This window comes from Apium graveolens, chromosome 7 (genome assembly GCF_009905375.1).
Source record: "Apium graveolens cultivar Ventura chromosome 7, ASM990537v1, whole genome shotgun sequence".
NCBI lineage: Eukaryota > Viridiplantae > Streptophyta > Magnoliopsida > Apiales > Apiaceae > Apium > Apium graveolens.
In genome coordinates this window covers 79,545,008-79,617,096 of record NC_133653.1, presented here as the reverse complement: position 1 = coordinate 79,617,096, position 72,089 = coordinate 79,545,008, and the positions used below count along the sequence as shown (strand labels likewise).

The window sequence follows — 72,089 nt, the reverse complement described above, 5'->3', positions numbered from 1 at the left end:
GCAGATGGAAGGTTATCTCTAGAACTGGATGTTCCCCCATGATCCATGTTGTCTCCATCAACATTTTCTGACCCCCCCCTAAAATTATGCTCTCTGAGTTGGATCCTTCAGAATTTGAGTTTCTAGAAATATCTGAACATGAGTTTCCAGAATTATCAAAAATTGGCCCATCAGAACTTGAAGAGCCTGTTGTAGATTCTGATGTTTATTGAGATGTGGTTGGATCTTCAGTATGATCCCCCTGTACAGGTGTATTTTCTTTTGGCGTAGTCACCACAGTTTCAATAACATCAGAGTTTAATCCATCAGAGTTTGTAGTATTAGGATTTAGACTGTCAGGATTTACAGAATCAGAATTTAAAACTTCATTTTTGAATCTCAGCTGATCATGATCATTGAAATCTGCAAGTCCAGTAATCTTCTTATCATCAAAAGAGACATTGATAGATTCCATGACAACACTTATTCTTAAATTGTAGACGCTGAAGGATTTTGTGGAAAGTGGATATCCAACAAAAATTCCTTCATCAGCTTTTAGATCAAATTTGGATAGCTGTTCAGGATGAGTCTTAAGAACAAAACACTTGCATCCAAATACATGAAAATACCTCAGATTTGGCTTCTTTTTCTTCACCATCTCATATGGTGTCTTTTCATGCTTGTTAATGAGTGTAGCATTCTGAGTAAAACAAGCAGTCTGCACAGCTTCAGCCCAAAAGTAGGTTGGCAACTTTGCTTCATCAAGCATAGTTCATGCAGCTTCAATAAGAGTTCTATTCTTTCTTTCAACAACTCCATTTTGCTGTGGAATTCCAGGAGGAGAAAATTCTTGCTTTATTCCATGGTCTTTGCAGAACTCTTCCATGATCAAATTCTTGAACTCAGTGCCATTATCACTTCTTATGATCTTCACATAATCTTTGACCAATTTATCCAGTTGCTTGACATGATCAATCAAGATAGATGCAGTTTCACCTTTTGTGTGCAAGTAATACACCCTTGTGTATCTGGTGAACTCATCCACTATGACCATAACATATTTCTTTTTTGCAATAGACATGACATTCACTGGACCAAATAGATCAACATGTAGTAGGTGATAAGGCTCAAGAATTGATGATTCAGTCTTGCTCTTCAATGAATATTTTCTTTATTTTGCCTTCTGACAAGAATAACAAAGGCCATCAGGAGCAAATACTGATTTTGGCAGTCCTCTCACAATATCTTTCTTGACTAGTTCAATTATATTGTTAAAATTTAAATGAGAGAGTTTCTTGTGCCAATCCCAGCTTTCTTCAATTGATGCTCTACTTAACAGATAGATTGCAGAACCATCAGTACTTGTTGAAAGCTTGGCTTCATAAATGTTACCATGCCTGTATCCTTTCAGAACAACTTTGCCTGAAGTTTTGCTTACAATTTCACAGTGTTCTTCAAAGAAATCCACATGATAACCTCTGTCACAGATTTGACTAACACTCAGCAGATTGTGTTTAAGTCCTGAGACCAGAGCTACTTTTTCAATGATGACATTCCCCAGATTGATCTTGCCATATCCCAGAGTTTTTCCAATGTTGCCATCTCCATAAGAAACACTTGGGCCAGCTTTCTCCACAAAGTCTGATAGCAGAGCTTTATTTCCAGTCACATGTCCTGAACATCCACTGTCCAGAACTAGGATGTTCTTTGTTAGGGCGAAAACACGCGCTAATATTCACGCAAGTATACGCGTTCGCAAGTAATATAGAATACTTTCTAGTTCGTTCCCTCAGAGACTCAGACTAAATTATTGTCTAATTAAACTCACTCACCAATGTATGATTACTTCTCAATGTTAAGACACTAACACTTAAAATTATTGATTAAATATTAACTACAATTAACTACTTAATTAACCACTTAACTAACACTTCAATTTATCAATAATAAAACACTCATGAGATCACAACTTCATTTTTACTTCCTTCTATAGCCATTGTTATTACCTTTAGCATGTGACAGTGATGATATTAATCGAATAACACGAAACTGATAAAAGCCGACTTTCATTGTACTAATACCATTCTACCAAGCATCCACACTTAAGATAGAAGTTGAATAGTCATCAATTATGTTGAGTTCCTATATGTCTACAGAAATTGACAACACAACGATTTAAGCACAAGTTATTCCTTTTGATTACATAGGGCAAATAAAACTGTTAGAGTTACCCACTAATCATGCACAACATACATGATCCTATGCTAGCATGGCAAGTTCTAAATCTCAAGATCCACCATCGCTTCACAAGAGATTAACACCCTATCTTATATGTTCGCGACGCACATAAGACGAATACGCACAACCAATACTAGATATCATACAATCATCACACACTAAAGTATTAAATAATTAACTAAAGAATTCCATAATAAATCCGTTGCAACCCCATGATCACGATTAGCCCATAATAGCACTTATCGTCATCATGGGTTCATATGAAATCATGATAAACAAACACAAGAAAATAATAACTAAACTAATTATATTAAAACAGAGTACGTCACAAGAATAAATAAGTTCAAAGCAAGAAAACTAGCATCCAACGTTACAACGAAACAAGAATCACAAGAATATATGCTTCCTCTTTGTTGCGGTGTGCTAATTCGGTCTTCTTCCTTATCTCCTTCGCTCCTTGCGTAAAAACACAATCTTCTTTTAATCCACACTTGTGAAAACGTCTCAAATCTACTTATATAATAGTCCCATAAAACTCAGATTACATAGAAGTGGAAACCAAACAGAAGTAGAAGTCCTAAAATAATTTGTCTTTTTTCCCGACCCTGCGCGGCCGCTCAGCATAGCTGAGCGGGCGCTCAGCTTGCTGCGCGGGCGCTCAGCTTGCTGCGCGGCCGCTCAGCAATGCTGAGCGGGCGCTCAGACCTCTACTGGAAAAAAAATGATTTTGCTCCGTTTCTTCGCCGTAATCTGCCCGTTTCTTTCCTCTCGCAATGGTGAACACATGCCAAGGCTTATTCTTGATGATTCCTCCCCCGAAATGCAACTAAAACCCTGAAATGCATAAACACTACAAAAACGCATCAAATACACAAACTACTTGATTTCAAGACACCAATTTAAGCCATTTAAAGACGTTCTAAGTGGTATAAAATGCCACTTATCACACCCCCAAACTTAAATCGATGCTTGTCCTCAAGCGTCACAGACTCAAAAACAAATAAAAACATGCATGAATGCAATCTATATGAAAATGCAGCGATCCCCCTTACTACAATTAACCAACCAAATTGTCACATCTCAACGAATGCAGTTAGACAACTAAAGATCAATAAACTCATGCAAACGGACATACAGCCAGAAACGTGGTGTGTGCAAATGCTTAACAGATATGCTTCGGAACTAGACCAATTACTATGACTAGACTATCCTCAAGGCAATCCTACGATTATACAAAGAATAAAAATTTTAGGCACAAAGTGATATACAACACTACAAGAACTCTGGAGCTTATTACAGAATCTTGCTTTTTATTTACAACTCAAATGCTTATTTGACCGTGCAATGAGTGAGGTCCACAAAAGACTTATACAATGGTATCCATGTAACGAGCGTTAGGTTAGCGGATCCCAGACTCTAAAAGCCTTAGGTCACTAGGCACAAAGTCCCATAAGAACTTAATAACTCGAATACCAAAGAGCACACTCTTGATCAATTATGCATAAATAAAATTTTTTTTTCTCTGAGCAAGTGCGTTTCGCTCCATCTTGCTCAACCCTAGACTACTCGCACCATATGCGAGCCGGCTACTAGCCATTTGACGCCTAGCCACAACTAGCAACAACTTCCATATTTTTTTTTCTCCAAAATTTTTCTTTTTCATGCCTTTATCACTAAGAACCTATAATCGAATTCTAAGCATAATAAGTAGATTGACCTTGAAAACAACCAAATCATAACAATAATCTAGCCCTTACGCATTCTCTAAGACTTAGTGGACTTACAATTGTTTCTAGCATGCATATCAACCTACACAACTTAATATCACTTTAATGCTATCACTACACTCACATCAATATCACAATTCAGTCGATAAATCATTGCAAAAGGGATCATGGTAAATGCATGAGCTACATGACATTCATAACAAAAAAAAACTATATGGCATAAATTATGCAACTATATGAACTAAACTATCATGAATATGCAACTAAATGACACACACACAATATTCCTTAACTACCACCCCCAAACTAAAAATCTTCACTGTCCTCAGTGAAAGTAGTAGAAAGGAACACAGGGTATACCTACTCGGAGTCATCATCATCATCACCCTCAGTGGGTGGAGTATCAGGCGGCGGGTATGCAGAGTCCTCACCAAAAACTGGCCACTGGATATCAGCTCCAAGGCCTCGAAAAGCAGTCCCTAACGCAAGGGTGAGCTCCTGAGCAAACCTGCTCTGCGTCTCATACATGGCATCCATCCGCCGTGAAAGCCTCCTATACTGGGCATCAACCATCCCAGCACCCTCCTGAGCTCTCGAAGAACCAGCCTCATCACGCCCTGGTCTAGCCATAGTAGCACCTCGTGCTGGACGCCCTCCTGGAAGATGATAACCCAGCCCATGCTCCTCAGGCTCACCACCGGTCCACTCCTGCATCCCATTCAGAGTGCCAGAATCAATCGGAGCTGCTGGCACTGCAACTGCTCATGAGCCGGCCAGTTCACTCCCACTGCTCGGCATAGCTTCGTAACCGTAGATGCATAAGGGATGTTCATATGCTTCGCTCCCCTCAAAAACTTCAGAATTCCTTGGTAGATAAACTCACCAAGGTCCACATAGTATTCCTCATTCAGAATTCCCCACAACAACTGTGCTCTCTCAACTGTGACCTCGTGTGCATGCGAAGAAGGCAAAATATTAGCACAAATAAATGCATTCCATGCACGGGCATACCTGTTCATGGCGATCGCCGGAAAGTGACGATACTCATTAGTGCCGGTCCTGCAGGTCCAAACTGTGCCCGGTCGACAGAGAGTCGCACAAATCAAATCCAAGTCAAAATCCTCAGCAGTCTTTTCATTCCAGTTCTCCTCCTCGGGCTTCCTCTCTCGCTGTCCAATCACACGGCGAATCGCCGCAGGATGATAATCAACCGTCAGCCCTCGGACCACAGAAAACCCATTCTTTTTGGCCTTCGCGTTCGCGTAGAACTCGCGAACAACGCTCATCGGTACCACTTCGGGTGACTCACAAAAAGCTATCCACCCCTTCTCTGCAATCATGGGCAGCAACTCACCATCCCTCCCCGATGGTAAAAACCCCCTCTCCTTCAGAATCGGCTTCCCCAACAGCCTAGTGTACTCCTCCTCCGCGGCTCTGTCAGTTAACCGAGGCCTTGCAGTAGTACCCCTCGATGAATCAGCAGTAGGAACTGTGCTGTTGCTGTCAATAGTGCGTGCTCTCTTGGGTGCCATTGATTCGTGAATAAAAGTGTGTAAGAACTGATTTTTGATGTTTGTGAGAGGGTTTAAGTGTAGGAAGTTTTGTTGGAGATATGTAGGATAGGTGTATGTATATATAGGGTGTGGATTAGATTAGGGTTTGGGAATTAAGGGGTAAAATGATGGGGTAGTGGTAACAAATCGTGGGTTTATGGGCTAAAACTGTTTTTGTGTTTTGTTTTTTTTTTCTGAACTGTAAAAAAAATTCTGGTACTCGACCCCTGAGCGGTCGCTCAGCAAAACTGAGCGGGCGCTCAGCTTGCTGCGCGGTCGCTCAGCAAAGCTGAGCGGGCGCTCAGGGGGTCACTGGAAATTTTTTTTTTCAGCCCCTGTTTTCTGATTTTTTTGTGTTTTTGGATAGGTTATTAACTTCTAAGGGTTCCTGTAACAATAATTCATGGGTTGCCTCCCACGCAATGCTTCTTTTTCGTCATTAGCTTGACGTTTCGTACCCTTCTCAAGTAGTCAACAAAATGGCACTAACCACTTCTCGGTTTGCCATGTCCCCATAGTAGTGCTTCAACCGCTGACCGTTAACCTTGAATGCTTGGTCCGGATCATTCTCAAAAATTTCCACCGCTCCATGTGGAAACACAGTTTTGACAATAAAAGGTCCAGACCACCTTGATTTCAACTTCCCAGGAAAAAGTCGGAGCCGAGAGTTGAATAAAAGAACTTGTTGCCCTGGCACAAATAACTTAGGATGTAGCTTCCTATCGTGCCACCTCTTCACCTTTTCCTTATACATTTTGTTATTCTCGTACGCTTGAAGTCGAAATTCATCAAGTTCATTAAGCTGAAGCATTCTTTTCTTACCAGCTGCATCTAAATCCAGGTTCAACTTCTTCAATGCCCAGTAGGCCTTATGCTCAAGCTCCGCAGGTAGATGACATCCCTTACCGTACACCAACTGAAACGGTGACATCCCAAGTGGAGTTTTGTATGCTACTGTAAGCCCAAACAGCTTCATCGAGCTTTAAAGACCAATCCTTCCTTGACGGACAAACAACCTTCTCTAGAATGCACTTTATCTCTCTGTTAAACACTTCCGCTTGACCATTTATTTGCGGATGATAGGCAGTAGCTACTCGATGATTCACATTATAACGCTGCATCATAGAGGTGAACTTACGGTTGCAAAAATGTGATCCTTCATCACTTATGATTACCCGAGGTGTTCCAAACCTTGTGAAAATTTGCTTATGAAGAAAATTTAGCACTGCCTTTGCATCATTTGTCGGTAAAGCTTTAACTTCGACCCATTTTGAGACATAATCGACTGCCAGCAAGATGTACTGATTATTGCAAGACGAGATAAAAGGCCCCATGAAATCGATTCCCCACACATCAAAGACCTCGACTTCAAGCATCACATTTAATGGCATCTCATCCTTCCTTGACAAATTTCCCACTCTTTGGCAACGGTCACACCTTAAAACAAACTGATGAGCATCCTTGAACAAAGTAGGCCAGAAAAAACCTGCTTGCAGAATACGAGCTGTCGTCTTCTCACCACCATAGTGTCCACCATAAACCGTGGAATGGCAGTCTCGTAATATCCCCTCCGTCTCACAGAGCGGGATACATCTCCTGATGATCTGGTCAGCTCCCTGTCTAAACAAATATGGTTCATCCCACATATACCACTTCACCTCATGCAGAAACTTCTTCTTTTGAGCGGATGTCAAATTAGGAGGCATTATATTGCTGACGAGATAGTTTACAATATCTGCAAACCATGGTTCTTCCTCCTGAATTGCAAACAACTGCTCATCCGGAAAAGATTCATTGATTGACGTCCTATCTTGTGAAGTAGAATCGGGATTCTCCAACCTAGAGAGATGGTCAGCTACTTGATTCTCAGTACCTTTTCTATCTTTGATCTCTAACTCAAATTCCTGAAGTAAAAGTACCCAACGAATGAGTCTCGGCTTCGAATCCTTCTTGGAAACCAGATAGCGAATAGCCGCATGATCAGTGAATACTGTTACTTTCGTACCAAGTAGATACGATCGAAATTTCTCAAAACCAAAGACTATAGCCAAAAGCTCCTTCTCAGTAGTGGTGTAGTTCAATTGGGCACCATTTAAAGTATTACTCGCATAGTAGACCACATGAAAGAGGTTTTTCTTGCGCTGTCCCAGAACTGCACCTACCGCATAATCACTCGCATCACACATCATCTCAAACGGTTCTGTCCAATCTGGTGCTGTAATAACTGGTGCAGTGATCAAACTCTTCTTGAGAGTCTCGAATGCTGCCAAACATTCATCATCAAATTTGAATGGCACATCTTTCTCAAGCAAATTGCACAACGGCTTAGATATTTTTGAAAAGTCCTTGATGAATCGCCGATAAAAACCCGCATGACCAAGAAAACTACGGATTCCTTTCACAGAATTAGGTGGGGGAAGATTTTCAATAACTCCCACCTTGGCTTTGTCCACCTCCAGACCCTTGCTAGAGACCTTATGCCCAAGGATAATGCCTTCACGCACCATAAAATGACATTTCTCCCAATTGAGCACCAAATTAGTTTCCACGCATCTTTTGAGTACGGCGCGCAGATTATTCAAACATTCATCATATGAGTGTCCAAAGACGGAAAAGTCATCCATGAACACTTCGACGTTATTTCCAATCATGTCAGAGAATATAGCCATCATACATCTCTGAAAAGTGGCCGGGGCGCCACATAACCCAAACGAAACTCTGCGAAAAGCAAACGTGCCAAATGGACAAGTGAAGGTAGTCTTTTTCTGATCCTTTGGTGCAATACAAATCTGATTATACCCGGAATAACCATCCAGAAGACAAAAATACTCATGACCCGCCAATCTGTCAAGCATCTGATCAATAAATGGAAGAGGGAAGTGATCCTTCCTTATGGCTTTGTTCAATTTTCTATAATCCATGCATACTCTTCATCCTGTAACTGTTCGAGTAGGGATGAGCTCATTCTTTTCATTTGCGACCATAGTGATACCTCCTTTCTTAGGTACACATTGTACGGGGCTCACCCACGAGCTGTCAGAAATAGGATAAATGATGCCTGCATCTAGCCATTTCAGAATTTCTTTCTTCACCACCTCCTTCATGATGGGATTCAGTCTTCGCTGCTGTTCCACAGTTGGCTTACTACCTTCCTCTAGCAGAATTTTATGCATACAATATGAAGGACTTATCTCCTTGATGTCTGCTATGGTCCATCCTATAGCCGATTTGAATTCTCTCAAAATTCTTAAGAGCTTGTCTTCCTCACTACCTGAAAGGTCAGATGAAATAATAACAGGTAACGTAGATGAATCACCTAAAAAAGCATACCTCAAGTGTTCAGGTAATGGCTTGAGCTCCAAGGTAGGTGCTTCCTCTATTGATGGTTTGAGCTTCCCTTCAGCATTCTTAAGGTCAGAAGTACCAAGAGATTCAAATGGTATGTCCAGCTTTCGCTTCCAGGGAGAAGCGTTCAGATATTGTAATTGCTCGTTGCCATCTTCATCATCGCTGTCAAAATCCCCCACTAAGGCCTTTTCCAATGCATCAGACATTAGCATGCGATCGAGTTCCGAAGTAACCGCAGAATCAATCACATCTAATTTTAAGCACTCCTCATCTTCTGTAGGGAATTTCATTGCCTTGAATACGTTGAAGGTCACATCCTGATCTTGGACCCGCATAGTAAGTTCCCCTTTTTGCACATCTATCAAGGTACGGCCAGTAGCCAAGAAAGGCCTTCCCAAGATTATGGGAATCTTCTTATCTTCCTCAAAATCCAGAATAACAAAATCTGCAGGAAAGAAGTGCTTATCCACCTTGACGAGCACATCCTCAACTATGCCCCTTGGGTAAGTAATGGAACGGTCAGCCAATTGTAGCAACATGTATGTGGGTTTTGGATCAGGCAGATCCAGCTTTTTAAAGATCGACAACGGCATCAGATTAATGCTTGCTCCCAAATCACAAAGGCACTTGTCAAAAGTCAGTTTGCCAATGGTGCAAGGAATGGTGAAGCTTCCTGGATCTTTCAGTTTTGGTGGTAACTTTTGCTGCAGAACAGCGCTGCATTCTTCCGTGAGAGCAACGATTTCAAGGTCATCCAGTTTCACCTTCCTTGAAAGAATAGTCTTCATAAACTTCGCATAACTAGGCATTTGTTCCAGAGCCTCAGCGAAAGGTATATTGATGTGAAGTTTCTTGAACACCTCCAGAAACTTTCCGAACTGTCTATCCAGCTTTTGTTGCTGCAATCTCTTAGGAAAAGGTGGTGGAGGATAGAGCTGTTTCTCCCCTGTATTAGCCTCAGGCAGAGTGTGTTCAACAGTAGTCTTCCTTGGTTCCGCCGCTTTCTCCTTTTGCTTAGATTCTTCATCTCTAATTTCAGCTTCTACTTCTTTTGCCTTTTCAACATCAGCCACTTTTCCAGACCTTAAGGTAATAGCCTTGACTTGCTCTTTAGCTTCCTTCCTGCCTGGTACTTCCGTGTCACTGGGAAGAGTGCCAGGTTGACGATTGAGCACTGCATTGGCTAATTGATCGATTTGATTTTCCAAGGTCTTGATAGAAACCGCCTGACTCTTGCACAACAGCTTAGGTTCCTCAAAATCAGCACTAGTAGGTGCAGCTGTACTTCCCTGTTGAGGATATGATTGCCTTGTAACATACTGTTGTGGTTGCTGGAATCCAGGTGGGTTAAACTGTTTACTCACTCCTTGCTGATATGGTGGCTGAATAGCATTCTGATTATTCCCCCAGCTGAAATTTGGATGATTTCTGTTGTTAGGATGATAGGTCGCTGGCACAGGCTGCTGTTGTCGCTGATAATTATTCATATATTGAACAGATTTGTTGACAAGAGAACACTGATCCGTAGCATGAGAACCTGCACAAAGCTCACAAACCATAGCTATTTGATTAACTCCATATGTAGCCAGAGAATCAACCTTCATTGATAGTGCTTGGAGCTGGGCTGCAATAGCGGTGGCTTCATCAACTTCCAGAATACCTGCTACCTTGCCTGACGTCATCCTCTGAGTTGGGTTTTGATGCTCATTCGCGGCCATCGTCTCTATAAGATTATACGCCTCAGTATAGCTTTTAGCCCATAAGGCACCTCCAGCTGCTACATCGAGCATGGGCCAAGATTGGGCCCCCAAACCATTATAGAAACCAGTGATCACCATCCAATCCGACATTCCATGATGTGGACATTTTCTCAACATTTCCTTGTAGCGTTCCCAAGCCTCGCACATAGACTCTGTAGGTTGCTGCGCAAACTGAGTAAGAGCACTCCTCATAGCAGCAGTCTTTGCCATCAGATAAAACTTCATCAGAAACTTTTGCGCAAGATTTTGCCACGTAGTGATGGACCCAGCTGGTTCAGAATGTAACCAGTCTTTAGCCTTGTCCCTCAGTGAGAATGGGAAAAGCCTCAACTTGATAGCCTCATCAGTCACGCCATTATACTTAAAAGTGCTGCAGATCTCGACAAAATTCCTTATGTGCATGTTGGGGTCTTCAGTTGCCGCTCCTCCAAAAGAAACAGAATTCTGCACCATTTGAATAGTGCCCGGCTTGATTTTAAAGGTGTTAGCTTGAATAGCCGGATGAAGGATGCTTGACTGAATGTCATCAATTTTAGGCCGAGAAAAATCCATAAGAACTGGATCAGCTTGAACAATACGATCTCCCATGTTTACTGGTTCTTTCTGCTCAGTTCCTGAATCCGAATCCTCAAAATCTAACTTCTCCGGAGTATCAAGAACTTCGTCTGTCTCCTCAGCTGTATCTAAAGTCCTCTTGCGAGCATGAGAACGAGTTTGCATAAACGCTTGCTAAAGTACCTGAAACACAACCGGAAAAAATAAGTAACTACTATGTCCTAATCACTGAGTCCTAATGACCAATGATGGTAAGTACATAAACTAAACAAATACGTCGAGTCCCCGGAAGCGGCGCCAAAAACTTGTTAGGGCGAAAACACGCGCTAATATTCACGTAAGTATACGCGTTCGCAAGTAATATAGAATACTTTCTAGTTCGTTCCCTCAGAGACTCAGACTAAATTATTGTCTAATTAAACTCACTCACCAATGTATGATTACTTCTCAATGTTAAGACACTAACACTTAAAATTGTTGATTAAATATTAACTACAATTAACTACTTAATTAACCACTTAACTAACACTTTAATTTATCAATAATAAAACACTCATGAGATCACAACTTCATTATTACTTCCTTCTATAGCCATTGTTATTACCTTTAGCATGTGACAGTGATGATATTAATCGAATAACACGAAACTGATAAAAGCCAACTTTTATTGTACTAATACCATTCTACCAAGCATCCACACTTAAGATAAAAGTTGAATAGTCATCAATTATGTTGAGTTCCTATATGTCTACAGAAATTGACAACACAATGATTTAAGCACAAGTTATTCCTTTTGATTACATAGGGCAAATAAAACTGTTAGAGTTACCCACTAATCATGCACAACATACATGATCCTATGCTAGCATGGCAAGTTCTAAATCTCAAGATCCACCGTCGCTTCACAAGAGATTAACACCCTATCTTATATGTTCGCGACGCACATAAGACGAATACGCACAACCAATACTAGATATCATACAATTATCACACACTAAAGTATTAAACAATTAACTAAAGAATTCCATAATAAATCCGTTGCAACCCCATGATCACGATTAGCCCATAATAGCACTTATCGTCATCATGGGTTCATATGAAATCATGATAAACAAACACAAGAAAATAATAACTAAACTAATTATATTAAAACAGAGTATGTCACAAGAATAAATAAGTTCAAAGCAAGAAAACTAGCATCCAACGTTACAACGAAACAAGAATCACAAGAATATATGCTTCCTCTTCGTTGCGGTGTGCTAATTCGGTCTTCTTCCTTATCTCCTTCGCTCCTTGCGTAAAAAGACAATCTTCTTTTAATCCACACTTGTGAAAATGTCTCAAATCTACTTATATAATAGTCCCATAAAACTCAGATTACATAGAAGTGGAAACCAAACAGAAGTAGAAGTCCTAAAATAATTTGTCTTTTTTCCCGACCCTGCGCGGCCGCTCAGCATAGCTGAGCGGGCGCTCAGCTTGCTGCACGGCCGCTCAGCAATGCTGAGCGGGCGCTCAGACCTCTACTGGAAAAAAAAATGATTTTGCTCCGTTTCTTCGCCATAATCTGCCCGTTTCTTTCCTCTCGCAATGGTGAACACATGCCAAGGCTTATTCTTGATGATTCCTCCCCCGAAATGCAACTAAAACCCTGAAATGCATAAACACTAGAAAAACTCATCAAATACACAAACTACTTGATTTCAAGACACCAATTTAAGCCATTTAAAGACGTTCTAAGTGGTATAAAATGCCACTTATCATTCTTCCTGTTGCCCTGCAATCACAAAGACCACTATGATTAGTTTTTAGAACCCAGACTTGCTTGGATCCTTTGGCCTTATTAAGTGTGTTAACATTTGCAGCGGATTTAGCATCAGAGTTTATGTTAACAGTTTTCTTATCAGAATTTGCAATATCAGACTTTGTATCAGAACTTACACTAGAAGGAATAATGCTAACTTTCTTTAAAGAAGGTTTTATTTGATAATAATCATAGTAGAAACTATGATATTCCTTACAAGTATAAATGGAATGCCATAAAATACCACAATGAAAACAAGGATTTTGTGGCTTATATCTAACAGACTGACTCTTAACTCCTGATTTTGAAGGTAAGGAGTTTATATTCTTATTCTTCCTGCAAAAAGAAGCCAGATGGTTAGAATTTCCACAGTTATGACATGTTTTTCTAGGAGCATTAGGAACAGGCTTATAATAGTTACTTTTGTTCACACCTTCCTTTCCATTCCTATTTTTCTTAGGTGGCTTTACCTTGTTTACATTCTTAACATCTTTCAGCTTATGCTTAAGCTGCTTCTTGGTCATTAAGCCTATGTTAACTTCAGTTGGCTTATCCTATTTAGGTTTGTCAAAGTTACTTTTTCCTTAACTTCTGATTTCTCAATATCAGACTTTGCAGTTAGAAAATTAACAGGATTTACCTTTGGTTTTTGTTCTTTCTAGGAGCATTAGGAACATGCATATAATTATTGCTTTTATTCACACCTTCCTTTCCATTCCTATTTTTCCTAGCTGCCTTAACCTTGTTGACATTCCTTATTTCTTTCAGCTTATGCTTAAACTGCTTCTTTGTCATTAAGCCTATGTTGACTTCAGCTGTTTTATCTTGTTCTAATTTGTCAGAAGTTGACTTCTCCTTAACTTCTGTCACAGACTCTTTCATCTTTTCAGAATCAGACTTTACAGTTTTAGCTACAAACTTAACAAGATTTACCTTTGGCTTAACAGTTTGTTTAACATCAATTGGCTCAATTTGTTCAGTTCCTTTTTCACTTTTATCATCTCCATAACCTAAGCCCTCTTTCTAGTTTCCACTACTTAATAAATTATGAGTTGTTCTGTCAGAGTTAGTTCAAGTCCTGATAATCTCTTTTTATTTTTCTGACTCAGTTTTTAGATATTTATTCAATTTTAGAAATTCATCTCTAACATAAAAAGCATCATCTCTTTCTTTCTGAGTTTGATGGAACATAACTAACTCTTTTTCTAAATAATCATTCCTTTTCTTAAAAGCAAGATTTTCAGAAGTTAATCTTTCACATGTTAAAGTTTGATCATTATAACTAATGAACATGGTTTTAAGATATCTTCTCAACTCAGTAATATCATCAGTATGAAAGGCATAAGTAGTTTAAGGTACCTTTAAGTCAGCAGTATCAGAACTGCTATCAGCATTTTCCATCAAGGCATAGTTTTCCTCATCCTCAGAATCTGAAGCATCTGACCAGTTTTTCTTCTTTGTGATAAGAGCCTTGCCTTTGTCATTTTTCCATATTCTGCAATTAGGAGATATGTGGCCTTTCTCCCCACAGTTGTAGCATTTAACATTTGAGTAATCTCCTCTGTCAGACTTTCCTCCTTTGCCTTCAGATTTTTTGAAACCTTTCTTATCAGAATTTACACCTTTCCTGGAAAACTTCTTTCCTCTCCTGAATTTCCTGTATGCAATCTTTGTGATTCCTTTCACCATAAGAGCACACAGCTTCATCATCTCCTCATCAGGGCCCATCTCAGGTATACTTTCAGTTTCTGAGTCATCATCACTATCAGAACTTGATGACTCAGTATCAGGCTTTGTGATGAGAGCCTTTCCCTTGCTTTTCTTTGAGGCAGCAACTTTGGGACTTTCCTCCTCAGCCACAAAAGCAACTGTCCTTGACTTTCTTCCATTCCTCTTGCTTCTTTGTTCCATCTCAAGTTCATGAGTCTTGAGCATCCCATAAATTTCATCAAGAGTTGTTTCATCAAGATTATAGTTGTCTCTTATTATTGTGGCCTTCAAATCCCATCTTTCAGGAAGAGCTAACAGGAATTTAAGATTTGAATCTTCAATATCATACTCTTTGTCAACTAGTGACAAATCATTCTAGAGTTTGACAAATCTGTCATATAAATCAGTTAATGACTCATCAGGCTTTGAGTCAAAGTGCTCATACTCTTGAGTGAGTATAGTCTTCCTGTTCTTCTTGATTGAATCAGTTCCCTACACCTTGTTTCCAAAGCATCCCATATCTCTATTGCAGTCTTGTATTGAATTACCCTGTTTGACATGACATTATCAATGGCACTATGCAGCAAGTGTCTTACCTTTGCATCCTTCGCAATCGATGAGATATCTTTAGCAGTGTAATCACTTTTCTCCTTTGGTACAGACTTTGTTGGCTGACCTGCAACTTCCATAGAGAGTTTGGTTGGCATATGTGGTCCTTCATTAATCCTGTCGAGATATTCTGGATCTGTAGCTTCCAGAAACATAGCCATCTTCATTTTCCATATGAAATACTCAGAAGGTTTTAACATAGGAACTCTTATAGTCTCATATCGACTATGGGTTATGGTTTTTGGAGGTTCTTCAGTTTTGGTGGGCTTGGTTGGAGTTTCTTTTTCAGACATGATTGTTTATGGATCTTAAACTGTTTGTGTGTTAACAGATAGCACTGATACCACTTGTTAGGTCACACACACTGTAGAAGGGAGTTGAATACAGTGTTTAATACAATCAAATCGAATATAAGAACTCAGGTAACAGAAAATAGATTTTATTCAACACAATAAACTCTGTTACAATATGGAACTGTCCTCTCTCGGTGATGAACAAATTATCACGAGAGCTGCTAGAGTTACAAAGAATAATAACTTCGATAATCGTAACACTTATAGTGTAAACTCTATGCATGTGTTCATATACTACACAGTTACAAGATAAATTCTAATTGATATGGAATATAATTATGCTTCCTAAAATATATCAACCAGTTATCTTTTCTTCCAAGTATTCTATTCTTTATAGAATTCCTTCTTCACGCATATTTATTTTTGTCTTAGTCTCGATCTTCTTTCCTTTCAATCAGCCGCCTGCCTTATCTGAAAGTCATCTTAAGTCCTGATATTATCTCCTGATAAATATCTTCTGATCACTTAAGTTCTTATAACTTAAGTTCTGATATCTTAAGTTTTGTCTTCAGTATAAGTGTTGATTTCCAGTTAAGTACTGATTTGTCCTGTTAGGTAAGATCTGAAAACTAAACACAAATCATATTACACAAGACATTATCAAATATATCTAACACCCTCCTCCTGTTGCTTTTCGGTGCGGCTTCCATCGCCGTTTTTCGATGGGTTCTTTTCTCGGCCACTCGGTTTTGCTTCTCTGTTCATCCATATATGCTTGTGTGTGTGTGTTGTGATTGTGTGTGTGTATGGGTTGTGATTGTGCATGTGTATTTTGCGAGTGTGTGTGGGTTGGAGCGGTGCGTGGCCGCGTGTGTGCTCCCATGTGTTCTCTTTGATGTTGTTATTAGGTTGTGCTGAATTGTTTCTGTTGGGCCTTGTCGGGCCGAATTGGAGCAGTTGGGTTTGGTTGTTAAAATTCTAATTTCTATTTCCTTTTTCTGCAGAAAATTAAATGATTAATATTCATGATATTAATTATTCGTGTGGGAATGATTTTAAAAATAATCGGTAGAATTTACGTTGGAAACCTGAAATTAATCGGGTACCCGTGAATTTTACCGCCGTTGATGATGAACTTTCGGTGAGTTAACGGTGGACGTTGATGAATTGATTCTGAGTCCTAAATTTTACAAATAAATAAAATGAGTTGTATAATTAATTTCGGACGTAAATGATTGTGGAAATTGTATTATGATTTATTGTAATTGACGTCGATTATGTTTCGACGAGCAGGCTTATAAATAGAAGAGTCCCCGTCAAAATTTTTCTAAAAATTTATTTTAAATATGGGAAATGTACTTTATTATATAAAACATGTTACCCCTAATTGAATACAGACTATGTGATTACGTGTATAATTATTAAATGAGTTGGGTTATCGAATTGGGTTATTAGGATTCGAGGATATCAATCATGTCGGTATAACTGATTAGGGTATTCTGTTATTGTAGATCCCAGTCGAGATTCGCAAGGACCGAAGTCAGCGTAAAAGCTACTTAGGGTTTTCGAAAGCATTGCAAGGCAAGTACCCTGACCATTCTTTTATGGTTCAGTACGTATGAATAAACTATTATTTTATTCTCGTAAAGGAACAGAAATGTTTTAAGTTAAGTATCCCCGGTAGTTATAAATCATTGTTTTAAACCTGTTTTGGGGAAAAGTAACTTCCAAAGGTATCTATCTCGAATAAAAATGATTTGTGAACCAGTTTTACGTGTGCTGTTAAAATGAATGGTTTTGAAATGAGATAGGTACGAGTATTTTAAAAAATGGATAAAACGATCAGATATGGGATACATAGGGGCCAAAGTGGCCTAGTGAGGTTGTGTAAGAGGCTAATTCGGTTGCGCGCATTACATAACTGATTAGTCTAGAAGGTCAGAGACCTAGCTAGTCTTTGAGTTCCAGAACAGGTATATGGGATGGCAGTTGGAGACGTCTGGTGTTGATAGCCTGATCAGCTGTCTTCACATATCCGTAACATATCTGATTTAGCTTTGAAACTCCCGTAAGGGATTAAGTGGTTGGCACAATTGATTTATAAATGTGAATAGCATGCTAAAATTGGACTCTGGTACTTACACAACACACAACTACGTATGTTTTATTAAGAGCATGCGAGTCGGAGATATTCAGTTTCTTTATTTACTGTTGTTCAGAATGATTTACAGATTACGGATTTCATGTTAATTATAGTTATGTTCCTAAAATTGTTTACATTACTATTTTTATCTTGATATTCATATGTTGGTATTGCTGAGCGATTATGCTCACCCATTCAACCTGTTATATATATATCGCAGATGCCTAGAAGACAGATCAGACCGATCAGACCTTGGAAGAACCGTGTCTCAGCCCCTTCAGGTCCCGGCTCCTCAGAGGTAGTTAGTGTCAGACCATGTGCGGTCTGATGAGTTGCTGAATAAGTTAGTGTGTCGGACTTTTGAATAAATAGTTTGTAATAATGTGTAGCTTGGATCATACTTGAACCTGGATCGGATCTTTGTATGGGGTCGTGTTAGTATATAATAATAATGATCTTGTTTATATTTCTGTTTGTCGTGTTTAGAGACATCAACTCCTGACCCCGGGGTTGAGGCTGTCACAGTTGGTATCAGAGCTACAGGTTCAAGTCCCTGATACAAGTTAGGGATTGAGTAAAAAGGTATTGAACTATGTCTTAAGGTGTGATTCAGCAACTCATATAGAGGAGAAAACCTTAGAGTCAGTCGAGGGTTCCGACGGCGTTACCCTGACATCTATTGATGTTTTGATAGAACTGCCTTAACCTTGTCGTGTCTTTTCCATATATTTATTGTAATATCCGGGATATATCGTGTAATTATTTTTGCTAATAAATAATTATTATATGTGTTCAGTATCTATTCTGTGAATTATTTGTTAAGTGTTAAATGTGTTTGGATGTTTAAAAATAATATTAAAAAAGTATTTTAATTTTTATATGTCTAAAATAAAATATAGATAATTGTCATATCTTCCTAATTATTTTTATGTTGAATTATCATTTTATAGGAAATATATGGATTTTATAAAATCTTTTTCCGAGTATTTAAAAACTATTTTATACAATCGGGAACCAACCGACGTCATCCGTTTTTACGTTTTTATAACCCGAAACTCTTCCGAGAACTCCTTCCTAACCTAATTGCAATATTCCGAGCATTTTCCATGTTTCGACTTTTTCGATCCGGCGTACGGTTTGTCCTGCGCGGGTCCCGGCGCAACATTTTCGATACGTTATTTGTTTCGGTAAATCAATAAAAATCGTATTTTCGATAAACGGAATCTTTTTATTAAACTATCACAATTATCACCTCCTAATACGTGTAACTAGGCGCTGAGACCAAGACCGCAGTACAAATTGTACTGATTTGGATATTTATCCCGAAAACCGGTACCGTTTGGATCAGTTTTTATAAATAAACGTACCATTTTATATCCGGAATGATCCAACGGGACACTAATTTTCTGTAATTATAAATAGCCTTTACCGTATATTATTCCGTATCAAAAATTATTTGCAGTTAGTAATTATATAAATTTCCAGAGAAAATTCATATATTCATAAACCTTTCTGAGAATCAAACCAACAATCGGAGGTGTTACCGGAGTCCGTTTGAAAAGCTCGAGTACTCAAAACGAAGGTCTTGAGGTGTACTATCAGATTCTGTGAACCATATACCTGCAGAAATTAAGGTTTATTTTCTGGAAATTTGTTTATTTTCGAATTATTTTTATCAAAAATATGAAATTTTGTTCGGATGATTGTTTGAATGATTTTATTATTGCATGTTGTAGAGCTTGTTTTCCTGATGATTTTCATATGTCATAAGTCTGATTTGGAGTTCAATAACATGTTCAAAATTAGGTTTAATCTTTGAATTTTAAAATTAGGGTTTATAACCCGTATGAATGTTTTCAATTGAAATTTGGGGCTTTTTGATTTAGGGGTTATTAGCTGTTGATTTATAGTGGGTTGTGTTCCTTATGAAATTTGCAATCGATTGGTATATAGCTCGTTAACAGAGGATGTCTGAATCGAAGGGAGTTGTGTTTTGAAGTTTTCGTCGGTTCGGCGGAAACCGACGATGTTCTTGGCCATTTTTCGGCCAGGACAGGGATGATTGATGTGTTTTGATTGCATGTACAAGTTGCAGGTAGCCTGTAGTTTAATTCTGGATAGTTTGGTGGCCTGAGGTGGCCGGAATCGTGTTCTCCGGCCACACTCCGGCGAAGTCGACGGCGGGGCTAACAAAATTGCAAACAGGCCCCTGTAGTTTTAAAAACGATACAGTTTAGTCCCCCAGGTTTCCAGAGTTTGCATATTTTGGATTACTGTTTATAAATTATTTCAAAATCATATTTTCTATTTATTTTAATTATAAAAATTCATTTTTAAGTTCTGAAAATTCCAAAAATTATTATTTTAATTCCAAAAATTATTTTTAAATCAAAAATAAATTTGAATTAATTAGTTAATTAATTTCAGTTAATATTTAATTGATTAATTGGTCAATTAATTCGAAAATTAATTGATTAATTGATTTAATTAATTATTAATTGATTTTAATTAATTATTTAATTAGATTTAATTATTTAAAAATGATTTAAAAAAACCGAAAAATAGTTTTGAGCTTTAAAATATTATTTTAAATTATTTTCAAGGCTCGATAATTATTATAAAATTGTTTTGAAACCAGATTTGGCCAACCGAACTCTGTTTATTACTCCGAAATTGATCCAACGACCCGTTTTAATTCCAAAAAATGTTTTAAAAATCATTTTAAATACCCGAAAGCCTGATTATGACCCGAGACTCCATTATAAATGATATATCATTGATCATTTAATATGTTATGTGCTATATGTGACTTGTTGGTCAACTATCAGTTTATATATTCGATGTTTACTTGTTTATAGTATAACTTTTAATCCGTTAATCGGATTTGGGTGAAACGTAGGGTAGATAGAATTATGTTTTGAATAAAATTGTATGAGTTAAATATTGATAGATGCTTGTGATATGTGAGCAGAAGAGGCAAGGCGTAGGAAAGGGAAACAGATAGTCGAGGAGTAAGACAGTTGTGATTGAAAGTGAGTGCAGTATAGCAAGCTAGTACCAGGCAAGTGTTCTGAACTTTCTCGAGATATATTGTAGTTGATTGATAATCCTGTTTTATATTGCGAGTGCTTTGAAGCATTGAACCCTAAACCCTGATTCCAGTTATTGATCTTGAGCCGTAAACCTTATTCTTTCTAAACCATTGATTGTTGTACACCCAGATACGAACCATAAACATACGATACTACTCCACAAATACATACCAACTAAATACCAAACACTGAACCGAATTACTTATATACTCAAACCATTGTACCTTATAATTTGAAAGACCAATTATTGGTAACCCTAAAACGTTGATTCCTTTGTTATCCAATTCTTTCATTACCTAACAGCCAAGCTGTGAAAATGCCATATTGATCCTTATGAAGATTGAAACCATTTCATTATTGAATGTCCAATGTTGTTAAAGATTCTGTTTACTGTTTATTACTGTTTATCCTGTTATTATGTTAGAATTGGATTGTTTTTATAAAATTGTGGACCAGATTCGTGGTTAGACCATATAATGGTCAAGTTAGGCCAATGTGTGCCATGGATCCAGTAGTTAGAGCAGTGTTGTGTGCTTTGCTCGGGGTTAGTGCGTGACTGATCAGCAGCCTAAGCTTGGTTTTTTTTTAAATGAAAATATAATATCCAATTATAAATCATAATTCATTGTTCACTTGGTGTCATAACCCTTTTCACTTGATGATCATTATTCTCAGTTTTGTCATTGTGACTTGCTGAGCTAGTTAGCCCATTTGTGCGATGTTGTTTATGTTCTTTTCCAGTTAAGAAGCAACTAGTTGGTACTGAGGATCCCCAGTCCAGCGTGAGAGCTAGGGGTTCAGGTTGATCGAGTTAAGCTAGTAGGCACCTTTTGGAGTAATTTAAGTTTGTAAAAGTTTGTAATAATGTTTAATACTCAGTTCTGAGTTTGGATAGTTAGGATTTGAATGGTTTGTAATATAAGTGTGTGTTTGGATTGTGTGCATACTTTAACCTGTTGCATTCCGTGGTAGTTGGTAAGTAGGGTCACTGCATATTATTATTATTATCTTTATTATTGTTATAAGCAGGTTATAAATAAAGTGTGTGTGTGTGTAGACCCCAAACTTCCGACCCGGGTTTGGAGGGCGCCACGGGTTTGGTATCAGAGCTACAAGTTATAAGTCTCTAACACAAGCCTAGATTTACGGGAATGGGTAGAGGACTAGGATTAGAAGTAAGGAATAGAAAGATAGAACGTCGAGAGGTTGAGTGCTACGGTATAATAGGTATTAGTATGATTCACGTCGTGGTTCGAGATTCTTATATTGCGATATGATTTCAAATAGCAGCGATGGCCGACTCTTTCATCCCTGTACCAGCTGATCACTCAGAGCCTTCAGTTGGAGTACCATCTTCAGATCCACGTCCTGTTGTTCCACCAGTGTTGGCTATTCTACCTCCACCTATGTTGCAGCCCGTACCACTGCAGGCTATTCCACCCCCAGGCATGAGGCCACCTATCAGAGGACCCCCACCTGCTGATTCAGGCTTTACTGGTCATTCAGTTACAGGAGTACCTTTCCAGTTCTCTTCCTATCCTGTCCCATATCATCAGTTTGAGGCTTGCCTTATGGAGCAGCGATTCTTACAGGGGCAGATTCAGGAGTTATTACATATCATGCGTACCAGAGAGGTTGGGAGTGGTGAGAGGCGACTTAGAGAGAGGCTCCAGGTGTTTCGTAGAGCAGCTGCTGTGAGGATTGCTGAGGCTACACATGAGGACATCACCCCTGATTTCCTAGTGGAGTGGGCTAAATGGGTTCTAGAGGAGCTTGAGGAGATTGGAGGTCCAGACTTGCCATGAGTCAGAGATCCAGAGATGGAGATGCTGATTAGAGTTGTTATGGTTGTGTAGTATGTACAGTAGTGTGTAGTGTGTATCAGTAGACTTTTGAGTTATATTTATAGACTAGAGCTGCTGACTAGTGAGTAGGTTGTTGTACCCTTTTGTTTTTACTTCCGAAGCATCTTTACGCTTGTACTACCCAAAACTTTTGATCTATATATATATATCAGTACCTTTTCCTTTTTAGCATTGTCATTTACTTTACTGCACCTGTTTTACTTTACCTTATTTATTGCACCAGTTATACCCCTGTGATACCATGTACCCTGTTCCCTTAACTATTTATATTCTGTAAAGAAGCATGCAATTTACTTAGTTCAACTGTTACAACTGTTTAAAAAAAAGAGATATTTCTATTTTACAAAAAAAATTCTTTTATGCAAAGGATTTGATTTAAAAGCTAAATAAGTTGGTTGATTCTTTACAGAAAAATGCCTCCCGGAAGAAATACACGCACCAACACCCAGAATGAAGAAACCAACAACAACAACAACAATAACAACCAAGAAGGTACAAACCAGAATGTAAACCCAGAACCTATAGACCCAGCAATAGCCCAGATTCTCCAAATCTTGGCCCAACAAACAGTTCACCTGGCATAACAACAGCAAAGACAGACCAATCCCCGGGTAACTTTCAAAACTTTTCAAGCGGTAAATCCACCAGAATTCAAGGGTTACTTAGAACCGATTGAAGAAAATGTTTGGTTAAAGGAGATGGAGAAGGCATTTGCCTTAGTGAAAGTAAAGGAAGAACAGAAGGTTGAGTTTGCAAGTTATTACTTGAAGAATGAGGCCACCTATTGGTGGGAGATGGTGAAGACATTGGAAGGTACAGATGTTATTACTTGGGAGAGGTTTAAGGAATTGTTTTTAGAAAAGTATTTTCCCCAGTTTGTCCAGGATCAGATGGAGTTGAAGTTTTTAGAGTTAAATCAAGGAAATATGTCAGTGGCGGATTATGAGAGTAAGTTTGAAGAATTGTCAAGGTATGTGTCGTCATATGTGGATACTGACAGGAAGAAAGCTAAGAGATTCCAGCAAGGTTTGAAGCCATGGATCAGAGGGAAGATAGCCATTTTTGAATTGGACACCTATGCAGGAGTTGTACAGAAGGCCATGATTGCAGAGACGGAGAGTGAGATGTCATAGAAGGAAAAAGAGAGTAAGAAAAGGATATTTGAAGGGAAGGAAGGTCAGACACAACCAGGGAAGTTTCCAAATTTTACGAAGGGCAAGTTTCAGCCAGGGAAAAATTTTAATTTCAAAGGACAAAATACAGGCGACGGAGGCCAGGGCAACCGTCCAGTTAATGTGAACCAGCCAAATCAGTTAAGGTTAACTTTTCCGGATTGTCAGGTATGTGGGAAGAACCATGGAGGACTTTTGTAATAATTTGAATGTGGTTTGTTTCAAGTGCAATCAGAAAGGGCACTATTCAAGGGAGTGCCGAAATCAGCCAGCAAAAGAGCCAGCAAATAAGGATCAGTCTATCCAAAATCCAGCAGTAAAGGTTCCAGCCATTGGATTTACGTGCTTTAAATGTGGAAAGCCAGGACACTTAGCCATGGATTGCAAGACATCAGCCCTAGTCAGTAATTCATTGAGGATTATGGGATCTACCCCAGTAGTGAATGAGACTTCAAGGGCTAGAGTTTTTGACATGTCTGTGAAGGATGCTATCCAGGATACTGATGTCGTGGTAGGTACGCTTAATGTGAATTCTTTATGTGCCAAAGTGTTAATAGATTCGGGAGCGACTCAATCGTTTGTTTCATAAGATTTTGTTAGTAAGTTAAATTGTCCAGTTGAGTATTTAAATGAAATAATGATCGTGGAATTAGCAAATCAAGAACGTGTATCTGTTAATCAAGTTTATGGGAATTGTGAGATTGAGATTTCTGGTAGTAAGTTTTGTGTAGATTTGATACCATTTAAGCTAGGAGAATTCGACGTTATCTTAGGAATGGACTGGTTATCTAAGCATGATGCCCAGATAGATTGTCGAAATAAGAAGGTAATGGTGAAGACGCCAGATGAAAGGATAGTAACGTTCAAGGGCCAGAAGCAAGTAAAGAAGTTCTTAACGATGATTCAAGCCAAGAAGTTACTACGACAAGGATGCGAGCATTTCGTGGCATATGTGATTGACAGAAGTCAAGAGCCAGCAAAACTTGAAGATATTCCAGTAGTGAATGGATTTCCAGACGTGTTTCCCGATGAGTTACCAGGACTTCCTCCAGATAGAGAAATTGAGTTTGCAATCGACTTAGCACCTGGAACAGAACCGGTATCCAAGGCCCCGTACAGAATGGCGCCCGTTGAAATGAAGGAGCTAGCAAAGCAATTGCAAGAGTTATTAGAGAAAGGAGTAATCAGACCCAGTGTATCCCCGTGGGGTGCACCGGTACTATTTGTCAAGAAGAAGGATGGAAGCATGAGACTGTGCATCGACTACAGGGAGCTCAACAAGCTTACAATCAAGAACAAGTATCTGTTACCCAGAATTGATGATTTGTTTGACCAATTGAAGGGAGCCAAGTACTTCTCCAAGATTGACTTGAGATCAGGATATCATCAACTAAAGATTAAGCCAGAGGATATACCAAAGACAGCTTTCAGAACAAGGTATGGACATTATGAATTTTTAGTGATGTCTTTTGGATTGACCAATGCCCCGACAGCGTTTATGGACTTGATGAATAGAATTTTCAAGGAATATTTGGATAAGTTCGTTATTATGTTTATAGACGATATTTTGATTTATTCAAAGACGGAAGAGGATCATGCGGAACATTTAAGAACAACTTTGGAGATTTTAAGGAAAAAGAAGTTATATGCAAAATTCTCGAAGTGTGAGTTTTGGCTACAGGAAGTTCAGTTCTTAGGACACATAGTCAGTAATGAAGGGATCAAAGTGGACCCAACAAAGATTGAGGCAATTACAAATTAGGAAAGACCGAGAACACCAACAGAGGTAAGAAGTTTCTTGGGATTAGCGGGATATTATCGCCGATTCGTTAAAAATTTCTCAAGGATTGCAACACCATTAACAAAGCTTACACGGAAGAATGAAAAGTTTGTATGGAATGATAAATGCGAAGAAAGTTTTCAGGAATTGAAGCGAAGATTAATCACGGCACATGTTTTGTCACTTCCAGACGATCAAGGGAATTTCGTAATCTATAGTGATGCTTCTCATAAAGGACTCGGATGTGTTCTGATGCAGCACGATAAGGTGATTGCGTATGCGTCAAGGCAATTGAAACCACACGAACGAAAATATCCTACTCATGATTTGGAGCTAGCAGCCATAGTTTTTGCTTTGAAAATTTGGAGACATTATCTATATGGAGAAAAATGCGAGATTTACATGGATCACAAAAGTTTGAAGTACATATTCACACAGAAGGAGCTTAATATGAGGCAAAGGAGATGGTTAGAATTAATCAAGGATTACGACTGCACGATTAATTATCATCCCGGTAAGGCGAAAGTTGTAGCAGACGCTTTGAGTCGGAAGGAAAAGTTAAATGTGTTATCAGTACCCGAAGAGATATATAAGGAATTTCAGAAACTGGAATTGGAGATTAGAGTTTGCAAGCCTAATGAAGCAAAAGTGTATAGTATGACTTTACAGCCGAAGTTGTTAGAAAAGATAAAGAAGTGTCAGGAAGATGTAATGGATCAAGATATAAATCGTTTGGTAGGTGAAGAATTGTGTACGCAAAAGGACGATCAAGGTATTCTTAGGTTTTCTTCTAGAATTTGGATTCCACCGGTGACGGAGCTGAAGAATGAAATTTTACAGGAAGCTCATAATTCAAGGTATTCAATCCATTCAGGGAGTACCAAGATGTATAGAGATTTAAAAGAAAATTATTGGTGGCCAGACATGAAGAGGGAAATTGCGGAATGGGTTAGCAGATGTTATACATGTCAGAGAGTTAAAGCAGAGCATCAGAGACCAAGTGGATTGCTACAGCCATTGGAAATTCCAGAGTGGAAGTGGGAACATATTACCATGGATTTCATAGTTGGATTACCAAGGACAAGGGTTAATCATGATGCCATTTGGGTTATAGTGGATAGACTTACCAAGTCAGCTCATTTTCTGCCTATAAATGAAAGATTTTCGCTCGACAAGTGGGTCCATATGTACCTGAAGGAAATTGTAGTTCGTCATGGAACTCCTGTGTTTATTGTATCTGATCGAGATCCAAGATTTAATTCAAGATTTTGGAAAAGTTTTCAAGAATGTTTGGGAACAAGACTAAATATGAGTACGGCTTACCACCCACAGACGGACGACCAGAGTGAAAGAACGATCCAGACAATTGAAGATATGTTACGTGTTTGTGCTATTGACTTTAAAGGGAGTTGGGATGAGCATTTACCTCTGGTAGCCGCACAGGACCGTCAAAGGAAATATGCAGATCAGTCAAGGAAAGACATGGAATTTGAAGAAGGGAATTTGGTATTACTGAAAGTATCACCATGGAAGGGATTAATGAGACTTGGAAAGAAAGGAAAGCTGAGCCCAAGATTTGTCGGACCTTTTGAGATTCTAAAGCGCGTTGGCAAAGTAACTTACGAGTTGGCGTTACCTCCGCACATGGAACACATTCACAATGTTTTTCACGTATCGATGCTTAAAAAGTATAATCCAGACTCCAGGCATGTAATAGAATATGAGCCAATAGAGCTTCAGGCAGACTTGTCATATGTAGAGAGTCCGATAGAAATTCTAGAGAAAAGAGAGAAAGTATTAAGAAATAAAGTAGTAAAGTTAGTAAAAGTATTGTGGAGAAACCCAAAGGTTGAAGAGTCAACCTGGGAGTTAGAAAATGATATGAAAGAAAAGTACCCTCATTTATTTTCTTAGGAGATTCTGAGGACAGAATCCTTTTAAGGGGGGAAGGATGTAATATCCGGGATATATCGTATAATTATTTTTGCTAATAAATAATTATTATATGTGTTTAGTATCTATTTTGTGAATTATTTGTTAAGTGTTAAATGTGTTTGGATGTTTAAAAATAATATTAATTAAGTATTTTAATTTTTATATGTCTAAAATAAAATATAGATAATTGTCATATCTTCCTAATTATTTTTATGTTGATTTATGATTTTATAGGAAATATATTGATTTTATACAATCTTTTTCCGAGTATTTAAAAACTATTTTATACAATCAGGAACCAACCGACGTCATCCGTTTTTACGTTTTTATAACCTGAAACTCTTCTGAGAACTCCTTCCTACCCTAATTGCAATATTCCGAGCATTTTCCATGTTTCGACTTTTTCGATCCGGCGTACGGTTTGTCCTGCGCGGGTCCCGGCATAACATTTTCGATACGTTATTTGTTTCGGTAAATCAATAAAACTCGTATTTTTGATAAACAGGATCTTTTTATTAGACTATCACAATTATCACCTCGTAATATGTGTAACCAGGCGCTAAGACCAAGACCGCAGTACAAATTGTACTGATTTGGATATTTATCCCGAAAACCGGTACCGTTTGGATCAGTTTTTATAAATAAACGTACCATTTTATATCCGGAATGATCCAACGGGATACTAATTTTTCGTAATTATAATAGCCTTTACCGCATATTATTCCGTATCAAAAATCATTTGCAGTCAGTAATTATATAAATTTCCAGAGAAAATTCATATATTCATAAACCTTTCTGAGAATCAAACCAACAATCAGAGGTGTTACCGGAGTCCGTTTGAAAAGCTTGAGTACTCAAAACGAAGGTCTTGAGGTGTACTATCAGATTCTGTGAACCATATACCTGTAGAAATCAAGGTTTATTTTCGGGAAATTTGTTTATTTTCGAATTATTTTTATTAAAAATATGATTTTTTGTTCGGATGATTGTTTGAATGATTTGATGATTACATATTGTAGAGCTTGTTTTCCTGATGATTTTCATATGTCATATGTCTTATTTGGAGTTCAATAACATGTTCAAAATTGAGTTTAATCTTCGAATTTTAAAATTAGGGTTTATAACCCGTATGAATATTTTCAATTGAAATTTGGGCCTTTTTGATTTAGGGGTTATTAGTTGTTGATTTATAGTGGGTTGTGTTCATTATGAAATTTGCAATCGATTGGTATATAGCTCGTTAACAGAGGATGTCTGAATCGAAGAGAGTTGGGTTTTGAAGTTTTCGTCGGTTCGCCGGAAACCGGCAATGTTCTTGGCCATTTTCCGGCCAGGACAGTGATGATTGATGTGTTTTGATAGCATGTACAAGTTGCTGGTAGCCTGTAGTTTAATTCTGGATAGTTTGGTGGCCTGAGGTGGCCGGAATCGTGTTCTCCGGCCACACTCCGGCGAAGTCGACGGCGGGGCTGGCAAAATTGAAAACATGCCCCTGTAGTTTTAAAAACGATACAGTTTAGTCCTCAGGTTTCCAGAGTTTGCATATTTTGGATTCCTGTTTATAAATTATTTAAAAATCATATTTTCTATTTATTTTAATTATAAAAATTCGTTTTTAATTTCTGAAAATTTCAAAAATTATTATTTTAATTCCAAAAATTATTTTTAAATCAAAAATAAATATGAATTAATTAGTTAATTAATTTCAGTTAATATTTAATTGATTAATTGGTCAATTAATTCAAAAATTAATTGATTAATTGATTTAATTAATTATTAGTTGATTTAAATTAATTATTTAATTAGATTTAATTATTTAAAAATGATTTAAAATTTCCAAAAAATAGTTTTGAGCTTTAAAATATTATTTTAAATTGTTTTCAAGGCTCGATAATTATTATAAAATTGTTTTAAAACCAGATTTGGCCAACCGAACCCTGTTTATTACTCCGAAATTGATCCAACGACCCGTTTTAAATCCAAAAAATGTTTTAAAAATCATTTTAAATACCCGAAAGCCTGATTATGACCTGAGACTCCATTATAAATGATATATCATTGATTATTTGACATGTTATGTGCTATATGTGACTTGTTGGTCAACTATCAGTCTATATATTCGAGGTTTACTTGTTTATAGTATAACTTTCAATCCGTTAATCGGATTTGGGTGAAACGAAGGGTAGATAGAAGTGTGTTTCGAATAAAATCGTATGAGTTAAATATTGATAGATGCTTATGATATGTGAGCAGAAGAGGCAAGGCGTAGGAAAGGGAAACAGATAGTCGAGGAGTAAGACAGTTGTGATTGAAAGTGAGTGCAGTATAGCAAGCTAGTACCAGGCAAGTGTTCTGAACTTTCTCGAGATATATTGTAGTTGATTGATAATCCTGTTTTATATTGAAAGTGCTTTAAAGCACTGAACCCTAAACCCTGATTCCAGTTATTGATCTTGAGCCATAAACCTTATTCTTTCTAAACCATTGATTATTGTACACCTAGATACGAACCATAAACATGCGATACTACTCCACGAATACATACCAACTAAATACCAAACACTAAACCGAATTACTTATATACTCAAACCATTGTACCTTATAATTTGAAAGACCAATTATTGGTAACCCTGAAACGTTGATTTCTTTGTTATCTAATTCTTTCATTACCTAACAGCCAAGCTGTGAAAATGTCATATTGATCCTTATGAAGATTGAAACCATTTCATTATTGAATGTCAATGTTGTTAAAGATTATGTTTACTGTTTATTACTGTTTATCCTGTTATTATGTTAGAATTGGATTGTTTTTATAAAATTGTGGACCAGATTCATGGTCAGACCATATAATGGTCAAGTTAGGCTAATATGTACCATGGATCCAGTAGTTAGAGCAGTGTTGTGTACTTTGCTCGGGGTTAATGCGTGACTGATCAGCAGCCTAACCTTGTTTTTTTTTAAAAATGAAAATATAATATTCAATTCTAAATCATAATTCATTGTTCACTTGGTATCATAACCCTTTTCTCTTGATGATCATTATTCTCAGTTTTGTCATTGTGACTTGCTGAGCTAGTTATCTCATTTGTGCGATGTAGTTTATGTTCTTTTCCAGTTAAGAAGGAACCAGTTGCTACCGAGGATCCTCAGTCCAGCGCGAGAGCTAGGGGTTCAGGTTGATCGAGTTAAGCTAGTAGGCACCTTTTGGAGTAATTTAAGTTTGTAAAAGTTTGTAATAATGTTTAATACTCAGTTCTGAGTTTGGATAGTTGGGATTTGAACGGTTTGTAATATAAGTGTGTGTTTGGCTTGTGCGCATACTTTAACCTGTTACGGTCCGTAGAAGTTGGTAAGTAGGGTCACTGCATATTATTATTATTATCTTTATTATTGTTATAAGCAGGTTATAAATAAAGTGTGTGTGTGTGGACTCCAAACTTCCGACCCGGGTTTGGAGGGCACCACATTTATCATATTGGCAGTGGCCCGCAGTGATTTCCAGTTCTCCATCCCGGGAGAATAGGTAAGATTCCGATAGTTCAGACTCAGATATGACCTTAGATGTTGTAGCTGAGGAGACTCTTTTGCCTCCCTCACCAGTTCCTCCATTTGTACCGAGGGATATCCCTTGACCTAGTGCCCGTCCTCGTTGGGTACGGATGTCAGTGTCTGCTGTTAGGGATTTCCCACCAGGTTGTGGTCCCAATTCCTCTTCCTCGAGACCTCTGGTTCCTCCATCTGCTCCTACATGTGCTTCTTCCCCGATTCCCTATCATATTCACCGAATGGTGAATAGGTCTTTCATTAGAGAGCAGAGCCCAGAGCTGGCCACGCATCTTGACGAGATACCAGTTGGACCTTTTCAGGGCATCCCTGCCCCTTCACCTGATGTTCAGGCCTGAGTTAGATATTTGACTCAGATTGATATTGAGAAAGTTAGGTCTATTGACCCATTTATTAGCTTAGAGTTCAGGGCCATTCAGTACCAGGACTTGGTGAACTGGTTGATGTTCGAGTTAGGCTCTATTGGTGGCAGCGGTAGTGGCAATGGTTAGATCAGTGTTGCAGCCATGAGATACAGAGCTCAGAGTTGGTTTTCAGGAGTTCTGTAGTTGTTTTCTTTATATATATACATTATGTTGTTGTAGTTTGTAGTAGGCGGAGGCTGCTATGATAACCAGTTTTGTTGTGTATTCGGATGATTTCTTTTTAGTTGAATTTTCGTTGTATTAGTTGGATTATGTTGGTTGTTATATAATAGCTACTTTATTATGTTGTTCAGTTTTCATATAAATACTTGTGCGTTGTTATCATTGTTGTTACTATCATTGTTGCTTCTGTTGATGGTATTTCTAGAGTATGATCATTCACTCAGGATGGATACAATTAACTGAGGATGAGGATATTGTCTTAGTGGCAACATTCTCCTGATACATATGTATAAACTATTGGAGCAATCCATTTTTTTATATATGACTATTATATTTTAGGAGAATGCCACTAAAGAAGAATTCTCAACCCAATAATGGATCTACTGGGGATCCCTCCATGAGTGAATTGATAGATTTGTTGCGTCAGCAGTTGTTAGGTCACACACACTGTAGAAGGGGGTTGAATACAGTGTTTAGCACAATCAAATCGATTATAAGAACTCAAGTAACAATAAACAGATTTTATTCAACATAATAAATTTTGTTACAATATGGAACTGTCCTCTCTCAGTGATGAACAAATTATCACGAGAGCTGCTAGAGTTACAAAGAATAATAACTTCGATAATCGTAACACTTATAGTGTAAACTCTATGCCTGTGTTTGTATACTACACAATTACAAAATAAATTCTAATTGATATGGAATATAATTATGCTTCCTAAAATATATTAACCAGTTATCTTTTCTTCCAAGTATTCTATTCTTCATAGAATTCCTTCTTCACGCATATTTATTTCTGTCTTAGTCTCGATCTTCTTTCCTTTCAATCAGCCGCCTTCCTTATCTGAAAGTCATCTTAAGTCCTGATATTATCTCCTGATAAATATCTTCTGATCACTTAAGTTCTGATAACTTAAGTTCTGATATCTTAAGTTTTGTCTTCAGTAAAAGTGCTGATTTCCAGTTAAGTACTGATTTGTCCTGTTAGGTAAGATCTGAAAACTAAACACAAATCATATTACACATGACATTATCAAATATATCTAATAATCTCCCCCAACTTGTAAATTAGCATAATATACAAGTTCAACAGATATTTGATGATGTCAAAAACATTAAGTACAAATGCATGAGCATTTGACTAGATAACTACAACTTACAGTCTTTTCAGCTTTACCATCTTTAACTTCTGATAACAGCTTCAATCTGTATACACTTCAGAATTTAAGCAGTTGTAGATCTTTGACTTGGCTTCAATTTCAATTTCTGATCTCTTTGATATCAGGAGTTGTCCTGAGATAGTTCTTCAACAAACATCTCTTAGCATATTCAAGTTCATTAACCATCCTCCTTTTAGCATTTATCAATTCAGCTGTATCTTCTCCAGTTTAAAAAATAGCTGCTCTGAGATCATTCATCTTAGCTTTTCTTATCTCCTGATCTAGTCTAATCAGATATGCCTTGTCAGACTCTAGATTGAATTCCATAGCTTTATAACCCAGAAAAGTAGTTATAATCTTAGCAGAGTTAGGCTTCATTTCGACAATATCACCCTTGTGATCTCTGTACTTGGGACAATATGTGCTGTCAGACTTTACAGAATAAAGCTTCTTCTGTCTTTGAATTTGAGACTTTAAATATCCCGCAGCACTATCTGTTAATCTGTCTTTCACTTGAAGTAGGAATAGAACATGTTCCAGTTCCTCAAAATACTTCAAAGGTATAACATTCTGCCTAATTTGGTATACCCTTCCATCTGTCATAAAATATAACAAGATATGCTCTTTCAAGAAGGTATGGTAAACCATTTGTACAGATTCAAGTCGATTCAATCTTTCAGGAGTTGCTCCAACACCTGGTTCACTTAAGGAAGTTGGATCATTGGTAGTGTTATGTACTCTTCTTTCATTAGAACTACCCAATCCAGATTTATCTCTTGCTTCCTTTCCTGTAATAACTCTTGCTTCAAAACCACTAGTTGCAGTCTTCAAAGGTTGAGCCTGTTTAGCTTTGGTGAATCCTGGTAGGAGTATCTTTGAAGGTTTAACATGAGCAATGTCAGAGGTTTCCTTTTCCTTATCTTCTAATAGCAAGCCAACTTGAGCTAAGTCAGAGGTTGCTTGCTTCACTGTCATATCAGAACTTACTACATCTTGACTCTGAACAACATGAGCCATGTCAGAGGTTATTTGAGAAATCTTCTTTGAAATCAGAGTAAGACTAGTATCTTCATCATCAGTTATTTCTTCATCCATGACTGGCATATAAACCTTTACAGGTTCATCAACTTTTTCTTTGCCCTTGAACCTTGGATCAATTTCCATTTGTGATTTGGCTTTGATTGCCTCAAAATTTGTTCTTTCCTTTATCACAATACCCTTGGGTTTCGGAAATTTTCTTTCAACAACAGAAGCTTTAGATTTTGTCTTGACACCTTCTGCTTTGAGTCTAGCTTCTTCTTCCTTTAGATATCTCCGGCAATTGGGGATCCTATTTCCGTACTCTCAAAGTCCATTCCTGGATTTTCTTTAAGAAATAACTCCCTTGAAATTTCTTCATCAAGTTCCAGATGTTCACCAGAACTTATCCTTTTACCAATATCAGAACTTATTTTTCTCCCATTATCAGAACTTGTTCCTTGACTTGTAATTCTAGCTTTACTTAATGAAAACCCTTTACCTTGACCTTGACCTCTACCCTTATCAGAGTTTCCCTGGTCATCATTTCCATCATCCTTTCCTTTCAGTGTCTGAATAGATTTGCATTTGGACTTAATCACTTTATCCCCCTTTTTGGCATCAGCAGGTAAAAGAAGAGAGACAAGCAATTCCACAAAGGATTGGATCTCATTGAGTTGATTTTGGTGAGAAGCTTGATTCTTCATAATTTCTTGAATTTGAGTTTGTTGCTTCTCCTGAGTTTTCTCAATGTAGGCAATTCTGTCAAAGGCTGGCTTGAAAAATCTGGTCTTTTCAAGTTTCACATTCATATCTTGCTGGATTAGAGCTTCCTGAATTTTGTTCACCTTGGCATGAGTTATTGAGTGTTGACCTTGAAGGTGCCTTGTACTCAATGCAGTAACTCTCAGCTGTGCCTTGAAATCATCATTTATCAGCATTTCATCAGCTTTTGCAAGATGCTCAACAAGAATCTTTTTAGAAGGAACAAAACTAACTGTGTTCCATTCTTTAGTCCACTCCTTTCCTCTAGGAGTTTCACTCCAAGGTACTGGTGCTTCCTATGTAACAAACTTCTTGACTAAATCAGCTTTATGAACAGTTTGTTGAGGTGCATGTCCTGATGGACCAGCTGCTTCACCAGTAATTTCTTCATTGGCAACATCAGAACTTGTAGATCCTGCAGTATCAGCATTCTCTGGTAAAACAGCAGTATGTGAGGCTATAGAGGCTTCAACATCATCCTCTAAATTCTGATCTGCAGCCAGGTTCTGATCAACATCCAAAATTGATGTTGTTGGTGGAGTGAGTTGAATTGGTGGAGCTTCCAAATACAAAACCTCAGGCATAATTAAGTTATGAATATCAATTTCAGCACTTGTACCTGGTTCTTCAGAATGTACTGGATCAACTATAGGTGACATAGGAGGTGTAGGTATTTTAACTTGAGCAGTTTCATGTTGTACAGAAGGAAGTGATTCAATAACAATAGGTTCTGTTGAGATCAGAGATTCCTGATCCCCTTCCTTAGCTGCTTCCACTACATCTGAATCTGACTCAACTATGTCCCTGTGAGCTCTCTGTTTCTTTAACTTCTTCAAAGGTGGAGACACTGTAGGAGCTTTATCATCAGAATTTAACTTTCTAAGCCTTTTGAGGGGCCTAGAACTCCCAGTTACAGTATCTTTTTGAGAAGAAACCTTCTCAGCTTCTAAAACAACAGGTTCTGATATGGGAACCTGTTCCTCAGCATCTGATTCATCTCACAGAATAATTCTCCTTCTCTTTTTTTGAGTCTGAGGTACTTTCTTAGTCCTCTTGGGTTTGGAAAAAAGTCCTGAGAGAAAAACAGCTTCAGAAAATAAAAGAGAGAGAGAGAGAGAGAAAGTAAAAGAGATTTAGAATAGAAAAGTAAGTAAAAGATTAGAAAATCTTTTATCTCTCATATATATACTCTCTCCACTCAACAATCATATTTTTGAAGCATGGAATACACTTTACACCTGGCACCATTTGAATAGTCAGTAAACGGTTAGAATGAGAGTTAATAGGCACGTAAAATAAGCAATAATTACCGTGCACATGCAGTTTTTCAGGACATACACGTTAACCAGTAACCCATAATGATTATGACAGTTTTATTGCACATTAACCAATATTCTGTAAAAATATTATCGTTCAGGTAATGACCAAAAATAAACAAGTAAATAAATAATGCCACGTAAGCATCAAAACTTGATTATTATCAGGATTTAAAAGTCATCAGAATATGGCTCCTTAACTTGAAAAGTGAATGTGTATTCCTGTAATTCTTCACACAAATACTGATATGGTTTCATCAGAACTTGATCATCAGAACTTCCATCAGAACTTGTCCTCAGAATTTATACAATCTGACACATAGACTGTTCATCTAAAACAACATTGATCACCACAGTAATTTTCATCATTCATATGGAGTGTAAGTGTGTGCATTAAGCTAAATATCAGACAAAGAGTAAAGTCTGATTCACTTCAGTACATCTTAGAAATAAGGCATAACTAAGAATTTTGCTCAAAATCTGTCATTATTCTGAAGTCTACTTTAGAATGAGTTCATGCATGAGTCCACCTCAACTGTTTTATGCTCATTTTATGCATCTTTTGAAATTCTATTTTACAGTGGCTTCTCAGTGTAAGTGAGTCACGACTGCTTATCAGAATTTATGTTGTTATCAGAGTATTTCTCCAGTAATCATAGAGTATGAAAAGTCACCAAGAAAATTTTATTTTTCTTTTTTAATGCATATTACTTAATATCAGCAATGCACTTGGGTCTTCCCTTCCATATTTTTACTCTAGAACTCAAAGAGTACCTGATTTTTATTTCTTTTCTTATCTTTTTTCTTTTGATAAGTGAGGCTTATCAGCACTTAGTTCATCCACCAGATTTATTAACATCAGAACTTAACAGATAAGAAGCACTATTCTAGTTTTTGACTTAGTAATAAGATACACAAAGTAAACTTAACTAAGCTCAATATCAGAATTTGCTTGTGTTAAAAGATTTCCACATAAACAATTACTTCAAACATGGGATCTTTAGTATATTAAAGACTACTAGTTCAACATCTAGCACGGATATCCTCATTGGATTGAATAGTCACAGAAATATTCATATCACTATCAGAGTTTAGAAATTCACATCAGCACTTAGAAGATTTCTAATTAAGCACAGAATACACAAAGATGTAATATCTGTAAACACTGATCATAAATTTTGATGTATCAGAACATAAACTAAGCAGATTTAGAGAAAGAACCTGAAACCATTCCAATTTCATTAACCAATCTAGTAAAAGTAGCTTCACACAGTGGTTTTGTGAAGATATCTGCTAGTTGTTGATCTGTGGGAACAAAATGCAATTCCACTGTACCTTCATCCACATGTTCCCTTATGAAGTGGTACCTTATGCTGATGTGTTTTGTCATTAAGTGTTGAACTAGATTACCTGTCATAGTAATAGCACTTTGATTATCACAGTAAATAGGGATTTTAGAAAATTCTAACCCATAATTCAGTAACTGATTCTTCATCCAAAGAATCTGTGCACAACAGCTTCCTGCAGCAATGTATTCTGCTTCTGCAGTTGATGTGGAAATTGACTTTTCTTTCTTGCTAAACCAAGAAACCAATCTGCCTCCAAGAAATTGGCAGCTTCCACTTGTGTTTTTCCTGTCAATTTTGCATCCTGCAAAATCTACATCTGAGTAATCTATTAGCTTAAAGTCTGATTCTCTAGGATACCACAATCCCAGATCAGATGTACCCTTAAAGTACTTGAAAATTCTTTTCACAGCTGTTAAGTGGGGTTTTCTTGGATCTGCTTGAAATCTTGCACAAAGACAGGTAGCATACATGATATCAGGTCTACTTACAGTTAGATAGAGTAGAGAGCCAATCATACCTCTGTAATCAGTAATATCTACTGATTTACCAGTATCTTTATCCAATTTTGTTGCAGTGGCCATAAGAGTGGATGCACTTGAACAATCTTGCATTCCAAATTTCATCAACAAATTTCTTGTGTACTTAGATTGACAAATAAAAGTTCCTTCTTCATTCTTCTTGACTTGAAGGCCCAGAAAATAGTTAAGTTCTCCCATCAATACTCATTTGATATCTTGACTTCATCAGGTTGGCAAACTTCTTTCAAATTCTATCATTTATAGAACCAAAAATGATATCATTAACATATATTTGCACCAAAAGCAAGTCATTTCCATGGTTGAGGTAGAACAATGTTTTGTCAATAGTCCCTCTGTTAAATCCACTTTCCAGAAGAAACTGAGCTAATGTCTCATACCATACTCTTGGAGCTTGCTTAAGTCCATAAAGTGCTTTATCAAGCCTGTAGACATGATTGGGAAATTTGGGATCTACAAAGCCTGGAGGTTGTTCAACATATACCTCTTCCTCCAATTCTCCATTGAGAAAAGCACTTTTTACATCCATTTGAAAGACTTTAAACTTATTGTGAGCAGTATAAGCCAAAAATATCCTTATGGCTTCCAATCTAGCAACTGGTGCAAATGTTTCGTCATAATCAATTCCCTCATGTTGAGAGTATCCTTTTGCAACCAGCCTTGCTTTGTTCCTTGTAATTATGCCATCACTGTCAGTTTTGTTTCTGAAGACCCATTTTGTACCAACAACTGATCTGTTCTTTGGTCTTGGCACTAGGGTCCAGACTTTATTTCTTTCAAATTCATTTAACTCTTCTTGCATTGCTTGCACCCAATCAACATCTTGAAGAGCTTCTTCCACTTTCTTTGGTTTAGTCTGAGAAAGAAAAGAATGATAGAGACATTCATTTGATGTAGCTGTTCTAGTTTTAACACCTGCATCAGGATTTCCAATAATTAAGTCAGGTGTATGTGCTTTAGTCCACTTCCTAACAGTTGGAAGGTGGAAGGTTCTCTCTAGAACTGGATGCTCCCCCATGACCCATGCTGTCTCCATCAACATTTTCTGATGCTCCCCTGAAATTATGCAATCTGAGTTGGATCCTTCATTATTTGAGTTTCCAGAAATATCATAAAACGAGTTTCCAGAATTATCAGAACTTGGCCCATCAGAACTTAAAGAGCCTGTTGTAGGTTCTGATGCTTCTTGAGATGTGATTGGATCTGCAGTATGCCCCCTGCACAGATGCATTTTCCTTAGGTGTAGTCACCACAATTTTAATAACATCAGAGTTTAATCCATCAGAGTTTGCAGTATCAAGACTTAGATTATTACGATTTACAGAATCAGAATTAAAAACTTCATTTTCGAATCTCAGCTAATCATGATCACTAAAATCTTCAAGTCCAGTAATCTTCTTATCATCAAAAGAGACATTGATAGATTCCATGATAACCCTTGTTCTTAAATTATAGACTCTGAAGGATTTTGTAGAAAGTGGATATCCAACAAAAATTCCTTCATCAGCTTTTAGATCAAATTTGGATAGCTGTTCGGGATGAGTCTTAAGAACAAAACACTTGCATCCAAATACATGAAAATACTTCAGATTTGGCTTCTTTTTCTTCACCATCTCATATGGTGTTTTTCCATGATTATTGATAAGTGTTGCATTCTGAGTAAAACAAGCAGTCTGCACAGCTTCAGCCCAAAAGTAGGTTGGCGACTTTGCTTCATCAAGCATAGTTCATACAGCTTCAATAAGAGTTCTATTCTTTCTTTTGAACAACTCCATTTTTCTGAGGAGTTCCAGGAGCAGAAAATTCGTGCTTGATTTCTTGGTCTTTGCAGAACTCTTCCATGATCAAATTCTTGAACTCAGTGCCATTATCACTTCTTATGATCTTCACAGAATCTTTGACCAATTTATCCAGTTGCTTGACATGATCAATCAAGTTAGACGCAGTTTCACTTTTTGTGTACAAGAAATACACCCATGTGTATCTGGTGAACTCATCCACTATGACCATAGCATATTTCTTCTTTGCAATAGACATGACATTAACTGGACCAAATAGATCAACATGTAGTAGGTGATAAGGCTCAAGAATTGATGATTCAGTCTTGCTCTTGAATGAAGATTTTCTTTGTTTTGCCTTCTGACATGAATCACAAAGGCCATCAGGAGCAAATACTGATTTTGGTAGTCCTCTCACAAGATCTTTCTTGACTAGTTCATTTATATTGTTAAAATTTAAATGAGAGAGTTTCTTGTGCCAATCCTAACTTTCTTCAATTGATGCTCTACTTAATAGACAGATTGCAGAACCATCAGTACTTGTTGAAAGCTTGGATTCATAAATGTTACCATGCCTGTATCCTTTCAGAACAACTTTGCCTGTAGATTTGCTTACAACTTCACAGTGTTCTTCAAAGAAATCCACATGATAACCTCTGTCACAGATTTGACTAACACTCAGCAGATTGTGTTTAAGTCCTGAGACCAGAGCTACTTTTTCAATGATGACATTCCAAAGATTGATATTGCCATATCCCATAGTTTTTCCAATGTTGCCATCTCCATAAGAAACACGTGGGCCAGCTTTCTCCACAAAGTCTGATAGCAGGGCTTTATTTTCAGTCATATGTCCTGAACATCCACTGTCCAGAACTAGGATGTTCTTCCTGTTGCCCTGCAATCACAAATACCACTAATGATTAGTTTTAAGGACCGAGACTTGCTCGGATCCTTTGGCCTTTTTAAGTTTGTTAACATTTGCAGCGGATTTTGTGACGGCCTCAACCCCGGGGTCAGGAGTTGACGTCATCAACAATCACCATAACAAACATAATATAAACAATTCCAAGATAGAATATAAATACGACCCCTAACTCCAAGATCTTTTCCAGGTTTAAGTATGACTTAGGTTACTCAACTAACACAACTCAAATTACCTTACACAATCCTGACCACTAATTTAATGCAGCAACTCAACAGACCTCATCTGGTCTGAATGCAACTACCTCAGAGGAGGCTGACACGAAAGGAACTGGAACTCTGCCCTGACTACCACTGAAGAATCTCCTAAGTATCTGCAATACATATATAAAACATTTTGCAAGGGTGAGCAATCAATTGCTCAGCAGTACCACTATATGAATAATAATCAAAAACAGTTTATGATAAACAATTATAGGAACAGAAATCATAACTTGCTAGAAACAAGTAAAACATGTGTGAACTGGATATCAAAACTAGCATGCTCTGTAAAACCAAATCATTAGTTGTGTGCTGTGCATAAATATCAATTTAAATTTTAGCATGCTTCTTTCGTTTTCAAATCTTCTGTCTCATCGCAAGACCCATAAAACCATTTGTCCCGTTACGGGGACCCAAAATCATTTGTTCCGTTACGGAAACCATAAAACTTATCCCATCACAGGATCTATAAAACTTGTCCCATCACAGGACCTATAAAACTTGTTCCTCTCCGGGAACCTCAAAATCACTTGCTCAGATATAAAATTATTGGATGATCCCTGGTGAGACAGCTGATCAGGATATCCTATGAAACTTGTTCCGGAACTCAGAGACTAGCTAGGTCTCTGTCACGCTGGGCTGGTGGTTATGACAGGGTGCGCAACCATTTCGCCTCTTACGCTAACTTCCAGGCCGTTACGGGCCTTCTGCGCACACTCATCCAATTATTTGATCATTTTTATCCAGTTTTCCAAATCACTTACCTATCTCTTATCAAAACAATTATAACATAGCACATTTTCCAAAACATTTTCATTTTATTCAGAACTTAGAGATAGGCATTTTCAGAAGTTACTTTTCCCCCAAAACACAAGTTAACAAAATAATTTGAATCCAGGGGATACGTAACTTAAATCGTTCTGTTCCAGTACGTAATTTAAATCAACAATTATTCATATATACTAAACCGTAAAAGATTTGTTCAGGGGTACTTGCCTTGCAGAGCTTTACAACTAATACCGATTGACCTTGAGCCGACACGGACACTCAGGCTTTAACGTCTAACCACTAGATTACCCTGGATTTGACTTCAACACTCAGGTCCTTCGATTGGAACCTTACTGAGCTCGTCGACTGTCCACTAGGCTATCCAACATCAACTCTTGGGCTTTCCGACTAGCACCTACAAAGTCGAAACACCCTAACTTAGACCTTCGATTATGCTTGACATATCCTCGCTAACAATCTACCCGAACGTTAACAAAACCCAACTCGTAACATATTCAATATTATAATACACGTATCAATTAGGGTTCACATCTTCGAAAGTCGGTTCAGCGTTCATTTTCATAAAATATGTATATCTGTCTTTCTTTTTCAAAATTAGGGTTATCGGTTTCGGCAAAACATTACATCACAACACATAATCAGGTTTCGTACAAAATAGTTACATGTAACCGATCGACGTTCCGATAGTCATTGGGTACGGCCTCGAATTTCCGTAATTTAATTTTCCAAAAATCGGGCAGCACCTCCTTTAATTATCGGACTACCCGTCGAACATCCCGACGTCAAATCAATCACAACAACCCAACCCAATCCAAATTCCAACCACCGACTTCAGTCAACAACAATTCAAAAATTCACCAATACCACTTAAATACAATTATTAATTATCAGTCCCATTTTATAATTTTAATCTCATTTTATAGTTTTATTCGCAATTCACATTTTAAATCGTATTTTGTATTTTAAATTGTAGGACTCAGAACAACGTCATCATAGTCCACCGTCGGCTCGCCGAGGCTCATCGCCGACGGCGATAAAATTTACGGTTTCCCGTTATACCGGGCCTCCTACGTAAATTTCACCGATAATTATCGATTAAATCTCCCAACATCGTATAATTTATTTCACAAACCAATCAATTATTTCCTGCAAGAATAAATAAATAAAAATGAAAATTCAGTCCAACGTAACCAAGCCACAACAGTAACGTAATCGAGTCCAGCATAGGCACACGCAGACACACGCGCCGAAGTGCGTGGCTCACGCACACCGGAAACAGCCGGCTTCCACGCCGGAAAAACCTGGCGGCAACCGAACTTAGGGGAAACAGGGGAACCACAGCAGCACACAAACACAGATATACACAATACCATACACACACAATAATATACACATATATAATTGTGTGTATATTTATATATATAGATGACAAAGATCAGGCCGGGAAATCACCGGAAAGAAACTGGAATCACGGTGGCGGCCGGAGAGCAGGCGGCAGCAACACAGGGAATAAGGGGGAGAAGAAAACGAAGGGGAGAAAGAGAGATTATGAGAGAGAGAGAGAAGAAAGGGAGAGAGAGAGAGAATCAGAAAGATTTGAGGGAGCGAGAGAGAGATACCACGAGAGAAAAGAGAGGCGGCGAGTCGAGGGGAAGGGGGTGCAGGGATGAAATTGGGGATTTTGTCCCCCTTTTTTTTTTTATTATTCTGACTCGCACCGCACTTACTGATTTTAACGAATAATTTTCGAGTAACAACACCCCGAAAATTTATCAGAACAAATTTAAAATTCTCAAGATAATTTAAAACTAATACTCTAAAATTATCGCAATAATTAACAATTAACTAAACAAAATTTCAAGATTTTTAAAGAATTTTTAAGAAGTATACTGGATCTGCATTTTTACAATTAAATGAAATAACGCGCGAGTCAAATAAATCCCAAAAATCTCCAAAATAATTTTAAAATTCTCGGAATATTCCAACTTAATAAAAATATGAATTTCGTAATTTTTTAAGAATTCAGGTATTAAATACTGATTTTACAATTAAATGAAATCAGAAAATCATTTAAAGATAAATAAATGATAAAATATCGATTTGTAAATTTTAAAAACTCCTAAAATAATTAATAAAATTATGAAGCCATAAAAATGATTTTAGGGATAACCCAAGTATTTATGGAAATAAATTTTGAATAAAATCACCTTTAATTATAAAAGTGACACAACACAACTTCACAACGAATTATACAATTAATACACGAACACCAACGATCACGCATAATTAATTAAAATATTAACAAAAATAATATCCAGCTGACAGAACCCACAAACCTATTTTATTTATGCAATTATTTAATAATTGCACATTTAAACAATATAAAAATATACGAGTCGTTATTATCTTCCCCCCTTAAAAAGATTCTGTCCTCAGAATCTGATTTTTAACCAAACAAGTGAGGATATTTGTCAAGCATATCTGACTCTAAATCCCAAGTAGATTCTTCTATTCGAGGATTCATTCAAAGCACACTCACTAAGGATATAAACTCATTCCTAAGGACTCACTCATAACGATCTAGGTTCTGGGTCGATCATTCCACGCAAAACAATTTGGATGAGAGCCCATTGGTTCCTACTCAATGGCTTAGTTCAAACCAAGAACATATCGCTTTAACAATGACATGTAGGACACACTATAAATGTTTGCAACTATAATAACAATGCTAACTCATGAGCACTTCATCTATCCTCTTCGATACCTCCAATGGGTACATATATTTAGGGCTCAACTCGCCCCTTCTAACTAAACCTAACCAATTTCTTTCAAGGTGAAATTTTGTCAATACCCACGATCCTACCTTTAGATCCATACTCTTTCGATGCAAATCCATCTTCTTTCTTTGTCCATCCCAAACTACGTCAACTCTTTTTCGAATTAACACCACTACGTCCTTGGTGCGGCAAATTTATTCAGGATCTTACAACATTTCTACTCCCACTTTCTCTCAGTAGGGGAAACTCACACTTATGCTCACACAGGGCTTCGCAAGGTAGCATTCCCTACTAACATGATAATTATTAATATAGAGGACTTAATCAATGGTAGGTGATTACCACAGTTTCCTTTTAGATTCAAACTATATACTCTCAACATACCTTATATTGCCTGAATCGTCCTTTCACTTCGACCTTTCGTCTACAAATGATAAGCGGTGCTCATTTTCAATTTGGTTTCCAAACATTCGAACAACTCTTGCTTCTCTCCATCAGTTAAGACTAGAAAGTAATCTCATATCTTCACTTCTTCTCACCTTCAGATATTTGAACTTCACATTCCACTTTTTCCCTATTCCTTTATTAACTCCTTAGCGATTTTAATCACATTCAATCCTTTCCTTCTATACAGGGCATCTGTTACTACACCGGCCTTGCTTAAATGTTCGTTAATGGAATAATCGGAATCATTTGTTACTCTCAGCTAAAATTTATACTTAAACTTAATATATAGTTGTTTTTCTTCTAATCTTCGTAGGGAAATCTTTGGGCGTTTCACATGGACATCCCTGGTCCTTGGATAGCTGAGGATGTTATCAATAAATACCATCATGCTTATTCAAGAACTCCTTATACACCATGTTCACTAACTGATACATTTGTTAATCCAAATAACATTATCAAAAATTGTGATGCCCATATTTCGTTTTAACTGCAGTCTTCGATACGTTCTCAGGCTGGATCTTAATTCAATCCCCGAGAAATAACACACTCCTTGAATTAGGTTACATAATTAATTAATTCTTGATATGGTTACTGATTCTTGTTCGCCACTTTATTAAACTCCCGATAATCATTACACACTCTTATCATTTCATTCTTCTTTTCAGCAACATTTCTGGCATAACCCAAGGGACTATATCTGATATGCTCACCTTTCTTACTAATATCTTTTACAATTATCGAGCTAATTATTTCATCCCACTAATCTTCAAAGAACTCCAGGCATTCATATATTACTCAACTTTCCTCAGCTCAAGCATTATCTTCTTCATATCTTTACACATGGTGGATCTACTTGATACCCTTAGCTTATTAACTTCTTTCTTCGCATGATTGGAAGAGCTTCTTATCCTGCTCCTTCCTTTAGCAATTCACTCCATTAGTGACTTCCATACACTTTACTATTCGCTTTTCCCAAATTAATCCTTGCCTTATGACAGGACAACCAATTCGTTACTAAAATCGTATCAAACTCCTCTAGCTTTAAGGGTGTCAGATCAGCTACACTACGTCCGAATTCTAACCGCTCGATCTTTTGGTTACTCTGGAAGTTCTACCTCTAGCCATGTTGGGTATTGGACCTTGGGATGTAGTACCTTGAGTAACCATTCCACAACTCCTTGCAATATGCCCAACCTTCCTATAATGGTAGCAAATAACTCCTAGATTTTCTGGATTACACTCCAACGCAGCCTGACCCTTATGACCGCATTCAAAACATTGAACATTCTTTGTTTTCGAATTTGAAAACCACATTAGCATTTAACTTCATATAATTGGAACCGACTTCTATATAACTGACCATTAACTGATAAAATTAACCAACTCTTCCTTTTAATTGACCAATTGGAGTATCATCCGAAACACTACTAACACATCATAGTATACGTTGTATCTTTAAAAGTAGGGTATTTTCCAAAAATTTGGCAGCATTTCCTCTATATTACTGACTACCAGTCGGACTCAAGCCGACACCAACAATTAACCAACAACCATATCAATTTATCAACATCAACCAAACCACCAACAAGCATACTAACCATCTTTCATCACTCAACTCCACGATTCACAATACTGTGACACATAACATGTTAATAATCATATGTATCACTAACCAATATAATAAAACGGGGTTGGCTATTTCCGCCAAAATTACCAACAAACAACCTCGCAAACTAGGTCAACTTAAGGACCTCTGATAGGCCTACTAGTCCAAGTTTCAGCCAACCATTCTTCTAAAGGCGGTTCCCTATCATTTGCCATAGACTCGACAACCATTGAATTAACTTTTATAAGACAATAACCTTTTCCAATGGATCACAAATCCTTTCTATTGTCGTCATTCAAAAATAGCAACCGGATATAGAACTTTTATTTCTCCTGACGGTCAATTCTTCGCTTACTTTCCATAACTAGGACGATCTGACCACAGTGATTACCGAAGGAAATTCATTGTCATAAAATACCAAATAAAATTTCGAAATCAGGATAATTCATTCTATAAGAAACATGAAGGAAATGCGGATATGACTGGGAGCAACCATACAAGTACGTAAGATGGCCAATCTTAGTACTATACAGTTTACAACACATAATTTGGTGGCGTCCCACCAGACCCTTTGTCACACAGACAAATAGTCACATCATATGTATTGTTTGCCCCAATCAACCGATAGAACCTCAGTACTAATCCACATTCACTATGAGACTCGTCTATCATGGCAGCCTCTAACTATTACCCTTCCACCTAAACTTTCATGATCAGATTCGCTCGCTCGAGAAAAGAAACTAGAAATCTCAACTAGACATTGCCAATGACACCTATATATAGGGGATATGGGAGATTTACTAAAAGCTAGGGCAGTTCCAGCCAATCCCCAACAAATATCAGGGTCACGCCTTCGAACCCTTGACTAAACCCACAGACTCGCTCCTCTGGTTGAGTTGCTGACTCATATTTATATAAAATAAACCTTCTTGCACTCTTCTGACTCTATTCCTAACCTAAATCAGGGACTCAAACCTATAGCTCTGATACCAAGTGTGACGGCCTCAACCCCGGGGTCAGGAGTTGACGTCATCAACAATCACCATAACAAACATAATATAAACAATTCCAAGATAGAATATAAATACGACCCCTAACTCCAAGATCTTTTCCAGGTTTAAGTATGACTTAGGTTACTCAACTAACACAACTCAAATTACCTTACACAATCCTGACCACTAATTTAATGCAGCAACTCAACAGACCTCATCTGGTCTGAATGCAACTACCTCAGAGGAGGCTGACACGAAAGGAACTGGAACTCTGCCCTGACTACCACTGAAGAATCTCCTAAGTATCTGCAATACATATATAAAACATTTTGCAAGGGTGAGCAATCAATTGCTCAGCAGTACCACTATATGAATAATAATCAAAAACAGTTTATGATAAACAATTATAGGAACAGAAATCATAACTTGCTAGAAACAAGTAAAACATGTGTGAACTGGATATCAAAACTAGCATGCTCTGTAAAACCAAATCATTAGTTGTGTGCTGTGCATAAATATCAATTTAAATTTTAGCATGCTTCTTTCGTTTTCAAATCTTCTGTCTCATCGCAAGACCCATAAAACCATTTGTCCCGTTACGGGGACCCAAAATCATTTGTTCCGTTACGGAAACCATAAAACTTATCCCATCACAGGATCTATAAAACTTGTCCCATCACAGGATCTATAAAACTTGTCCCATCACAGGACCTATAAAACTTGTTCCTCTCCGGGAACCTCAAAATCACTTGCTCAGATATAAAATTATTGGATGATCCCTGGTGAGACAGCTGATCAGGATATCCTATGAAACTTGTTCCGGAACTCAGAGACTAGCTAGGTCTCTGTCACGCTGGGCTGGTGGTTATGACAGGGTGCGCAACCACTTCGCCTCTTACGCTAACTTCCAGGCCGTTACGGGCCTTCTGCGCACACTCATCCAATTATTTGATCATTTTTATCCAGTTTTCCAAATCACTTACCTATCTCTTATCAAAACAATTATAACATAGCACATTTTCCAAAACATTTTCATTTTATTCAGAACTTAGAGATAGGCATTTTCAGAAGTTACTTTTCCCCCAAAACACAAGTTAACAAAATAATTTGAATCCAGGGGATACGTAACTTAAATCGTTCTGTTCCAGTACGTAATTTAAATCAACAATTATTCATATATACTGAACCGTAAAAGATTTGTTCAGGGGTACTTGCCTTGCAGAGCTTTACAACTAATACCGATTGACCTTGAGCCGACACGGACACTCAGGCTTTAACGTCTAACCACTAGATTACCCTGGATTTGACTTCAACACTCAGGTCCTTCGATTGGAACCTTACTGAGCTCGTCGACTGTCCACTAGGCTATCCAACATCAACTCTTGGGCTTTCCGACTAGCACCTACAAAGTCGAAACACCCTAACTTAGACCTTCGATTATGCTTGACATATCCTCGCTAACAATCTACCCGAACGTTAACAAAACCCAACTCGTAACATATTCAATATTATAATACACGTATCAATTAGGGTTCACATCTTCGAAAGTCGGTTCAGCGTTCATTTTCATAAAATATGTATATCTGTCTTTCTTTTTCAAAATTAGGGTTATCGGTTTCGGCAAAACATTACATCACAACACATAATCAGGTTTCGTACAAAATAGTTACATGTAACCGATCGACGTTCCGATAGTCATTGGGTACGGCCTCGAATTTCCGTAATTTAATTTTCCAAAAATCGGGCAGCACCTCCTTTAATTATCGGACTACCCGTCGAACATCCCGACGTCAAATCAATCACAACAACCCAACCCAATCCAAATTCCAACCACCGACTTCAGTCAACAACAATTCAAAAATTCACCAATACCACTTAAATACAATTATTAATTATCAGTCCCATTTTATAATTTTAATCTCATTTTATAGTTTTATTCGCAATTCGCATTTTAAATCGTATTTTGTATTTTAAATTGTAGGACTCAGAACAACGTCATCATAGTCCACCGTCGGCTCGCCGAGGCTCATCGCCGACGGCGATAAAATTTACGGTTTCCCGTTATACCGGGCCTCCTACGTAAATTTCACCGATAATTATCGATTAAATCTCCCAACATCGTATAATTTATTTCACAAACCAATCAATTATTTCCTGCAAGAATAAATAAATAAAAATGAAAATTCAGTCCAACGTAACCAAGCCACAACAGTAACGTAATCGAGTCCAGCATAGGCACACGCAGACACACGCGCCGAAGTGCGTGGCTCACGCACACCGGAAACAGCCGGCTTCCACGCCGGAAAAACCTGGCGGCAACCGAACTTAGGGGAAACAGGGGAACCACAGCAGCACACAAACACAGATATACACAATACCATACACACACAATAATATACACATATATAATTGTGTGTATATTTATATATATAGATGACAAAGATCAGGCCGGGAAATCACCGGAAAGAAACTGGAATCACGGTGGCGGCCGGAGAGCAGGCGGCAGCAACACAGGGAATAAGGGGGAGAAGAAAACGAAGGGGAGAAAGAGAGATTATGAGAGAGAGAGAAGAAAGGGAGAGAGAGAGAGAATCAGAAAGATTTGAGGGAGCGAGAGAGAGATACCACGAGAGAAAAGAGAGGCGGCGAGTCGAGGGGAAGGGGGTGCAGGGATGAAATTGGGGATTTTGTCCCCCCTTTTTTTTTTATTATTCTGACTCGCACCGCACTTACTGATTTTAACGAATAATTTTCGAGTAACAACACCCCGAAAATTTATCAGAACAAATTTAAAATTCTCAAGATAATTTAAAACTAATACTCTAAAATTATCGCAATAATTAACAATTAACTAAACAAAATTTCAAGATTTTTAAAGAATTTTTAAGAAGTATACTGGATCTGCATTTTTACAATTAAATGAAATAACGCGCGAGTCAAATAAATCCCAAAAATCTCCAAAATAATTTTAAAATTCTCGGAATATTCCAACTTAATAAAAATATGAATTTCGTAATTTTTTTAGAATTCAGGTATTAAATACTAATTTTACAATTAAATGAAATCAGAAAATCATTTAAAGATAAATAAATGATAAAATATCGATTTGTAAATTTTAAAAACTCCTAAAATAATTAATAAAATTATGAAGCCATAAAAATGATTTTAGGGATAACCCAAGTATTTATGGAAATAAATTTTGAATAAAATCACCTTTAATTATAAAAGTGACACAACACAACTTCACAACGAATTATACAATTAATACACGAACACCAACGATCACGCATAATTAATTAAAATATTAACAAAAATAATATCCAGCTGACAGAACCCACAAACCTATTTTATTTATGCAATTATTTAATAATTGCACATTTAAACAATATAAAAATATACGAGTCGTTATAGATTTAGCATCAGAGTTTATGTTAACAGTTTTCTTATCAGAATTTGCAATATCAGACTTTGCATCAGAACTTATACTAGAAGGAATAATGCTAACTTTCTTTACAGAAGGTTTTATTTGATAATAATCATAGTACAAACTATGATATTCCTTACAAGTATAAATGGAATGCCATAAACTACCACAATGAAAACAAGGATTTTGTGGCTTATATCTAACAAACTGACTCTTAACTCCTGATTTTGAAGGTAAGGAGTTTATATTCTTATTCTTCCTGCAATAAGAAGCCAGATGATTAGAATTTCCGCAGTTATGACATGTTTTTCTAGGAGCTTTAGGAACAGGCTTATAATTGTTACTTTTGTTCACACCTTCCTTTCCATTCCTATTTTTCCTAGGTGGTTTTACCTTGTTTACATTCTTAACATCTTTTAGCTTATGCTTAAGCTGCTTCTTAGTCATTAAGCATATGTTAACTTCAGTTGGCTTATCCTGTTTAGGTTTGTCAGAAGTTACTTTCTCCTTAACTTCTGATTTCTCAATATCAGACTTTGCAGTTACAAACTTAACAAGATTTACCTTTGGTTTTTGTTTAACAACTATAGGCTCAGTTTCTACAGTTCCCTTACTGTTCTTATCATCTCCATAACCTAAGCCCTATTTCCAGTTTCCACTACTAAGAATATCCTGAGTTGCTTTACCAGAGTTAGTCCAAGTCCTGATAATCTCTTTTTCCTTTTCTAACTCAGTATTTAGAGATTCATTCATTTTTAACACTTCATCCCTAACATAAAAGGCATCATCTCTATCTTTCTGAGTTTGATGGAACATGACTAACTTTTTTTCTAAATAATCATTCCTCTTTTTATAAGCAAGATTTTCAGAAGTTAATCTTTCATATGTTAAAGTTTAATCTTTATAACTAATGAACATGGTTTTAAGATATCTTCTCAACTCAGTAATATCATCAGTATGAAAGGCATAAGTAGTTTGAGGTACCTTTAAGTCAGCAGTATCAGAACTGCTATCAGCATTTGCCATCAAGGCATAGTTTTCCTCATTTTCAGAATCTGAAGCATCTGACCAGCTTTTCTTCTTCGTGACAAGAGCCTTGCCTTTGTCACTTTTCCCTTTTCTGCAATCTGGAGATATGTGGCCTTTCTCACCACAGTTGTAGCATTTAACATTTGAGTAATCTCCTCTGTCAGACTTTCCTCCTTTGCCTTCAGATTTTCTGAAACCTTTCTTTTCAGAACTTGTACTTTTCCTGAAAAACTTCTTTCCTCTCCTGAATTTCCTGTATGCAATCTTTGTGATCCCTTTCATCATAAGAGCACACAGCTTCATCATCTCTTCATCAGGGTCTATCTCAGATATACTTTCAGTTTCTGAGTCATCATCACTATCAGAACTTGATGACTCAGTATCAGACTTTGTGATGAGAGCCTTGCCCTTGCCTTTCTTTGAGGCAGCTTCTTTGGGAATTTCCTCCTCAGGCATAAAAGCAACTGTCCTTGACTTTCTTCCTTTCCTCTTGCTTCTTTGTTCCATCTTAAGTTCATGAGTCTTGAGCATCCCATAAATTTCATCAAGAGTTGTTTCGTCAAGATTATAGTTGTCTCTTATTATTGTGGCCTTCAAATCCCATATTTCAGGAAGTGCTAACAGGAATTTAAGATTTGAATCTTCAATATCATACTCTTTGTCAACTAGTGACAAATCATTCAAGAGTTTGACAAATCTGTCATATAAATCAGTTAATGACTCATCAGGCTTTGAGTCAAAGTGTTCATATTCTTCAGTGAGTATCGTCTTCCTGTTCTTCTTGATTAAATCAGTTCCCTGACACCTTGTTTCCAAAGCATCATATATCTCTTTTGCAGTCTTGCATTGAATTACCCTGTTTGACATGACATTATCAATGGCACTATGCAGCAAGTGTCTTACCTTTGCATCCTTTGCAATCGATGAGATATCTTCTGCAGTGTAATAACTTTTCTCCTTTGGTATAAACTTTACCGGCTGACCTGCAACTTCCACAGAGAGTTTGGTTGGCATATGTGGTCCTTCATAAATCCTGTCGAGATATTCTGGATCTGTAGCTTCTAGAAACATAGCCATCTTCACTTTCCATATGGAATACTCAGAAGGTTTCAACATGTCTTATAGTCTCATATCGACTATGGGTTATGGTTTTTGGAGGTTCTTTAGTTTTGGTGGGCTTGGTTGGAGTTTCTTCTTCAGACATGATTGTTTTTGGATCTTAAACTGTTTGTGTATTAACAGATCGCTCTGATACCACTTGTTAGGTCACACACACTGTAGAAGGGGGTTGAATACAGTGTTTAGCACAATCAAATCGATTATAAGAACTCAAGTAACAGAAAAAAAAAATTATTCAACACAATAAATTCTGTTACAATATGGAACTGTCCTCTCTCAGTGATGAACAAATTATCACGAGAGCTGCTAGAGTTACAAAGAATAATAACATCGATAATCGTAACACTTATAGTGTAAACTCTATGCCTGTGTTTATATACTACACAGTTACAAGATAAATTCTAATTGATATGGAATATAATTCTGCTTCCTAAAATATATCAACCAGTTATCTTTTCTTCCAAGTATTCTATTCTTCATAGAATTCATTCTTCACGCATATTTATTTCTGTCTTAGTCTCGATCTTTTTTCCTTTCAATCAGCCGCCTGCCTTATCTGAAAGTCATCTTAAGTCCTGATATTATCTCCTGATAAATATCTTCTGATCACTTAAGTTCTGATAACTTAAGTTCTGATATCTTAAGTTCTGTCTTCAGTATAAGTGTTGATTTCCAGTTAAGTACTGATTTGTCCTGTTAGGTAAGATCTGAAAACTAAACACAAATCATATTACACATGACATTATCAAATATATCTAACAGCAGTCTACTCAGCTGGCCCAATAGCAACAACAATTCCAACAGCACCAACAACAATTTCAGCAACAACAAAAACAACAACAACAGCTCATACAACAACAACAGCAACAAATCTAACAACAATAACTACAAATCCAATAGCAGCATGAGATGAGGGGGACGACCCAAGATGTTAGTGTTAAGTCTTTTCAGGCCGTGAAACCCCCAGAATTTAAAGGTGAAGTGGATCCTGTTGCTGCCAGGATCTGGTTAAAGGAAATGGAGAAGGCTTTTGCACTCACCAAGGTGAGTAAGGATTTAAAGACACACCCTCAACCCCGGGGTTGAGGCCGTCACACCCTTTGTGTGTAATTCATTTCCTAACACTGCTTTTCCAGAAGCATATCTCCAACCTATCAAAGGAGTGACATATATCTGTTCATCCACCAAAAGGTGCGAACATGTCATGATTCCAAAGCACCGTGTCATGGGGAACTTGAGGATGATAATGACCCTATAGACTGATTTAAAAATTAAGACGATCAAGACTATAGAAGATGAAGAAATGATCAAGATATTGGGAAGATATTTGAGGAATGTTGATAACATGTTATCTGGAACTCAATTTAACACTAAAGATGACTTGGATGATGATGAGCAGAAGAAGGATGAACAGAAATCTTATGGCTCAAATCTAAGTCAGTCTTCTAAAGCAACTGACATCAAGGTGTATGAGAAGAGAAAGCATAAGGAAGAGAGAAAAGATGATGGAAAGAAAAAAGGAGAGATGGACAAGGGGAAACAAAGAAGAAAAATATCCAGGAAACAAAAGCTTCACAAATCCAACCAAATCAGACCTCCAAGCCAAGCCAAATAGACATTCAACTAATCCAACCTCAAAAACCTAAATACCTGTACAAACAAACTGCAAACCCCTTACTCAAAATACCAATCACATCCAGTCATGTCACTTTAAAGAAAATCTCAAATTTACCTTCATTCAAGCTTCCAACCAAAACTCACTTCAAGACTGTTGGAAGAAAACCAAAGAAAATGCAAGCTGATGTTGGTGTCATCTGGAACTGCTTTAATCAAGATGATTTTCTACCTCTAAAAATAAGCATAACACATGATGACTATTTCTAACAACTATATGAAAAAATAGTCGAAGTTTAGGTTGTCTCTTTGGCAGAAGTAAGAATCTACGATTTGGATGGCTCCTTCATTTTGCTTAGCCGGGAAGTAATTGAAACATTTTCAACCACATAATTGAAGAAGGTGATTAGCTTGATGAAGGACAATGATACAAGTACAAGGATGTGGAAGGCTGTGATGTTTGAGGGGTTGAGAGAGAGAAATGAAAGACATGCAAGAATAAAGGCTGATAATGTGAAAAGGGAAATGCAGTATGCCAAGGAGATTGAAATGTTTGAACAAAGGTAAAATGAGTTCAAAGTTACACTTCTATAACTGCTTTATTCAAACCAAAATCCAAAAAGTTTAAAACAAAGAAAAATCCAAGAAACACATCCACTCCCCCTATGTGTTACATTATGAGCATTCAATATCTAACAAGACCCTTATATACGCGTGGGCAACCTTGAGTTAGATTAGGGTTAAGAGACTTGGTGGGCAAGTCTCAGACTTAGAATGGACTTTGGAGTCCATTCTAAGTTCGAGTTTGACTTAAACTTATTTTCTCAGCTATAATCTGGTTGGATTTATGACCTACGAAATTAATAATAAATTCCTGGTCTGTAGGCCTTTAGAGCCCAATTAATGCTATATTAATACTAGGGTTTATTAATTTTGGACCAAATCAGGACTAATTAATACGACATTAATTACACAGTCAATATTACTTTTATTCTCTGTCAGTACGGGTTTTAGATTTTTCCGGTCAACACAACCGAACCCGATTTAACTTTAAAATCTTGTTCGATAATTTAGGTATAATCTATATATTATATACAATTATACATTATTTCGTGCGTGTGCATTTGATTTATGACATGATATACATCATTAAAATTTAAATATTAATCAAATTTAAATATTAATCAAATTTAAATATTTATACCAAAATTATAAGTTATACCTATTTTAGTTTACTTAAAATTTTGAAATGAGCAATAATATATAATGTTTAAACATTTTTTATAAAATCATTCAACCGTTCAAACTAATCTAATCCGAACCAAATTAATATAATCGATAGAATTGGGTTACAATTTAAATTTTAGGATCGGGTTAAAATTTTGAAACCAACTCAACCTGGTTGTAAAATTATTTTTAATAAGACAATCCGACCTGCCCTTAATTTAAGTCACTCGTTGACTTAATGAAAGAAGTAGGTCGACGTAGATTGAATTCATAAATAGTTTGCACGTTATATTTACAGTTAAATCTAGAAATAATGGTCCACCAAAAATGAAACCCTCGTGCAGATAAATAAAAGCAAACAAAATATTTAATGATCGTTCGGAAGTACAGTCCGGGAAAAATGAATAGGTGATAGGAAATTTAGTTACACATGAACATATTAAAGATGCATATAGTCAGCATCTGTTTATACATGAGATATGTTATTGTAATTAGGACGTATGAAAATATTTTGACAAAATGTTTGTCCTGAATTTTTTTTTGGCGGTGTGATTCAAATAATTTTTTTTTATTAATAATTAATTTAGAGGAAATAATGGATTTGAGTATTTTGATGTTAATCAAACAAACACGGATAGATGTATTATTTTTTAAGTGGTGCTAGAAATCCCGGATTTTATCGATTAATTATCGGCAAGGCACATGATCGATCCAATTAATTTCTTCGTATATGTGTTGATTGGTACACATACTACAAATGAACTATTATATGTAAAATAAAATTTAAATATTTATAACCTGATATATATATATATAAACTTATAAATTATTAATAAAACAAGGATATTAACTTAAATATAATTTAAAATACTAAAATGCATGTAATTTTTTTCGATTAGTTTAAGTCCATAACATAATTGATCTCCTCCGGTTACCAAACCTTAAAACATTGAATTTGAGAGCATCTCCAATATGGGTTGCCAAGTTTATTTGGCATGACACCCTTGGTTTCCTACCTATTGGAGTTGAGAGGTTGATAAAAGGTTGATTAACAAGGTTGCCAAAATTTGGCAACCCTTTAGCAACATCCTAAATTAGCAAAAAGTCATAAAAAATATTCAAAGTGTATATTACTCAATCCACTTTTATATTGAACTAAATATAAAATTAATATAGAGGACCACATGGGTAACCTTTAAAGTTGCTTAACTATTGAAGCGAAATTTTAATAAATGTTTTCAAGAGTGACATGGATGTGAGAGAAAATTAAAAAATAATATATTTAATGATTTATCATGATTTGACAACTTTGTTAGCAATCTTTTATGGAAATCCTCTACAAGAAATAGCGAGCTCGGATATATATTTTTATTATTATTTTTAGAGTCATGTAATATAATGGCTCACTTGGTGATGTGGCTGGCATTCCCATGAAAATATGGCAGACTGATAAATAAAAAACAATTTGTTACATCTGCATGTGACATATAGGACAGTGGACATTAGTGATGGGCTTAACTTATTCACATAACTCACGAGATTCTAATTTCTAAGTTACTTAAATAAGATTGCTAGGAGCAGTGTTACAGAAATCGCCAATTTCGGCGATTTATCTGCCGAAATATCGGAAATTTGTCAACTATCGATCTTATAAGCCAAAATCAGTATACTAATCGTTTTCTGCATATCGGGTCAAAATTCGGTAGAAATCGGTCAACATCTGAGTTGCGAAGAAAAAGTCGGAGATATTAGAAAGCTAAGCTTTTCCGGCAGATACTTAAGTGTGTTAACTAGAGTTCCGTTATACAAGTGAAGAAAATGATGAATATATACAAATGAAAGAAACATGAGAGAAGGAGAGAAGACGATAATAAATACTTAAGAAAGAGAGAGAAGAGGTGGATATATAAGAAGGTAGATGCAGATTATGATGAAGGATGGGGATGATGGGACTGCAAATTCCTTGTTGTTTTATGTTTATTTACTTATAATGCTATGCATTTTCAATTTTTTTTTTTCATATTTTCAGTTTTGAGTTAGCAATTTTTGATTTGTTTCAATATTTGTACACACGGATATTGATATTTATAATATAAAAATAATTATATATATTTGTATATAAATAATATTGGTCTAATGTGATAAATATTAGAAATTTTAATATTAAATTATATCCGATTTATTTCCGATTTATCATTCCGATAAATCACCGATTTCCGATAAATCGCAAATCGATAACTCAACCGATTTGATCCAATTTGCAATTTCTATAACACTGGCTAGGAGTAGTATTTAAACTTAAAAGTCGTACTATTACATGTTCAGGGAGGTCGACACAAGAATCCCATAATTTACCTCTGTATTTGTTATTCTAATAATAATAAATTTATAAGATGGCATAAACTTGAGTTATTGCCCCCTACTCATTTCACTACTATTGCTTCATTCTTCTCGTTCATTTCTTTATAATTTTCTTATTTAAATTTATATGTTATTTTCGATTCTTTATATTTTAATAGTTATGAAGAGTAGTAAAAATTTTATTATATAAAATCAATTAATTTATTACTTTTATCAACTATATTTATTTTATATATTAAATATTATTTAAATATATTACTTTACTTATTTTATATAATTTTTATTACTAATTTATATATTTTTTTAATTTTCGCATCCCAACAAAGAGCATTTTGTGTTCAGACAGATAGACAGTGCCCCCGAGGGAGACCTGGCAATTCGTTAGTGTTTTGTATTTTCGTTTTTCGTGTACTTGAATGTCAAACACAAAATCGATATATTTAGTGTTCGTGTACATTCGTGTTCGTGTACTTTTATTTCGTGTCATTTCGTGTCGTGTATGTCGTGTTAATTGAATATTAATATATATAATTTAATATTAATATAAATTAAAATATAAATTTTTTAGGTAAAAAAATTATAAAATATGTGAAATATATATATATATATATTTAGATCTCAATTCTATACAATATAATGAAATCAAATAATATATTAAAAATAAATATGCATACATTTATTATAATTCTACATATATTTATAAAAAATATTAAAATTTAATTATAATATTTATTTATATCATATACTTCGTGTCGTGTCGTGTACTCGAAGGTTAAACACAAAATCGACACTATATCTCGACAGTGTACTTTCGTGTTTGTGTACCTTCGTGTCGTGTACTAAAAATGCAAACACAAATACTAAATTTTCGTGTCATTTCGTATCGTGTAAGTCGTGTCGTGTTCAAAATTGTTAGGTCTAGCCTGAGGACATATAATTAGTTATATTCAACTTTTTGTCAATGTGAGAAATATTCCTCAGTTGGGAATAAAATTCCCCCTCTTTTGTATAAGTGAAGTTTTGGGAAATCACTCTACCTTTACCCACCCTCACAATTTTACAAAAAAAAGAAAAGTAGTAGATTTTGTCAAAATTGGAGAGAGAAGTATAGTTGAAAAGGAGCTTTGCGATTTTAGGATGTTTTAAAGGATCAGATTTTGTTAAATAGTTACACTCTCCATTTTAAGTTATTTATTTATTTTTTACACTTAAATTACAACATTGACTTTTTTTATTTACATGTAATCATAATTTTGAGATTAAGAATTTATTTATTTATTTTAAATCAATAATAATAAGAGAATATGTTAAACGTTGTATTGATATGTAGTTAGTTTATGAATTGCGTCGTATAGAATTATTTGCATATTTTAGCAGATATTCTTTTCTTGAATTTTCATTCCGTCCTCGATTTTGCTACGACACCACGTGTAAAGCTAAACCACATGAATTCTTACAAAAGCATTCTGGAACCATGTTTTAAAATTAGAATTTGTAAACTGAATCTGTTTTTATTTTTTGACAAAAAGCAGAGAATTTTATTGATTAACTGAATCCGCCGCAATACAATCCATCACCTCAAGTACAGACCACCTATTGAACCTACGATCAGGGTAAATAAGTGAAGCTCTAGCAAGAGTATGAGCCACTATATTTGCAGATCGTTTAATGAAATACAAAGAGACTTTGTTTGAATTCTTGATATAGTTCCTACAATCCTTTATAAGAACGCCCAACCTTGACCTCATTTCTGTGGTACTCCGAATAGCTTGGACAACTGCCAAGCAATCAGATTCAACAATAACCTCGGTCCAACCCATTCGATCGATCCAACTTAAAGCTTCCTTTATAGCCATGACTTCGGCTTTCTCTGGAGAAGCCATGCCATAGTGAAGCTTCGTCTCAGCTTCAACCAATCTTCCTTCATAATCCCGAGCTACCAATCCAGAACCAAAAGCTCCCTCCTCTGCAAAAATAGCGGCATCCACTGACACCTTGATAATTCCCGATTTTGGCTTAACTCAAGCATGAGCTCCATCCCCTACGATTGCAGGAGTATTAGAAGCACTAACAATTCTCCCTTGGGCTGCATTCCACTGTTCAAGGTACTGTTTAGCATCTGCAACTACTTTAAACACCCTCGGATACTTTCGATTTCATACTAGATCGTTCCGCGCACGCCATAGTGACCAACACAGCATAACAACCATGGCCTCCTTTTTCTTATTAGCACCAACCAGCGTAGACTTCAGCCAATTCAAGAAGTCGTCCCCCATCGTGACCTGAAAATTAGAGTCCAGAATATGCCAGCACTTCGATGCAAATGGGCAAGAAACTAACACATGAAATATAGTTTCCGGACCAGACCTGCACAAAGGGCAAACATTACTCACTGTGGCATGCTTTTGCTAGAGTTGAGATAACGTTGGCAAATTAAAAGACAACGCTCTCCAGACTAGATTCAGACATTTAGGCGGAGCTTTAATTTTCCACAGTCTACTCCATATTTCATTGTTCTCCTCCCGACACCAGGCACCCTTCTCTTCTTGGATATATTTATAGGCACTCCTAACCGAATAAACCCCAGACTGCTCCTTACCCCAATATAAGACATCATTCTGAAGGTCCTCTTCTATTAATGTATCAAGAACACATCTCTGATCTCTATCATTAAACACATCCCGCACGACATCAATATCCCAAGCTTTCCTGTCCATACAAAACAGCGAAGACACAAGATTATTGCCAATAGTTTTAGACACCGTGGAAATATACGGGTCTCCTGTATCAACCAACCAAGGCTGTCCTGAAATCTTGACATTAGTACCTGTACCAATTCTCCATCTAACCCCTGCTGCTACAACATTTTTTGCCTCAAGAATACTCCTCCAGATAAAGCTGGGGCTATGACCCAACGTTGCATTTAAAAAATCTGTGTTCTCAAAATATCTAGCCTTATATAATCTCGCAACCAGACTATCAGGATTAATCAGAATTCTCCAGCCCTGCTTACCAAGCATGGCCAAATTAAAATCTCTGAAATTTCTAAACCCAAGACCGCCTGCTGCTTTATGTTTCGACATTCGCTCCCACGACATCCAGGTTATCCCTCTGGTAGCTATTTTCGAAGACTGCCACCAAAACTTAGAAAGACATCTCTCGATCTCCTTATTAATTTCCACTGGCAGAAGAAAAACGCTCATAGCATACGACGGGAGAGATTGAATAACAGACTTCACCAGAATCTCCTTACCAGCCCTTGATATATACCTCCCATCCCAGCTATCAATCCTTGACTTAACCTTATCTTTGATAAAACCCAAGATAACCGACTTGTTTCTTCCCAATACATTCGGTAGGCCCAAATACATGCTCCTACTATCTGCCTCATTCATGCTAAGAACCCGACAAACCCTTTCCTTATTATAGGCTATAACATTGGAGCTGAAAAATACCGAAGACTTATTAATATTAACTTTCTGTCCCGACGCCTTCTCATAAACATTCAGCAGTTCTAGCACCTTGCTTGCTTCCTCAGTATCTGCCTTACAATATAGATAACTATCATCTGCAAACAGCATGTGAGACACAACCGGGGCTCTCCTACAAATCTTTATGCCATGCAACCATCTACAAGCCTCATATTTACGAATTAAAGAAGATAACCTTTCTGCACAAATAATGAATAAATAAGGGGAGAGAGGATCCCCTTGTCTAATACCACGACTCGGCAGAATCGGACCTATCTCATGTTCCCCATGAATCACATTATAAGACACTGTAGTGACACATTTAAGCACTAGCTGAACCCATCTTTCATCAAAACCCATCTTCAAAAGAACTCTACGTAGAAACTCCCATTCAATGCGATCATACGCCTTACTCATGTCCAGTTTTAAGGCCATATACCCCTCTTTACCTCTACTTTTACGTTTGAGGTAGTGCATTATTTCATATGAAATCATAATATTATCCGATATTAATCTTCCCGGAATGAATGCACTTTGTGTATCAGAAATCACTTCCTCTAACAACCCCTTCATTCGATTAGCCAAAACTTTAGTGATTACTTTCATCAAAACATTACACAGAGATATCGGTCTCAGATCAGTAAGCATTGTCGGATTTTTTTTCTTAGGGATAAGCACAATATTAGTTTCATTAATCCCCTCAAACAGATCACCTGTGAGAAAAAAATTACTAACCATTTTGACCACATCTTTGCCCACCACAGACCAATGCTTTTGGAAAAAAGCCGGGGTCATTCCATCAGGCCCCGGTGCTTTATCCGGGTGCATATGAAAAACAGCCTGCTTAACTTCTTCTTCTGTGATATCTTTAACAAGTACCCTATTCTGCTCAGCCGAGATGGACCTGGTTACACATTCAATCACTTCTTCCCCTTGCATGTGATCCGTAGAGAATAATTGTTGGAAATAATCCTTAATTAACTCTGATAAACCATCCTCCCAAGTTCTCCAATCGCCCTGGTCTGTTCGCAGCCTATGGATATGATTTCTCCTTCTACGGGAGCTGCTCGAAGCATGGAAATACTTCATATTTTTATCACCGGACTGCAACCATAATTGTTTAGACCTTTGCCGCCAGAAAATTTCTTTTTGGTCTAGGATTAAATATAGTTGTCTCTTTGCTGCCTCATACCTAGTAACTGAATCTATATCTTGACCCCTCTGAGTAGCTTCAGCTGAACTTTACAGTCCCGGATTCGTCTACTAAAGCAGTCAGTGATATCCTTTCCCCATACCTTCAAATGTTCTCCACAGGTCTGAACTTTCTGCATAATATTGTCATTTGGATTGGACTCCCAACTATCCTTTACAATGAGATGACAAACCGGTTCTGTTAACCAAGCGTTCTCGAATTTAAACCGATATTTACCCTTCCTTCTCTCCCTATTCTTTGGCTCGAGAATAATCAGACTATGGTCTGAAGAAGACCCTTCCGTATTATACAACTGAGTCAATGGAAAACATTGTAGCCAATTCACATCCACCAGGCCCCTATCTAACCTTATTTGAATCCAGTTGTTAGTATTTCTACCCCGCTCCCACGTAAATTGGTGTCCCACCATATCCAGGTCTTGAAGACCCGTATCAGTAATAGCCTCATTGAATCCCTCCACGAGCCAACTCGGATAAACTGCACCTCCCTTTTTCTCTGCCTGAGACTTAATATTATTCATATCTCCAATCACACACCACGGAAGATTCGAATCCCTGGCCAAATTCCTTAATAAATCCCAAGTTTTCCTTCTTAGACTCCTCTTCGGTTCTCCATAGATTCCTGTGAGACGCCACGGCACCATACCATCAATGCAGGTATGCACATCAATATGATTTTGGGATAAACTAACCAAACTAGCTTGATTTGAATTCTTCCACAACAAAGCTAGACCTCCGCTACGCCCCTGCGGTTCCACGACAATCATCCCCTCGTACCCCAGCATCACTCTTATTTGCTCCATCCTTTCTTTTTTACTTAAACGTTTCACATAAAAACACAAAAACGGGCTTATGATAACAGACCATATTTTTAAGGAACTGAACTTTCCGAGGTAGGTCCAACCCTTGGCAGTTCCAGCTGATAGTACTCATAATGTTAGGCGGGCCTGCAATGCAGTACCCGCCAAAAGTCCATTTTTTTTGTTCTGGTTACTTTCCTCCTGATTTGTCATTACTACATCATGGGCCTTATTCTCCATCATGGGCTCAATATCTTGGCCCATACGCCTCTTTTTTACCTCCAGAACAATTAGATCACTAGATTCTGATATATTATTATCTTCCGCCTGTTTACTTAACTCCCCATTTTGATCCGCTTTTGTTGCTTCACTTGCCAAATTTGAATTAACACTAATCCCTTTAATCTCTCCCCTTCCCTGAATCACTCCCAATGGCTTATCTATCACATACCCTCCTACATTATCGCCTTGTAACCCGCTGTTAGCATTAAACCCTGTAACAACTTCTCCCCGCCCTGTACCACTGTCTACCACCGTAGAGTTCCCCGGCCCTGTCACCCCTGAACGTAACCATTTCGAACCTATTGTATGCGATCTCCTTCTCGGCTCCGCACGCATAAATGCCCCATATGGTTTTTCAATAGTTTCCAAAGACTCTTCAAATAATTTAGCACAAAACTTTTCACCATATCCTACCATGCCGCAGATAAAACAAAAAGTCGGAATTGCCTCATACCTGAAATTCACCCAGCACCAGTTTGCGTCGCTTTTCTTAAGCTTCATTCTCCTTTTCAACGGGACATCTAGGTTCAAAGAAACCCGAACACGTAAGTAATCCCTCCAAACACCCACAAAGTTGGATACATCTGACTCAATGAAATGCCCAATATAATTAGCTATATCCTTCACCACCCTCTGTGACATAAACCCTACATTCATTCCATGTAATTGAACCCAGACCTCCAATCTGTTAATAATCAACGATCTCGGATTGTCTCCTTCTTTAAGTCTTTCAAAGATCAGATGAAACCGACCAAGAGTCCACGGACTACCGTCAACAACTCGTTTGATATCTATCTCATGATAAAACTGAAAGATGAACCGATTTGGCTCCAATTGCTTCACGTACATACCTTTCCCAGGTCTCCACAAGGATGCCATTTTATGCTGCATTGCTTGGAAGTCAATTGGAGATTCTGTCAGAAATCTTCCCACTAAACACCATCTTATATCTATCTCACCTAAATCCTCCGTTTCTCCTTCGTACATTAGACCTCCTTGTTCTTCATCTTCTAAGCTAATCATTGCAAAGCTTTCCTCCATATCTTGAAGAGAATTATTTTGTCTGGCCATTGAAATAACTAACGAACATGAACAAAATCACCGATATTAGACAGAAACTATAACATGTCAAAAGACAAGACGCATGTCAATAGACAAGACCGATATTAATTTTATCTGTTAATCATCAGAAACAAAGAAAACGACAAATCAAACGCGGTGCAAAATTCTCTATTAGCGGTCATTTTCTCCGACAAAAAGTCACGCGCCTTTCATTCATATGTTTTCAACCTCAATTATCACCTCTCCCTTGTCACCAGTTAAGTTAAAACACTTGATTAATCTCTACAACTATATATTCATTCACATGCACACCCCCTATCTACTTGTTTTTCCTACTACCAGTCTACCATACCCACTACTAATCCTTTTCATAACAAACATGAACTTTCACTATACATACATCATCATTCCACTACTCATCCTCCTTTTCATCTTCACCGTCCAATCATCCGCCAGGGATCTCCGGCCGTCCGATCACGGCCTCACATTCCAGAACACATCATCAGTCACAGCCTCTCCAGACGCCACAACTTTTTTCGGGGGAACCAAGTCGAAGGTGCCGTTGCCGGAAGCCAAGAACTTGACGGACGTTACGTGGCGGAGAAGCGACAGCGTAAGGAGAGACAGCGGGGGAGTGAATAAGGCCTGGCTGGTGGCCAGTTTAGTGTGTGGAGTCACAGGTATTGCTTTGTTATCTGTTGCTGCTTTTGTTTTCATTTTTAGGCTTCAAATGGAATCTAAACAATCTCCCATTTCCGATTAATTCTCGATTTTCTAATATCATTCATTAATTTTGTTTTCGATTTTTAGAACATTGTTGTATATAAATTTTGTTATCCAATTTTCCAATACATATGTTATTTAATTATGACTATGATGTATTTGCACAAGGTTTTTTAATGTCTTTGAATTTTTATTTCGAACTTTCTGTGTGTTTTTCAATAATTGAGCAGTTGAACGTTTCGTTTTAGAGTACATAAAAATGAATTACAACATTTTTTTATACAGAGCATTATTGTGTAGCCTGTGGCCTGTGGGTGCTCATAGAAGAGTTCTTACACTTGGCTGTGATCTCGAAGTTCGAAACCGAGTCGGTTCGAGTTCTTGACTTCTTGGTTCGACTAAGATTTTCAAGTGGACGGACATATTTTCCGAGTCCCGAAATTATGTTCCAACTCGATTCATGGATAAATTAAGTCGAGTTTGAGATTATTAAAGAGTTTTCATGGCGGCTTCTAACTACTCAAAATATTTTATGAATTCAAAAGAGATCCTAATTATCTAATACAGAATTATCATGTCCGATCAATTAAATTACATGAAAATATATTTATTAAGAGAGGGATGCTAGAGTTCGAGCTGATTTCAAGTTAAACTAGTCGAGTTCTATGAAACTCTGATGAACTCAAATCTTTTATCCATCCCAATGATTTCGAAGACATCTGCGCTGCGTAGTTGAAAAAATCAAATTTGAACAGAATCAAACCGTTTTCATAAAATCAAATACGAGTCGAATTTGAACCGGCTTGATCGAGTCACGCCCCGTACCTTCTTGGAAATGAGCACATCAAAAGCAAAGAGTATTAAATTATGTAGCATATGGTAGTCTTTTTAGGTAAAGACTATGCACTACAAAATATGTACAAAATCTGGAAGTTGAAATGATACAAACACAAAGTAAGCGCAAGCGTCCCTTTTTCATTTACTATCATGGAGTTTAATGGTCATAAAGCAAGAAATTGTTCTTATTACTAGAACCACATTCATTTACGAAACAAAATTTTGAAATCTTCAAGGATTAATAAGCACGCTGAGAACAACAAAAGAATCAAACAAAACATACACAAGATATATGAGCTCGTACAGAAAGGAATGAAATTGTAAATAGATCTAACTGTTAAGAGGAATCCACTCTAGTTCTAGATCTATTTGTCCAGATTCTACATTTTGGAGCTTCAGTGTCATCTCCTGCTTTACCTTCCCATCAACAATATTTACTGGACTATCATTTACCAACGCATTGTTGTCCGCTTTAACCCATTTTCCTATCTGCATGTTACCAAACATACTAGGATCACCATACGACGTTGCCGAGTTTATCATTGGTTGAAGATCTACCTCGGCTTCCCCCATTATGTCATCAGCCGAAAATGTATCATAATCATAAACTTCCTGCACGAGTGAAGGAATAGCGTTCACTAATTAAACTTCTGACAAAGAAACCGCAACTCACCTAAACTAGTTAGTCCAACTATATCCTTACTATATCATATGTACATTAGAGTAAATACAAAATACATTTTATATGAATTTTAAATGTAAATGCAGGAACCAAACAAATACAATGCAACGATACAACAGATATCTGATGTTTAATCATTTTTAACTTAAGTGATGCAGATTGATGACATTTCATGAAGTGCCGTGAAACAAATTTTATTTTTGTTATATGACATTGTTGTGACATTTCGCTTTCTTTTTTTTTGAGTGAGTACGCCTTTGTTACTGTGACTTTCTTCCATCCATTTATCTTACTACAAAGTTAGAGTTTTTGGGTACAGGGCAACCATTTGTCACCTTCAATTTCTCACTTTAATTTGTTTCTTGATTTTTTTTTTAATTTCCAGCGTCACTAATCTAAGACAACATGCTTAAATTTAGACATGGCAATTGTGTCGGGTTGTGCACTTTGATGTAGTGTATTTTCTTGTACTTAATGTAAAATCCATTTCGTGTATTTAAATGTGGAACTCATCTCCGATCTCAGATAGTTTCCTCTTCTGTCGTGTTATCGTGTACAATATAATAAAAAATATCAATATAACTTAATTATAAAATACTCCCTCCGTCCTTTTACATGTCTTTTTCGAAAAAAATAAGGTATCCTAAGAAAATGTTAGTTGAACAGTTGAACAATTTATTTAATTGTCTACACCTAATAATTGCATTAAATTAATTAGAGTTGTTTGTATGTGTACATTAGGGAAACATATAGTCACAAGAATTTTACAGAATATTATGAATCTTCTGAGTATTTGGCATTCTCAATGAAAGACCCAAAGTCATATAAATCAATACAAGTATAAAAGTGCAATATCTAAACATGAGTAAAAAAAAAAAATAGTGTATTGGAACAGAAATGATAAAAGCTTTGCATACCACTTTTAAGGTCCCATAACTTTTTGGGATGGAAAGCATCAATTCTTCATTCCAAACTGGATTCAGGTTGCTCCCAGCGACAGTAGTTTGTACCTTCTGGTCACATTTAAGAAGCCAGTTTAATCGAGATACATGTTAATCAGTAACAATTTTAAAGCTTAGGGAAAGTGAAAATATGATCCTTCTACTTTTCTCATGGTTAGATACATTATACATATCTTTAAGAAACATGGTTTGCATAATGCTACCATTCTGACAGGATCCTGCCATAGGTCTGATCCGTCATTTATCACTTGTAGAGATTTATATAAGTTTCTCAAATTATAAAACCAATTGGCACACAAAAACTATAACCTCTTGCAATGACACTTAAAAACTTTCGAAGATCTTGGTGCTATTGTTCACAATCAAGATCTTCAGAAGTAGTGACATGAAATGCAGGCTATCAGGATTGCTATATATCTTTTCAACATAGTAAGTGGTTAAAGAAAATATGAACCAATGCATTCTCTGACCTGCATTCCAAGTTGCAGGATGACATAAGGATCACTTGAGAACATATCTCGAACAGCTAAATTTGTGCCTTTGATTACTGTAACCTTTATTAGTCCAATAAATTCCTTGCCTTTCTGTCATTAGTTTCACAGCTGGATGTAAATAGCTCATAAATAAACCAAAAACCAACAAATTATTGTGCTAATAATAAATTCATTATGTGGACAGTGGACTTGCACTCCAAAACAGCCACGAAAGAAACAAATGAATCAAAACACATTAATTACACACATTCTATAATTCTTAAAATTTTAAAACTTACAATATTAAAAAAATATTGAAGATACATTTTTCATTTTCTTATTTTTTTTTAATTATCGGTCAAAATTTGGTCGACTTGACCACACAATAGTCAAAACAGGACACATCAAATGAGGTGGAGGGAGTACTAACAAGAACCACTGTATATGTTTCAATTACTGTCACCTCTTTCAATAAACTTAAACTAAAGCTTATTAAAATACGGCTTACCAATTTCTCTGATGAATTACTAAAAGAACTTCGAAAACTGTTCATAATCTTGCTGGAAAAACTTGCTCGCAGAGAGTCCTTTTTAGAAGTTGACGAGATCTTCAAGCTAGGTTTTAGAAAGTCTTGAGTCTCATACTTAGACCTACAAAACAAAGAAAGTAGAATAAATAAGATTCCATCTTTAATCCACTTATACAACCTGTCAGGTTCAACTCGGAAACAATAAAAACAAATAAATTGCCACCTTAAGTAGAAGATACAAGTCCTAGGCTTGCGAAAGCGCGAACACACACCCCCAAAGAAGCATGGTGGTAATATATAGTACACGGGGTCGGTTTATAATACATAGCTAATTAGTTTGATGTATAAAGTTCACATTAAATGGAATTTTAAGAGACTGAAAAGAAGAAATGAGGTAAAGATCAGCCATCTAACCTTATGAACTTTGAACGTTCCTCATTACTAGCATTTGGTCCAGGTTTCGAAACTCCCTCGGGGAAATATGCCTCGTAGATGGAATTTGCAAAGGAATTTCCTCCAACATCAACTATGTGATCAATTTCATCATCGGACCATTCATCCAAGGTCACGGACATAACCTGTCCAGTTTGCAAGTTTGTTCAGGTCAACTTAAATCATGAAGTAAATATAGTGCAACTTAAGAAAAAGTCCAACTTGACATTCGAAATGTGTAAACAAATCATATTGCTCCCACTGATCATGGGGTCAAAAGAACTAAAATAATTTAGAAGATTCTAGATCTATATAATGAAAGATTATTATCTATTCCATTTCTATCTTAATGTAGTATATAGAATTGATTGAATTCTGATAGTAAAAAGAGTTGACAACATACAAGTTTGTGAACCATTAAACCATATAGCTGCTTGTCTGGTGCTATAGGTGCCTCTCCTAAGAGTGCAAATTGTACAATGGTGCTGAGTTTGACACATATGTACAGTTACTTGCAACATGTTTGAGAAAATCAAAATGTTAATATGGGTAGCCGGATCCAGAGGTCCGATTTAAATGCTAGAAACAAAAGCTAGTCAGAACTCTGATCATAATTCTTTGCAGAGTAGTCGTTCCACCATTTAAATTATTTTATTCAATTTACCTAATTAAGAATACCATTACAATAGAAATCCTTTGTTAAACCCTACACTAAATAAAATGACAAGTCTGTGTTGCATACAGAAAAACTTGTTGTTTCTTACTACTGCACAGGTACTCATGATAGTTTGAAGAAATTTTTTATTTTCAAAAGAAAGATACTAAATTCATTCAGTACACTATTAGGATAGGCAGGAACCCATTTTGACAAGTTTTGAGATGGCGAAGAAAGATGACAGAATAATGCAGTTAAGGATTACCTTTGAAATACCAGTTCCAAGTTTTCTGTGCACGGCACAACATTTCAAACATATGAACACTCCAATATTAGCTGACCTGAAATTTTCAACCCATATTTATTTTTGAGTTAGAAATCAAATGGTACTTCCAAAATCTCCAAGTTTTTAAATATCGGAAGCTATTAGTATTTGACTAGCGAAATTACTAGTCTCAGATGTGCAGTGACTGCAGCTGGACCTATCTCTAGATGGAATTGGTGGTTCGACTTCATGAGTCATTATAGTTCACAAAAATGCACTGTGCGGACGAATTCAACTCTACAGATTCTTATCGACCATCACCACATATTATGTTACCTGTTTAAGTTTTATAGGGTTGATGCTTAGTAAGCTAATAGAAATCATTGTTTCCACAAATATAATTTTTGTCACAATGAAAATCATATGTCTTTCATGTCGGACATGCTCATAAAGGCTTATGGAGTAATTATAAGAGAAAGCCCAGAAGCAAGTATATACAATTGGTAAAGAGAAGGCAAATCAAAGTGTTAAGCTCTAAGCTCTAAGCTTACTATCAATGATATCTAAAACTCTTTAGGGTTGTGACACAGTACATAAGTAAACTACGGAACGAATCGTATTTTAACATAAGAAAAAGATAGGGTGTAAGATAAATGCTTGATACAATCAATGCAGAAATCACAAAGCATAGAGTAGCAGATTTTTGCTTGACATTGAGTAGACACTAAAGACAAATTGCAATAGATAAAATGCAAAGAGAATAATAAGTGGATTAAACATACGCCCATTTGGGGTCTGGCGCACTACAATCTGCACAAACACGGTTCTCTCTCTTAAGCAACAGATCCTGTAATCTATTTTTACCTGAAAGAATTAGAAAGTGAAAAGTTCAACATAACCCTTTGCATTTGGTCTTATAAACTATAATTTCATGATATTGCTTGAAACATTAAAATTGAACAAAACTAGCATACGACAATACATTAGCCAGCAATGGACAAAACAATATATCATAAGTTTGAAGGTACAAATAAATATATGCAAAAGCTTCACAGAACCATCATCTATATTAGCAAAACTAAAATTTATCGGTGACTAGCATGAATACCGACTCGTCTTCACAAATTTATAAAGAGTAACTATATTATACTGGTTTCAAGAGTTGCATAGATTTCAAAGTTCCCTGCATTAAATCCACAATAGAATTCCAAAAAGATAATTTTTTTTAGTTGGAAAAATTATACAACTTGCATGCAAATATTCCAGAAAGCCGTATTGGAGCCCCGGAAGAAGAAGATTATTAATGTTCTACAAGGCGAATGCTAGTTATGTTTTTCCCTTAAAGATAAAAGTAGAAGCTTACTCATCCTGCTGCTCAAAAACCACCAATCATCCAAGAAACATTCCTCTGTTAACTGTCAAAACAAAAAAGAAACAGAAAAGACCAATGAATATCAAACCAAATACAGAACTAATGATATCCCATAAAAAAAATCATTT

General features: G+C 36.7%; 2 protein-coding genes and 1 non-coding gene across 5 annotated transcripts in view; 1 reads left to right on the top strand and 2 right to left on the bottom strand.

Moving 5' to 3' along the window:
* The first annotated feature begins 10,693 nt into the window (after positions 1–10,693).
* LOC141675769 (small nucleolar RNA R71) lies at positions 10,694–10,800 on the top strand. The gene has a single exon (XR_012556404.1). It is a non-coding gene; the product is annotated as a small nucleolar RNA R71 (small nucleolar RNA).
* A 48,943-nt stretch (positions 10,801–59,743) lies between these two features.
* Positions 59,744–63,690, bottom strand: LOC141673779 (uncharacterized). The gene is made up of 4 exons (XM_074480519.1): positions 62,971–63,690; positions 60,630–62,779; positions 60,413–60,572; positions 59,744–60,199 (listed from the first exon to the last, which is right to left on the bottom strand). The coding sequence occupies exons 1-4, from the start codon at positions 63,688–63,690 to the stop codon at positions 59,744–59,746; spliced, it is 3,486 nt and encodes a 1,161-aa protein (XP_074336620.1).
* A 3,019-nt stretch (positions 63,691–66,709) lies between these two features.
* The window catches only part of LOC141675083 (ADP-ribosylation factor GTPase-activating protein AGD12-like), a 5,763-nt gene continuing 383 nt past the window's right edge, over positions 66,710–72,089 (bottom strand). For all 3 annotated transcript variants that reach the window (XM_074481796.1, XM_074481797.1, XM_074481798.1), the window contains exons 2-9: positions 71,953–72,004; positions 71,372–71,453; positions 70,590–70,665; positions 69,652–69,815; positions 69,217–69,358; positions 68,706–68,819; positions 68,191–68,286; positions 66,710–67,203 (exon numbers count right to left, since the gene is read on the bottom strand). In XM_074481796.1, coding sequence (XP_074337897.1) covers positions 66,922–67,203; positions 68,191–68,286; positions 68,706–68,819; positions 69,217–69,358; positions 69,652–69,815; positions 70,590–70,665; positions 71,372–71,453; positions 71,953–71,956 — 960 coding nt within the window. In that variant the 5' untranslated portion in view covers positions 71,957–72,004 and the 3' untranslated portion in view covers positions 66,710–66,921. The remainder of the gene's footprint in view (positions 67,204–68,190; positions 68,287–68,705; positions 68,820–69,216; positions 69,359–69,651; positions 69,816–70,589; positions 70,666–71,371; positions 71,454–71,952; positions 72,005–72,089) is intronic.

Excerpts from the sequence above, each read along its gene's own strand:
- LOC141673779 (XM_074480519.1), bottom strand. The coding sequence starts at position 63,690 with ATGGAGCAAATAAGAGTGATGCTGGGGTACGAGGGGATGATTGTCGTG. Across the intron at positions 62,780-62,970 it reads CCTGTGGAGAACATTTGAAG|TCCGGTGATAAAAATATGAA; the intron begins GTATGGGGAAAG and ends TTATGGTTGCAG. Across the intron at positions 60,573-60,629 it reads TTGTCTTTTAATTTGCCAAC|GTCTGGTCCGGAAACTATAT; the intron begins GTTATCTCAACT and ends CCCTTTGTGCAG.